The following is a 65,700-nucleotide window of genomic DNA, read 5'->3' on the forward strand; positions in this document are numbered from 1 at the left end:
TTGTGAAATAGAATATTGATAATATTAATGGAGCATTTTATAATTATTAATGTTTAAATAAAAAAATAGATAGTAATGAATGGATTTATAATAGTTTTGAATCAGTGGAATCATTTAGGGTTTTAATAAAGGGAGCAATATGTTAACCAGTCTTGTAAAAAATAATACGTTTTTGTTTCTTTCAGAATTTTTTTCGATATTTTAAAATTTTTTTGTTAAGTTTCACGCATAGAAATCTCGGAGTTGATTCTACAATAAATAGGGGTGTTGAGAGTAAAATGTCAAGTTAATAGTTGGTTCTATACTCTATGATAACACTTTGTCGGTTTGTCGAAAGTCGTCATTAGTGTAGATCACTTAACAATTGTTATGGATTGTCGTGAATATAATTAAACGTAAATTAAGTAACAATAAATAGCTATTTTAAAACTTTTGTTTGTTGGTATGAAATGTATACAATTAGTCAATCTATAATATTATAATATTGTCATTGTAGCTAAATGATGACTTTAATATAGGTAACAAAATTGAGCATCATTTTAAACATAAATAAATAGTAAAATTTACAAATGAATAACCACGTTATTTTAATTTTACTAGAAGTATATATAAGAAATTGAGGACAAAAAATATTTATTTAACTCCAAAGTAAATTAATTCAACATCAAAAAGTGTTATTTTATTATCATTTATCACGTTATTTTTATCCATGTTGTAACTATAGAATAGATACCCGAGATATGTTGAATTAACAATTTACAATGTGTAATTTTACCACACACAACGAGGCATTATAATAACAGTGTAAACAATAAACATTAAATTAATTTTACCCATAACCTATAAAATCTGGTCTACTTATTTGTTTTAACTCCATTGTTATAATGGCAAACAAGTTTATGCTCTTCTAAAATGCAAAATTTTTATTTATAATAAAATGTATAATGTGTAATGTAAATTTTTTAAATATGTTTGAAGTTTAATAAAGATGAAATTCGTCAAAATCAAAATAATTTTCCAAATAACGTAAACAAGATTTTTGTGCTGGTTTTAAAGTTAGTGACAACGTATAATATGTGACCGTCAAGCTTTTGTAAGAAATAGGATCGTTTAACTTGAACCGGGCCTGAACACAATAATAGTATTTATAGCCCGTCAAATTTGATTACTATAATTGATAAGTTTATTCATCATTGAAAAATACGAAATTAGTTTAATTGTATAAATAGAGCTTGGTAGAGAATATTATTTTTATTAACTGCTTGATTAATAAACTGATAACATCGTGTCTAATTATATGTTTTTTACGATTAATTAGTAGCTTTTGATTTATAATAGTAATGTAAAGTATGAAGTTAATTAGTTGAATTTTCACGACGTTATTTTATATAACATAATACAGGTACAACTACTATTGATTAATATTTATACGAACAATATAAATATTAAATATATTGTAATATCAGTGGTCGAAGTGGCTCAAGATAAGTTCAGATTTCCTGATATCACCATAACATTCTTCATACCAATCATACCTTGCTTAGTATTTCTTTTTTATAGTTCACATTTTGTTTATGCATCAAAATATTGTCAGAAATGACGTTTAGATATTTTAGCATATTGCTAGTTGCTACGTCCCTACTTATTATCATCAATATTGTTATTGCTTTGTGATATTAAAATATTATATTATTAGCTCTAATCACGATTAAAGTATATGTTAATTCTTAATCCGTGGCTCTAAATACGGGTATAGATAATATGATTGCGAAACGGCCTATATGAAAAATAAAAAGTTTTCTTATACATACCAAATACAAAAATCATAATAATTATTTCATTTTAAAACACAAGTTTTAAGAGAAATGCGTTATTCTAAACAAAATAAGTAGAGGGATGTCATCCCTCCGTACCCCCCCCCCCCCCATTCCGACCACTTTGCAATATACAATATATACATATATTATAATATGGTTTTTGTAACTTTACAAACGAACCAGAAAGTATGTGTTATTTTACCATATTTTACCAATAGCAGTATTCAAATCTCAAAATTAACAATGTTCGACGTCGTTTTCAGTATGCTACTAAACCCCTAATAAAGTTAATAGCAGATAGGATTTAACTCTATAATACCAAATACAATAATACTTTAGTTTTTATCTATACAGAACATTTTTAATTTTTTGGCTGAGGACAATTGAATTTTGTCTTTATACCTTTAAATATAAATTTGTACCCCAAGAATGTCCAACTTTTAAATGATCTAACATATAGTTTTTTTTTTTCAAACATCATTATAATGGGGAAATATTGTAAAGAACAGTTAATAGAAAATCGTCCATACAATAGTTTTTAAACAAAAAGCTATTAAAAAACTTCCGAAAGTTTTACCAAAAGGTTTTGCATGTACTCAAAAATAATAATTGGTAGCTTACAAATCAAATGTTTTGTTTAGATCATAATCCTGTAATCTTGACAATATTAATTTTCATTATTATAAATAATAGTGCTAAATATTTTCATATATAACGGGACGTGAAAATATTTGATCGTATCAAATATTATCACATTTGAGAATCTCGTTTTTACGAATAGTAAAATGGTTAGCCAGTCTTTAGAAATGTAATGTAATTACAATGATATTATAATTTAAATATAAACTCTGCATAACTCACTTAAGCTAAAGATGTCATTTAATAGTTATGTGAATTTAACTGTATCAAATATTCTAATACATTTTATTATTGAGGTAAATTACCTAGCATTAGTGATTATCAACATTTTTAAATTAACAAAAGGGCCACATCTGCAAATAATTAGGTATTTCGTATTATTTTAACGTATTGTAGCAATGCATAAACTTTTTTCAAAATTGAAAATTATCATATATTTTGTAAATTTTTAAACACATGACTTTTTAAAAATTTAAATCAATAATCAAACGGATACGGATGGTGGGCATGCTTAGTGATTAATCTCGCTGTATATACGTATCACATCCGTCGGTCCATCATTTTATTTCTGTCGATAAAACTATGCGTATCAGTAGTGACTACCAAACTGAATCGTTTTCGAACTCTTTCGGTACCATGGTGGTACTATGGTAGGTATTTTAAGTATGCGTGTGTGCTTAAAACTTTTTCTGGGTGGTTGAGCTCTGTTGCTTTTGACGAACAGGTGATCCAGAGCACCAAAAGTGAATTTCATTTGCAAATCCCGTTGAATCATCCGCCTGTTTATAGTGTGCTCTATAATGTGTACCTACCTACGGGAGGAGGCCATAATTAAATTCCTGGTCATTGAATTGCTATGTGAGATCACAAACGGAAAACGGTTAGTGTTTTTCACGGCTTGGTGTTGTTACATAACATTATAACATCAATAATACTATAAGTAATTTATTGACCATCCGGATAATCAATATTAATAAATACCTACAATATAATGGTCAAATTTACCACTGAGCATATTTTTATATCGGTAAAGTTAGAGTATTCGACACAAAAAATAAATATTTTAATACATCTTATTAAGCTAGATGAACAAATATAATTGTAAAATAATATAATATATAGATATAAGAATAAGAATAGCAATGTTAATACATTCAAGTTGACATTGCATGTTATAGAAACAATAAGTGGTTTCGAATATTATAATCAACCATATTTTGATTGATTGTTTAGGTATATTAAATATATAAGATTAAAAATTAATATGTGCAAACTTACCTGAGAAAAAAAAATGACTTGATTTTAACGTCCGAATAGAAAGAAAGTCGAAATGATTTTTTCGACAGGTATTATTATTATAAATTGGTATTAAATTATTTTAATCAAATTTATACGTAGTGGAATATATAAAGTTTTTCAATGAAATAATTGGTTGCACAGTGAATACTTTGAATTCTACGATATTTATTAGTATAATATGTTCTGAAGTTGTTTAAAATTATTTTAATTATTTTTCCTTGAGCTCTTGGTATCCAATTACTTTTCTACTATCTACCTACAATCTTAGTAGAAGTAGAAATAAACGTATTCTACTAATTACATCGTTACTCACCAGCTAGCCGTCTTCAGAGGTAGTATGTGGCTGTGTTAAAGTGATTATGAGAGATATAGAGTGGTAAGTTTGCTTTCGCTGTATACAAAATTCCCTTGGAACCTACAAATGAAGCGGCTGACGGATACTGAATAATGTAAAAAAGTAAAAAGAGTTGTTATCTAAATAGGACTTTTGGGTTGAGGGTTGACTCAAAAATTTGAACGTAGATCGGTAGGTTAGGGTAACATATGCAAAGCTAAGCGTCAACGAGCCTTCAACAAATTGGATATTAACAACCTTCCCGTCCATTGGTATTGGAATAAAAAAGCCAGGATGACGATTGAAATAATGACTGAGTGGCTTATGAAATTTGATAACAGAATAAGTAAAAATAAAAAATAAAGTTTACTCTTTTTAGACAACGCGGCTCTTCATCCAAATTTAAAAAAGAAAAATATTGAACTTGTGTTTTTTCCACCAAACACGACATCTCTTTGCCAACCACTTGAGTACTTGACCAAGGTCAGGTTCCTTCAAGATTCATCAGTTTAAGAAGTTATATCGTATGCAATTGTTACGTCAAGCTGTTGCCGATTTGGATGCCAACTCATGTCAATCTATCAACGTATCAGATGCAATTTACTGGGTGTCTTCATCTACAAAAAACATTCAACCCGAAACAGTGAAGAAATGCTTTTTGCGGTCTGGCTTTAGGCACCGTGATAACAGCGTTACAGGCGTTGATGATCTACTTACACCAATAGAAGAACTTGGCAATCTTATTAAAGTGATTGACAAAAAAATCACGGAAAATGAATACATAAAACTAGACGATTGCGTAGAGACTTAGGACGCCGATATCGAAAATCGATCTGATAGTTCGAGTATGTCTACACAAAATGTAGAAGAAAGTTATGAAGAAAATGATGGGTCTGAAAATCAAGAAATTCTACAAATAAGAAGTCTACGAGAGGCGACATTGCTAGCAGTAAAAGACATACGTAAATATATTTCTTCTATCGAGATACAGAATAGTTCTCAAACACAGTCCAATTATAAAATGCCTTAACATACGAAATAACTACGCCTGAAATTAGTAAACGAACTAAAGTAACAGATGTTTTTTAGAAATGTTAGTTTTTATTTTTTTAAGATGTATTTAGTTAATGTAAAAATAAAATAAAAATTGAGGTAACTAGTTTTTTTCTTCATAAATATTACTTTTATCATGTATTTATTGAATGTAAAAATAATATAAAATAAAATTATTGAAATTATTTATTAATTAATAACAATGTTTTCCTCTAAATAGCGGGCAAAATTTCGGCAACCGAGAGTTGCAGCTATTCAGAGGTTTCACTGTATTCTTTTTTTTTTTTTATTTAAAAGAAAACAACATTTTGTTTTATTAGAATCGTGTATAAAAAATTATATCTATACTAGTTTTTGATGAAATTCTTTATTTCTTTTTTTTTTCATAGAATCCTATTTATTCATTTTAAATGCTTCTTTTTCTGAAAATACCAAATTGTCTACTTGTCATATGATATGAATTCACTTTTAGTCACAACGGAATGTTGAGGCTATAATGATATTAAAACAATTATGTACAAAGGACTGGTTTTATAACTTTCTAAAATAAATAACAACTCGCAATATGCTCAGTAATTGTGACAGTCGAACGGTGTAAATAAACTTCCGTGACATTTTGATGCTTCGTAGTCATTGGATTATTTGAAAGTTTAACGTCAAATAATATACTGATCCAAAAACCCTCAGATTAAGGTTTTGGACTACTTTGTAATTACGAAAATTCGGTATCACATTTCGGAGTAGTCTCTGTAGCTTTTGTGCACCTATTTTATGTTATGTACTTTATAGTTGTAATGGCTACTCCTCGCGCAGTTACAACTTACTGTTTTCGAGGTGGCTGTTGTATTACCTACCGAAAAGGGGGTGTCGTTAGGAGGAATGACTTTTGGAGGTGTCAATCCGTGACGTAACGCACAAAGGACCTCTCCTCGTCCACCATCGCCTCTTTTCCACGGCCATATCCTATGGTCCTTTGATGTAGACCCGAGCTCGGTCTCGCGGCCCGCGGCCAATTAATTAATCATTACGATGTAACGGCGACACCACGTTTCCGTCCGCTTCGAGATTTATGATGAAGTGCATAATACATACCGGCACAGTTTAATATAAAACTTGTTCCATTTGAAGGGCAACAGTGATGGTGGCGAGATATCAGTTTATCTAAACGACGTATAATAACGGGACAATGACGAAAGCGATGTTTTCCTCCACGGAAAACCATCGTGGTCAATTGTAAAGCCGATGGGCGCAAGGCCATGGTCCTCCGGAGAACGATTACGTCGCCATCGAAGATGTCGTTACTTATTGGTATACGTATATAGATGTGGTGCACGAAGAGAGTCCTTTAAAGTTCAACGCAAATAAAGGTATATATAGCGCATAATCCGTTCACGAATCCAATTTGCGGCTATCGACCGACATGGTGGTGTAGTATAAGTTATTTATTAAATTTCCGAGCAAAGCAAAATTCAAAGCTGGTCTCCTGAGGTGTAAGAGACGAAAAGTTTCTAGTCGACAACGGTGTTAAATGTATCGTAAATTAGGTGTGTGTACACTGCTCTGGTCGTATATACATACTTATTTCGTATTCTCGAATCCGTTTCGAATCGAATGTCGCTGGAAATCACGGTGATATTACAATTGTTGTGAATTTTTACATTACACTGCGACATCAGACGTCGTGTTGTCATAACAATAATATCCACGTGCGTGTGTGTTTGTAATTTGTACGCACAATACACCTATTACCGATACGAAACGATAACGCGGAAACGCCTTTTTAAGCATTTTTTTTCCAAAAGAAAACGAAATCCTTTCGTTTAAACCACGTTGTTATATTGTACAATCGGTGACACAACTCTGTTGTCTGTTTAATATTCAATATTTATGGTCGTCGTCGTCTGTCGCTGCTCCGAATCTGACTTAACGAGATATTGTATAAAAAGTCAAATTTGTGGCCTTTGAATAGTTATGAATAAATATAACTAGCATCAATTCACTATAAAAATATAATGAATTTCCGATGATTAGTAGGTAATAACACTAGCCTTAGCATGCATAAAATAAATTCCAAAATGAATAGCCATAATGTAACATTCCATGTGACAGACTATAGAACGCGTATTTTAGATTCTGAGCGGAGCAATGAATAATATATTGATTTTATAATGGTGTGTGTGTGTTTTATCTTTCAACGATAAGTTGTTAAAATAATGATTTTTAACCTCAGCAGATTTTCCGGTTGGAAAGTGAATCTATTTGGTGCATTGGGGAGGTCAAATTTTGAAATTCCCAATAGTTTTCAAAAGCACCTGAAAAAACTAAAAAAATTAAGGAAGGTAATTAAGGCATTTTTACGCAAAATCAGTTTTTGAGAAAATCTATTTTAGATATTGGCGTAACTTTAAAATAAATTACCGTAGACACTTGTAATTTTCATTGAATGTTTAAATAATGGCATTTTCTAAACATGATAACATTTTCAAAATATTTCAAATCTTTTATACTTATTAATAGAAATTTGGAATTTTCAAATTTTCAATCTTTTCAGTTTTTTTTTTTTTTATAAATGACAATAAAATTTTATCCAATGGGTAAAAAAACTTGAAAATTTAATAGAAGATGCCTCATGAGTTGATATCATAGCAGTTAGAAAATATTAGAAATACATAGGCAAGTTTTTTTTTTATAACCATTTAAAGTTAAATTTTAACAAAATTTATTTAATTGAAAATTTACAAATTCTGTGGTTGTTAGAAATGTATATAATACCTTTAAATTTTATAGTTAAAGATTGAAAATGTAAAAAAAGGTTACATTTAAGTAGTTAATTCTGCGGCAAAAATAATCTAAAAACTTTACTAATATAATTTTTTTTTATAGTTATTTTAACTTAAAATTTGGGTAATTTGGGTACATATTAAATAATAAAGAATAACAATTTTAGTTAAAAATATTATTCGTGAGTACTTAAATTTCTAGAGTATACTTTATATTCTAATATTAATAACTAATGTCAATAATAAATCATATTAATACTTTATAATACAAAGAAATTTATATTTAAAAATCTAAAAACCATCATTCGAAATATTACAATTTAAAAAAATTCCTAAAGGGATGTCAACACACTATTTGTTCCTTCCTTCAGCCCACAAGCAGTATACAAAACTTTTTTTTTATCTTTTTGAGTTTGTTTAGAGTAAAATCATTCAATATAAAAACTATAGAGAATTTAGGCATTATTTCGATTTGTCTAAATTAAAACTGTCATTTTTACAATCGGAAATAAAGTCAAATAATAATAAAATATATTTAAATATGAGACCTTAGCACGAAACCCTTAAAAATATTATCTTATATAATTTTTGTAAAAGGTTATTTTTTATTTACTTTGAGCTTACTCAAAAATCATGAAAATTATTTTACACAAATACGGAAATTTATGTTTCACATGGGCCTTATAGAGAAAACAAGTGTTGCATTGACATAATCTAAAAAATATCAATTTCGTTCACTTAAGTGTTCTATTTGGTATAAGTAATTGACGTCACACTTCATTCGCAAAATATGAAGGTTCCAGTTCCAACATCACTTTTCGTTGACACTTTGTTGTAGGATCGATGAGCGTATTATATTCGACGTACACGAGCCATATTTATTGCTACAATAACGACAGGCAAAAAAAGCCAAATAAAGAGTCCACAATAGTACACGGAACGTCGCTATAGAGACGCAACAATACTATTCCTATGTTATTATAATTGTTATCCACCGAACGGGTGTAGTTGTGTTCGTCTTGTTTTTGGATTTCTATATTATAATGGTGTAGAACTTAGGTTGAAAAACAAAACCATAACTCTCTTAATGATAGTAGGTATTTTTTTTGCAAAATATTTTCTGTAATTTCCGCTTGACTGGGAAATATATTTTCAATCTATAACTGTAACACTATTGCGAGATCTGTTGAAATATTATTTTATATTAGTGTCCGGTATTTTATTGTTCGGTTTTATGATAAATATTTTTAATTATTTGAAGCTACGATATATATTTAGCTTGTATACTTATATTATAATACAGCGCAGTAGATATTTTGTGAGTGCAAGCAGTGCTCTCTACCTATATCATGGTATAAAATGCTTATATAAAGAATTATTCTAAATTGTGAATTGATTTTTATGTATCTTTATAATATAATATAATATTATTCATATTTATTTACTTATAATATTTAATAGTTTATCGTGTATATTTCCTGTATTAGTATGAGTACGTTTTATAGCGTTGTAGCAAGTCGTGATGGTGGTGAAGGAGTTGATGATGCCAAGGTAGAAGTGGAGGGGTGGTCGGTGGTGTTGTGAAAGGTGGGGTTGGTGACGGGGTTGTCTTAGTCGCCCGCTTGAAAATGTCCAAACACTCTGTATAATTTGAGTTCATATTTTTCATCGCGTCGCACATTTTGTTTTTATGAACTTTTATACCTAAGCGACCTACTAAGGTACGTCCATTAATTATTTATTATTATTATTACTATTATTTTTTTACAATTTTATACGAACATAAAAAAGTTTAATATACATTAGACGTTAATGTGTTCAGATTTAAATGTACACACCAGCTGCAGCTATTATTGAATCTTGTCGTATGTCCAATGTGTACATTTAGAGTTCTAAACGTAAAAAAAATAGATCGTGCTAAAAGCATTAGGTCCATCATTAGTGTCATATTATGATATGACATTTTATTCCTCCATATTTTGTCTCTATTTCGTGAACGTATGAGTTTGAGACTAGCATAAGAGAAATGAAACTATTCAGTGCTTAGCTGACGATATATTATATAATGTACCCATCTATTTCCGGTGTGCATCTATAGCACGTAGGAAAGTCGTTAACGTCGTACCTTGTGTTCCACATTCAAACAAAATTACTTTTGAACATAATCACCGTCACCTACATTGTGCACTTTTACCAGTGTATGACAGAAATTTAAAAGTTTATTTATTTAGCTAAGTGCACAAACCCCGATCCATGATGCAAGGTTTTCAAAATATCAATTAAAATATTTTCCAATCAAAATGTTGTTTTTATTTCTGTCATATTTATTCTGATTATATTATTACTTATTTATGGTCGAATAACGTCACATATTTTATTTATACATGACCCATAATGTATGGTGGTTGTCCAAGATTGAATTATATTAGTAATAACATATTTAGATGATACATATGTACTGTAATTATAACAAATAATTGGCAGAATATTTTGAAACATTGCATTTTGAAGTTATGTTTATATGGAAACTCAATTACATGAAACCATGTAAATGGTGTTCAATACCAATTTATGTGTATTTAATTTTGAAAATGTAAGAGCATACCGATTGAAGACGGTAGTAAGTTACTGAATTAATAATGAAGCGGTGTAAAGAAAATTACGGCAATCCGGCTATCCGAGTATATAACAACGACATTATCTACGTACCTATTTTATTTGGGAAATTTAATTTGTAAATAACAATATAACAACTTTTAGAGTTTTTCTTTTATATTTAAATGTAATACATATTTATATTATGTCAAAAACACAATTCTCAAATTCAGCATGAATTTTATTGTCCATCATACATACAGGGTGATTGATTTATCAAAGAACACTCAATATTTAAAAAAGTATTGACTTTTTTCAAAATATTTTTTACATAGCTTCAAGTTATTAAAAAACCAACGTTTTTATTAAAAAATTATTTTTTTATCCTTATCATTTTTTAAGTTTTTTACTTTTTTGAATGACAACCTAGAGTTTTAATTTCATATTCCAAACAGAATATTTTTCTAAGTATTTTGATACGTAAAAATCGAATTTTGGACGAGTAGTTTAAGAGTTATAGGTTTTTAAAGTTTAGACAAGCGGAGTGTCCACTACTACTCCGGACAAACATTTTGCGGGGTAATCCCGTACCACTCCACTCTGCCAATCTAAACATTAAATATTTATCTCATAAACTACTCGTCCTAAATTCGATTTTTATGAATCAAAATACTTAGAAAAATATTCTGCTTTGGAATATGAAATAAAAACTCTATGTTATCATTCAAAAAAGTAAAAAAACTTAAAAAATGATGAGGATAAAATATAATTAAAAATATAATTTTTTTATAAAAACGTTGGGTTTTTAATAACTTGAAACTATGTAAAAAAATATTTTGAAAAAAGTTAATACTTTTTAAATAATGAATGTTCTTTGATAAATCAATTACCCTGTATATAATCATGAAATTATGTGAGTTCTGAAATTATTTATGACGAATATTTTATAACCCGACAGTAGATTAACTCAGGTTTATTAATGCTAATCAGTGAACCAAAGCAAATTCTAAATATATCATAATATTGTAAAATAAATGTAGAACAACACTACAGTATTATTAGGTATCGACTTTGTTTTAATTGTTAGTATCGATATAAGATTGACAAAATTATATACTTAAAAATGTAATTATATAATTTTATTGTATTCTACTGTAATATTATAACAATAAATATTATATAATATTTAATTAAGCTGTCCTAATTTGCTACAGTGAATGAAACTATATGACTATAGGTATTTGTTTCATATGGGTGTACATTGCGTATTATGTAAGTTAGTACCTATTAACTATTATAAGTATAAATTATTTTCTATACATTTTTATTGTATGATATTCACAATAAACTATTTGCAAATTGTATACAATTTAATTTTTACTCGATATAAACATAGAGTTACATAATAATTGAGAATTTGTAGTGTTAAAAAAATTGTATAGCTTAGATTTATTTTATTTCAATAGAATTTATATACATAATAAAAGTACTAATAATATTCTAAAACTACTTGCTCTCAAGTCTGAAGAAAATCTGTCACGCACTTTGAAAGTGAAGAGTATGGAAAACAATAATTAAATCTTCGCTTTTAGTTTTCTACTCGTGGTTTATAAAGTCCAAAGAACGTCTTCAATACACTTACGAAACTTCACAATTGCAGTCCCTCTGTGTTGTAATGAAATATGATAAAGTGGCCAAAACCACTAAACTGAAATGTTATGTATAGCGTCTACCTACTTTTGTATGAGTAAGATTTCGGGAAAAATCTTTCTCCATGGTGTGTAATGATATTTTTGATTAATTTTTGTATGATGAAAAGCCTATTTTGTTTTTAACATATGAAGTACCTAACATAAACAATTTTTACATTTTAAATAGGTAATATAAAAAAATATCATACCCATAATCGTTTTTTGTTCATAAACGTTTTTAGTGCCAATTAAAAAATATGTGAACCTATGAAAATTTCAAAAAATTTTTAGGTTAACTGAATAACGCAATGTTACACCAGCCTCAGAATAATATTTCATGCATTGCAATAGCAATATACATTCGATATAGCATAGTAATTAGCATGATAAGTAAAAGTGTTGATCAAAAAAGTATAGTTATTGACTTTTTAAATGTGTTTTAAAATATACATCGGATCTGCAATACATTAATGTATCATATTATACGATTGTTGTTACATTATACGAACCTTTAAATTAATTTTACCTAATTAAATAATTTTAACGGCGATCAATTACCTGTTGAGTGAACTTACTCTGATTTTGTCATGTGAATATTTTTTGCTATACACATAAATTCACAGCGTTATCGCTATAAAATAAAAATTTTCTTTATAATAGTCCCGCAATAAATCGTCACAATAAGTCTTAACCGTTTATTTATTGATAAATACAATGAAATATACATTCCTAAATTCGGAGAAAATAGTTTTTTTCCCCAAACAATTTTAATAAATTACAATAATAATGGAAGAAATTAAACTTGGGGGAAATTATTTATTTTTCATGCATTGTGACTATGGTGATATACAGAATTTTTGCACTCACCACCCTCCAAAACAGGCTTTTCTTCAAATGCACACCCTCACTGGGGTTTCTTCTCCATGGCATTTACCAACTGAAAAGGTCCATTGAATAATAAATTCAAAGTACGTGCGCTGGCGGTCAGTCCCTTTTCCTTTTGTGCATTCAAATGTCGTCGCGTTTAGTTATAATTTTGGTTGCAAATATAATTTTTTTTTGTATGTCTATCTCGCTTTCACCCTTTCATTGTTTCCACACTTACTGGAGACAATGCAGCATGGCCTCCGCAGGGATTCGAGGGAAAAAAAGAAAAACCTAACTGGGAACGTTTATGCAAATGCGGACAACAGTCCTCTCCAAAGTGCCGCTCCTATTAAAACAAACAACATGGTCGACAAAGTTCTTCAGACACATAATAATAATAATATGATATAGCACAAGTTATGTGAAATTATTTTCATTTTTTCGAGTGATTGTTTTAGAGTTGAATGAATTTTTGTTTTAGAACTTGATATAAGACAAAATATTTTTTTACTTCGTTTATACTTCCTATTTTTCGCTCAGAGTTTATGCTGCTGTGTGTAAATTTAAATATTATACCCCTGACATGTTTCTGAAAATGATCAACCAAAAACCAGTTTGATAAATCCGGTGGTCATAGCTAGGTGTTTTCGATGATTAGGTATTAATTTTGCTGTGTCACAGCAATATCCATGTTGCAGTTGGTAACTATGTGTTTTAGTGGGGTTGAATACGGCTGTGTCAACAATAATGATATGTAATAATAACATTGTATAATAATTGTAATGCCTAATATAATTGATAATATTTTAAATATTAAAATATGAAGTTATAATTTTAGAATAACATCAAGCAATTACGAAAATTATTCAGCTTGTATTGACTATTCCTGTTAGGACTACATCAAATGAGGGATTAATGACTGCGTATCAAATCATTTTAAAGAAACACTATGACAAATTATAGGCCCTCTTAATTATTATATTTTTTATGATTATCAAAAATATTATTAGATAATTTACAAAGTATTCAAAATTTGTTAATAATGTTACAGATGTGATGGCAACGAAATAAAATTAGCGTAAGCTATAAAAATTTGTTATGTTTTAAAACGTTGAAATAATTCCTCCCTTATTTTTTATTATTGATGTATATATTTTTTTATTTTTTACTTTTGAGGGCGTGGACATAATATAAAAAGTATTTTTACCTATGTAAGTATCTAAAATTATAGTTCAAAAGGTAAAGGCCATCCTTCCTTTCAAATAATTTATTAATAATTAATACAAATCTATAATGCGGTGTTCAGAAAAAAAGCTTCGAAAAAAATTATCTTTAATTAGTTAAATTTATTAGGATCTTATATAATTCTTTATGTATATAATATTACAATACCTATGTAGTATTATTCTCAAACTACTGTATCACCCGAATTATATCCTCAGAAATTCATGCGATTTTTTCTATATTTTGTAAGTAAACTTGAATTTAATATATAAATGTATACTTTTTGAACACACTGCAGTGCAGTATAAATATTCCCAATAAAACTAGAGTAATTGACATTTGACTTTATCTTTAAAACTACGGAAGTATTATATTTTATTTGTAAAATAACCTACCTATATATATATATATATATATATATATATATACAGGGTGTCCCGCGAGGATTTACCAATTGCGATACCTTACGAAATAATGGAGATATAAAAATTATGGTTTTATAATAAGATTCATAGGGATATTAACAAAATTACTTCATTTTTAAATTTATTTTAATGTTTTTGTAAAAAATTTGAGAAATATAATTTTTTTATTTAATTATTTACAAAAAAATTAAAGATGGCCATTTTGTAGAGTTTATTTTTCTAAAAATATTGACGTTTCAAAATTTTATTTTCATTAATTTCCTGATTTTTAATATTTTTTCTAGTTTTGAAGAAATAAAATATGATTACCTATAAATTTATAACCATTGTCCATTAGGAACACGGAAAATATTCGGCCGGCCGTATGGGAATGCGCGCGGCGCAGCAGGTCACATGTTTGATAACATTACGGTGTTAAATAATACGCTGCAATTTTTCTCGAAACTAAAAAAAATATTAAAAATCATGAAATTAATGAAATAAAATTTTTGAAACGTCAATATTTTCAGAAAAATAAACTCAACAATATGGCTATCTTTAATTTTTTTTTGAAATAATTAAATAAAAAAATATATTTTTAAACTTTTTTACCAAACCATTAAAATATGAAATAATTGTAGTTCTTATCCCTGTGAGTCTTATTACAAAACCAGAATTTCGATATCACTATTATTTTGGGAGATATCGCAATGGGTAAATCCTATATATATCCTATATATATCCTATGTGGTTTTCGTTCACGTAATTTATTGTGTTGACTATTTTCAATTAAACACGTGTAATTGAGTATACGTACTATATATGTGCCGACCTACACTCTAACGTACGACTAACTTAACCTACAGTATTATATTCTCTTTAGTATGGTTTTTTCATTCATGTGGTTTATCCCTTAACTCTTCTGAATTTAAATTGTGAATAGAATAAGAAATGGAAGTGGTTCAAAATTATTTTAAGAACCTTAAAATGCGTACCTACAGTGAATATTTTGTACAATATTCAAAAATAATGTAGAAATATGATTCGTTGGAGATGTATAAAATCGAGTTAAATCAAATTTCCACGCTTTTTAAAACATTTTAATTATTAATATAGTATTTGGTAAGATGAAGTAAGATTATGTAATAATAAACTTTAGAAGACTTAACCAACGAATCATTGAAAAATCACTGAAGATTTAATATTTGTTGGTAAATTGATCTTTTTCTAGATTCTATAATACATGTGTACATGTTATAGGTACCTAGCAGTTAATAGTCTTATTCAGTTCGTCAAGTTTTTATAATATACTGTAAAATTAGTGAAAATATATCAATTTGGAAGTACTATAGATATTATAATGAACAAAACTTTATGTTTATTTAAAATAAAATCAATGAATGAATCAACATATTTTATAAAGTACATACATGATACAAAAATGCAGAAATGTTTTTCTTTAAAATCAAGCATAATGCTTAAAAAATAATATACGGGCCTTAAATATGTTATACTGTTTAATGGATTAAAAATTAAAACATATGAGGGGCATAAAAGTATCTTAGAATACACTATAAATTAATGTCAGACGGTCACATCTTACCCACCAGATCAGACTTATGCCATCCGCCATTGTCTACCTAATGAAATTGGATACACACTATCACTACTCACTGGTATATGTGCTAATTATTACTTCATAGCCAATTAATAGGGTTCCTTAATATTATTCGACCTTGACGTTGAGACAACCAATATCTATTTATTATCTTAAGGGGTGTTATGATACTTCTGTTGACTGTCTTATAATCTGAATAGTCCATCTTTACTAGATTATAATAAATAATAATAAATAATACCTATCAAATTATTAATCTGGATAATATAATATTAAAGAGCTTAAATAAATGCGCCTACAAGTTAGCAAAATAAGAGTAGTTTTTTTTTAAATTTATCTTATGCATCGGAAACTTTTGCTGCTAGTATTTTTTAATTTTTTTGGTGTGATGGGGAGGGAGGAGTTGTGGGGTTAGTTGAGTATCATATTGGATTGAGGATTCTACGCCAAGAACCTGGGTTGTCACTCATCTGGGAACCAGCGATGACGGACGACGCTTGGCTTCATCAAACATTAGTGTCAACGGTCGACCGACTCGCCAAGCTCAATAGTAGTTTTAATATAAACCGATTCAGTGGTTTCTCGTGTGATTAGAAATGTGTTGTAAACTCACCGTAAATTTTGTTTGGTGCAAAAGTTTATATGGGTCGTGCAAATTTCTATTTTACCATCTTTAAATACGACGTACACATATTTTGCGCTAGTGTTAATATTTTAGGAATCGAGAGTGGTGGTGGTAGTGGTAGTAGAAAGGTTATTAAACAATACTGTATCGATAAACTTTGAGGTATTTTGGCCTTTAGGGAAGGTCTTATGAGAGGATTTAATGACTTCAGCGCCAACGTGTACACCGCTACAGTTTTTAGTAAACCATATCGTGTTTTCAACTTTTGAGTTTAGTGAATAAATATTGGAATCCTTATTATAATTTAAATGTGATTATGTATATGTAGGTACTAAAACTGTTTATTTTTTTATTGAATTTCAAGAAATATCATAAGTAGTTGATTTCTATACATACTATAATTTTTAAAACCGCTTATAAATTTTCTTTCTCTTTTATTTTTGTATACATTTTTATTTAATATAAAATTGACCAATACCTAATAATTAACAGACAATTAATATATAATTAATGAATCATCAACATTTTGAAATCAACTCAAACATGGCATCAAAAATACTTTAAAACTAGTAATACTACTGTGAAAAATAGTTTAACATTGTTTAAATGATACTTTTCTTATAATACGACATAATTTTAAATTTTAACAGCATATACAATTTTTATCTAAAATTACTTTGTTGGAATTCATTACGCATTAGCATACGTACATTCAGTTGCTAGTATGATACATTTATTTTCAACCCTTTACGGAATTACGTTTTGTATAAATGTTATGCAAATCTATTATTATTTGATAAATGTGTTCTTTCAAGTAGTAGGTAAATAGGTAGGTATAGGGAAAATTTGAGATTTTTGTTTAAAACCTAGTATTATAAGTACCATGTAATAACCAAATGCAAATATTTTTGAAACATTTGGTTTCTCTTTGGAGAGGTGCTAAAATAATAATAATAATAATAAAAAATTGAGTCACGATAAAGGAGGTAGAAAGGGTTTGGGTTGTGTTGTGTTTCGGACAATGGTCCTTCGGGTCGGATTAACAAAGTTACTGCCTCCGCCATAGCCCACCACCACCTCTACCTACGACGACGAGAATTATCAAAATCCACCAAACCACCCGCACCGTCATCATGGTGTTGTCGTAATTTATAACATACCCTATTGTCAGATTACAGTATATAACAAACACACAACACACACACACACACACACACACACACACACACACACACACACACACACACACACACACACACACACACACACACACACACACACACACACACACACACACACACACACACACACACACACACACACACACACACACACACACACACACACACACACACACACACACACACACACACACACACACACACACACACACACACACACACACACACACACACACACACACACACACAAATTACTGTAATACAATTTAACAGTCGGAATTTTGTTCTCAATCCACGAGAATTACACTCGAATTTGGTAAACAATGACAGTGCCAGCGGATGGATGGATGGAGGATATTCTGCACGCGAGGATTAGGGTGAAGACTTTGGCGTGCTCAGATGAGTCGTAAAGTGAATAATAATAGAGTGATATGGTTATATTATTGTTATTATCAAACTCACGAGCCGGAAGACACAGTGGCGTAATTAGGAATTTGGTTTGGGGGGGGGGGATTTTAGGTTTTAGCGAAATCTGTACACCTCATACAGTAAATCCTCCCCCACCAGAACAAAATTTTTTTTTATTATAGTTTATTAAAAAATACAAGTTAATATAAAATTATATATTTTATAACTATACGAGTAGTATAATACAATATAAAATTTAGGTAGCTTGAATAATTTTACGAAACTAGATCCAATTTCCTTGGTCTTCTAGCAATATCATCTAATACATCTTCAGGATTAACTTAAATAAAAAAAAAAAAAAAATAATAATAGTAATCGTAATAATAATAATGATAATCATCATCATAAAAAAATATATATAAAAAAAGTTTTGGGGGGGATCCATCCACCTAATCCCCACCCTAATAACGCCCCTGGGAAAACAATGTACAAGAGATACGCCATATTCGCTGCGTGTAATTAACCGTACTGGTTTTTAAGCGTTTTAATGGTAACCAAACCTTTGACCCTATTATTGTCTATGGTTCGCCCGAATTAAGTGATTAATAATAAACATATTCCACAATTATTGTGAATAGTACCCAAAAACACTGATACGCCGAAAGCGGAACGATGACTGATTTCATTTGGCATTTTTACGAAATGTGTGAATTATTTACATTTTTAAAAGTGCGTTAACATTAGCTTATATCACTAAATATGTTTAATGAAATAAAGAATCAAATAAATTACAAGCGAACCCAAGAAACGAATAATAGAAGTAAGAAAATATTTTCTATTGATTTAATATCCGTATAATATTCAGAAAATCTGAAGAATCAGTGCGCCGATCACTTTATTTATATATGACATAATATGTCATAGTAGATTTTTGATGGTCAGTCCCACTACAAGGTACTGTAGAGATACCACTTTAGATTTAAAGCTGGCGTCAAAATATAAAAATAAATAATTAAACATTACATTATATAGGTTTTAAATTTGCGTCCGATTGTTAAATAAAAAAAGGGGGTGATGGGGGATCCTTGATGTAAGATGTCATATTTTATCTTAAACACTTTGGTTCCACCGTTTAGAATTTATTATTATGCAAGGAGTTGTTTAAAATAATTTTCATTGTGTTTTTATTATTATTATTATTACGACATTGGCATATGCCATATAGTATTATAATTGTATTTGATTTTAAATTTGTATAGTCAATTTATACTTTTTTGGTATTTCCTAATTATAATTTTAATTCAAACGCAAGCGTTTGACAAGTTATGGCATTACGGCCTCCTCTTCAAATTAAAGTCAATATTTCCTTCCAGTTTCTACTTAATCATCAAGTCCTATCTAGAAGACAGGCATTTCTCCGTCGATATGGCTCTGCTTTATACCACATATCATTAATTAGAAACTGGAGTACCGCAATAAGCTGCACCTCTCTTATTTAACCTGTACAAATCAGACCAACCCACCACCATCCTTACCACCACAGGTGACTTCGCTGACGATAAAGCCATCCTGGCCTTCCACCATGACCCTCTTGATGCATTCAACAGAATCCAAATCCACCTCGACATGCTCTCGACGTGGTACAAAGAATGGGGATTCAAACTCAACGTCTCAACGAATCCAAATCCATCCACTGCACATATAATCTCGGACCAATAAGCTACCCCTCTATCACACTTAACAACCAACCTCTCCCGACCGCTCAAAATTTGGATCACCTAGATTTTTATCTAAATCGCCGACTCACGTGTGCTGCCTACATACGTAACAGACGACCAGTAATCAAGAATCTATAATCAACGGTATAATCTATGTTTAAAGTTTTAGACTAAAATATAGTTAAAGGCTTCCAGTATACATAGGTAGTTGAACAAAGTAGGTCACCATAAATATGTCGTGTTATCTTTATCTTCATTTGGATATAAAATATTTATCCATCCCTAAACTATATACAATTTGATGAAAAATTCTAAAAGTAATTAGTATTTATTTTTAAATTTAATATGGTAGTAAATATTTTTGCCTCGTATATTGTACCATTTGCATACCATTAAATTAACCGATATTAAATAAGTTTTTTTTTTATTTGTCATGAAATGATTAATTTATATATGTATAAAAAAATTAATATAATATATATATAAATAATATTTACATGATTAAATTTATTATAATTTGAATATTATAGGAAAGAATTTTTCGACCATAAGACGAATAATAATTTTTTACTGATGTTTATAAAATGTTCATTTTTATTTTACGAGAAAAATATGAATTATATTCTTTATATTTTATATTTTTTTCCAGACTTCACTTAGATTTTGTATATAATATATTTGTGCTCCTTGTAAACCACACTAGACGGATTGGCTTGATACAATGCGCAATGTCCTATTGGAAGGCTGGCTTTAAAATTCCTACAGCTAGGTGTAAAAGCCTTACTCGGAATTGGGTTCAAAATAATATCTTGAAAATAAATCTTCCTGGCATTTCCATTAATAAAATGTATCTGCAAAAAATAATATAAAATTGAGTTAAATAAAATGGTGTGTCTATATGTTTTCTTTAAAATTGGATTTTTAGTATGTAACTATCTTTGACTTTTAGGTCACCATCAATTTAATTTTCTATTTAACTATTTACACATATTAAAATGCTTCTGCAATAAATAATTTTTAGTTCATTAATTTTTTTTTGTAAGAGTTGTATCATAATGTTGATATTCATAAATGAAAATGATTTTGAAACTTTTTAAATAAACTACAGAAGCGTGAGTATTAATCTTAAACATTTTGTTTAATTAAATTTATCACTAAGAGTCAATTTGCTTGACATCACTTATTCATTTTCAAAATAATTTTTAGCTAAAAATACTTTTCAAAATGAGCCCTATCTACTTCATTCTCTGTTTAACACTTAGCTTTAAAAGTTTGTCCATTTTAATTATCCTTAAAATATATAGTTAATTTTAGAATTTTGTCATGTTAATGAATACAATCATTTTAAAAGTTAAGCTAAGAGACGTCTCATGTGACGGGTAATTTTTTCACTTTATTTTTGGTCATGAATGACATACAACATTATGTTTTTGAACTATAGACCCTGTTAAAACTTTATAAACTTGTTGCCCAACTTTTTCAAAACTTGTTTGAAATTAACTACAAATATTTGAAAATTATTTGTGCCTGGATGTCCAACATGTTACTTTTGAATTAATATAACATCCATTATGATAAAGTATTTAAATGTCGGTTAACTTAAGATAAATTAAATATAGCGAATCTGTTTAAAATTATTAAATCAATTTATATAATCACATGACATGTCTAGAATACTATTTTAAATCATAATATTGTATTATGTATTAATGCGAGTAATATTTAAAAAAAAAGATAAATAAAATCATATTTAACCTTAAAGTTATTTTATAAATGTATGATTGAAAAAATGACTCATCGTGTATACAATTGTTTACCTGAAAAAAAAAATAACAAAAATATTATTTGTAAATTTGGTTTTTAATTAACAATTTGACATTAAATAATACACATTTATATGTTTTACTAAAAATGATTATATTTTTTTTCATTTATTTTTGGTGGACCATTTCATAGAATCAATTTAATTGTTTATAGTCTACTGCCTACATTATTAATAGTTTGTTTTTGTAAAATATATACAGCCTCTGTATATTATAATTGATCGGAATAACTATAATATTTTTCATAAACTATTTATTTTATTACTATTTCACATATTGTCACATATTTGATTATTAAACAGAATATAATATATTATCTGGCCTTAAATGTATTTAATCAATATTTTGTGTTTATTTTCTTGTTGGAATTTGCTTTATTATTGTCATAATGAAATGAATGTAAAAACAATTATACATCTCGATTTTAACCGAAAAATCTTAAACGAAATCGTAAACAAAATAATACATCATAGATAGTTTATAAAATAACATAGTTAAATATAATGATATTAACCCTCCACGGGATAAAAATCATTCAACTAACTTAATTTGAGAAGCATATAATATGAAAAATAAATTGAGTTACCGGTTTTTATTCCAATTTAATTTTACTTGAATAAAATCCATAACAAATGGAAATAAAAATGTAAAAAACTTTAAATTTTTTAAATGTAACTGATTGTTTTGATGTATTCGTTTGTTTAATTCGAAAATATACTGAAGTATACAATAAATATGTCATAATATATAATACTGAACATTTGGAAATAATTCGAATATTTTAAATTAATTTAATACTTGTCGAACAGATTTACAAGAATATTAACGATTTTACAATTTTAACGTTGCCTAAAAAGTTATAATATATAATACAATTCATTGATTGATATCGATGATTATATAGATGTTTATTGATATCGATCAAATAGTGACTTGTTATTTTGTAATTTTATACATGATTTTGTTATTTCCATACACCGAAAGAAGCGTGAATATAAAAATGTGTACATGTCACGTAGAAATCAAACGAATAAACTATAAACGATATTATACTCGTACGCGAGGATGCATACCGTAGGGTTTGGAGCGGTAAATGTGATTGAAAAACTCCGATAATTTTATGTCGCTTAGGAGTGAAAGAGAACACAATATTATTTTATTATATAACACACGAGTATACCAATCCGGAGAGTGGAAAATGGTTTTGTTCAAAAAAAAAAAAATGAGATTAATGTAATATTTCATTGGCGTCGCGTCGTATCCATTTTGATCAGAGCGCTTTCCGCCGGAGATAATAATAGCAATATAAATTGGCACACGACGTGGTTATTATGGTTTAACCATAATTTATTGGTCGTTTTCGGTGTATTATATACATTTATGTGTATGCGGAGGCGTTCTTTTGGCCAACGATTGTTGTCTTACATTTGAATTCAAACACGACGTGAATAACCACAGTACCTACTTACAAACGCAGATCCACTGACGTTGATTTAATTTACTCTATGCGGGGAGCAATGTAAAATTTCACTATTTAAAAAAAAATTTTAGTCAGTCTGACATAATGAATCGATTTCTGTCGTCGCTAAAAGAAAGGAAATAAAAAAATATACAACACATATGTATAAAATAATACATGTCTTTTGAATGGACGATAAAATCCATTTTTGTATACCTAGTTTATAATATACCTAAAATATTTAATATCCATTCTTTACGACCAGCCTTTTCCATGATAGTAGCTGTACTGCATAATCTCTTTGTTTTTGTAACGTCGTTTCAGGCTTACAGGACTATAATCTAAAATATCGTATTGGGTTTCGCTAACCAACCGGGTTTCCGGGATCAGTGTGTCTAAATCTTGCACTTAAATACCTTAATTTGAAGTTACCCATCAACAAGTCCATGATTAGGTAGGTATAGTTAATAAGTCGTACTTGTTGTATTCTAACAGTATTTCTTCGCGCATAAATAAACACTAGAAACTGACAATTATGTGTGGTTCCAAAAAAACTATCCTCTGATCATTTTTCTAATATAATAATTTATTACTACTTTCAAATTTATAATCATAACCTCTCACTAGAAAATATTTTTAATATTTTTAATATTGTTTAATGTTTGAGTTTATCGACTTTAAGGTTAAGAACATATTTTTAAAACTTATAATTATTTTGTTTTTATATTTACATTACAGCAATTTTGTCTTTTTACCTACAAGTCTTTTTAAATGAATAGTGTATATATTTTTGAGTGCTCGGTAAATTATTATGTACGTACTTACACCATAACATGCGAGAAAATAAAATGTTTTGTTATGATTAAAAATTTTGAAACATTTTTTTTTTGAACATAATTTATTATAGTCTTTTATACTCTGTAGGTTTATGTGTTATTTTCTGGGAAAACAAATTATTTAAAATATACGGGAACAAAGGTCCTATCTCACTTATATAAAACTATGTTTCAATACATTATGTCATGAACATTTTTAGCTAAATCAATATGAGCTCACATTATAATTTATTTAAAAACTAGATCTTTATAAATCTCATGGTTAATTTATACAGTAGATAGGCACATAATTAATATATCTAAATGTTGTAATTTGACATACATAAAATAAAATAACATAGTTCTATTTATTAGTTATTTTCATTCATAAAAGTAATGTGGACATTTTCTGTTGTTTTCGTTGATTTTCACAAAATTTAATAAATATTATAAAAATAATAATAAACGTTTTTAAATACTAATCTCCAATTGTCTCTAACTGTACAAATTCGCTTAAAAAATCCATATAATGTTCTTACTTTTAAGTTGGTTATCGATAAAATGGAAATTAAAAAACAATGTTGCTTTAAACTTATGTTGCTATTTTTATGTTTTTAAATATAACATTAGTTATAAATATTATAGGCTATTATTGTTAATCGATATAGAGGCATTTGAATTAAGTTTTTGTTTAAAAATAATTGAAAATTATAATATAGATCAAATTTAATAGTTATCTTTTTTTTTTAGGGCTAGAGGACTAACATTTGAATATGACGTATCTATAAACAGTTTTCATAGATTGTTGCTCAAATCTCAAAGGTAGTATACTGTTCAAGGCTAAAATTATATTGGCCCACTCGTATAATATTATATTGTATTGGGAATTGGGATGCAGGTATTTAAGGTTAACAGAAGCCTTGCATACATTTTAATTTATTTAGTCAAAGACCCTGCAAAAGAAAGTGCTATCCTTGCATTTTATGTTCGTTAAGACAAAATAACTTTCATCAAATATTATGATTTGAGTTGTTATAAATCGGAATTTTGATATATTTATTTGACATAATTAATATTGAAATTATTTCAACCTCATAAATTTGCCTTCATTTAATTAAAAATTCTATGATTTGTTTTCAATCGATTTTATGACTTTCATAAAATACATAGTCAAAGTTAGCCTCAATAGGTAGGTAAATGCATGTATAGTTATTGCTTTATTACTATAATATTAAATATTTTTAATGCAATTATAACAATTATTTTTTTAAATAGTATTTTGTTTCTTATAGTTTTATCCTGACTAACTTTCTCATTTTTCCAAATAGTAAGAAATAAACAAATTTCTATAAATTTAATTAGACCAAAAGTTGAAAACTTCGTTTTAAAATAGCGTTACAGGTAAATCCTTAAAATAATAGTTGACTGATTTCTCTAAGAACGATGGTGGTGTTTGAAGAGATACCAAATATAAGCATTTTAACATGAAGTTTAAATTCACCATAGTCCCAATAAAATAAAAATTTGGAGATTCTCTTTGAATGTTTAGATTATAAAAAAAGCTAATTTATTTAAACAATTTTTTTCTGAATTATTTCTGGTTAATTCTGATATTATAATAATTTTTACGGAATCATAAACATAAAACGTACCCAAGTCATAAACGCATAACGTTTTCCATGAAAAATATACTTTATTTAATGAAGTTATATAATGTATCCTTTAAAAATAAATAAGTCAACAAACCTCAAGGGTTTGATCTATATAATTACATTTAGTAGATGTACTTCTTATACTGTCCTTATGACTTGATCTGTCAACGTTTCGTATAATAATATACATTTAAGAGCCATGCTGGACGTATCCATCGACGCAACTCTGTATCTAATGTCATCTCGTAGACCTATTTCAGATTTGCGACCCTAATCCTCTCGAGATTTGAATTTCTTTGGACTTAACAGAATAATATGTTTTACGCGATGTAAGAATGGATTTAATGTATCACAAAAATATATAACATGTGCTTAGCAGTTATTGCTTTAATTTTTAATAGTATTTTTACTGTTACTGGTTTCTTGGGTTCACTTGATGATGTCTGTAAATTTAAAACAACTTTTTTGTTATTATTAACAATAAACTATATGTGATAAAAACTAATATAATATTTTGATACCTATTAGTTGAGCGTTATTGAATGATTTCCAGACAGCGAGTAGAATGCGTTGTAACCATAGAAGGAGTAATTGTGTTTGTGTGCCTAATCCATGTACGGGCAATCATATTATGGTTGTGCGCGAATGAAGACCAAACAAGATTAATCCTGTCAAGTGCGAGTATAGTGGCACACCGCAAGTGGGACCAAAGGTCGTCATTTTCGTTTTATGTATTGAGTAGTCGCCTTTAATCCGACTATAAATTCGGTTCTAACGATGATATTGGAGGGGATGGTGTGGCATATAACGGTGCACGCGTACACACACGGACTCGTTGGTCCTTTAGTCTTTTCCTCGTTCTGTTCCTGCTCCGTCTCACCCTGTCACTCCTCTTTCTCGTCCACCCATACGTCGCGTTTAATTGCCATCAGTGTGTTTTGCAAAAGACCCATTTACCCCTTTACTAATTGGTCCCTAACTATACGCGCACATATACCATAAGGAATAATCTTCTATTGCCACCGATTTTCTCTCTCTAAAATATATTGGCATACATATATAGAATATACACGATTTTCTGTACACACGCAAGCATTGTGCAAATTCCGTAATTGCTTCACGGTTCACTGCAAAAGCCACCGTCTCCGATCGAATGCTGATTCGTGTCGACGACACATAATATGTATAGGTTGTTCTTGTACTTACGTCTTTATTTTCGTTTATGGTGAAAAGAAAACTGGTTATCTGATTAAATATTTCCACTACCTAAATTCAAATGATCTTTGTGTGTTATGAATTTATTGCATAATATCATACTATATAATATAAATAATGATAAAAAAGGGGCGTGCAAGTGGGGGTACTCGCTCTATTGTAGAGTGTAAATTGGGCCACTGTAGTACTGGTGTGTTCAACTCGAATTCAATAATATATCATATGACGAAGACAGCCTGTTATTTCATGTTATGTTTTTGATATTGCTTTTGCTATTAACGTAATTTATTTTACCGTTAGGTATAGTATTACCAAAGGTTAAATTTTTTCTAAAATATTGTACTTGTTATGTAACTAATATTTAATTATTAATAGTGCTTATATTTTATATAATATTATACTATAATATATTACAATAGTGTGTCTAGCAGGTTCATGGTATATAAATAAGCAATAATTTAAAGTTAATCTAAATATTTTGAAAATATCATTGCGTAAGTACACTAAAGTTTATAATATATGTAAAAGTTTTAAATCCCCACGAATAATGTTTTTGAATTACAACAAAATAAGTTGAAAACGTATATTATGGTTATTATTTGTTTAAATATGTACCTAATTTCATTTAAATTTTTTCTTCAAATGTTTTCTAAAATATAAGTATAAGTAGATATTTTTTAATTTGTATTCTACTGAAGTAGCTAAAAACTCATTTGTTTAACTTTTATAGATTTTAAGTGGGGCTTACCTTTATATGCCTAAGGCTTGATACACCAGTTTAGTTTAAAGCATATAAAACAGTTTTAGCTCATCACTTTATTATAACTTAACAAATATTTACTAGATTTTTCAATTTTTTGCTCTCGTTTATAATTTTTTTTTACGGAAATCAATCATTGGGTAAACTATTACACGATGAATGATGATATATTTACTATACATATCGCAGTTTTAGTTATAATAATTGAGCTGAGAGATACTTATGCATTTCATTCGTTTCCGAGAACATCGATTTCTTGTAATTTTTTTAACACATTGTTTGCGTGTACAGTTTCTGCTGTATTAAATACAAAAAAATAATATATAAAACAATGTAAGCCATTTATAAAGTTTTGACAGAATAAAACTGTGCGTGCAGGTTAACTACGGTTACCCACCGCGTCAGAACTTTACACAAACCACGCGTTATTCCAATGTATTTGTCGAATTATTTTCTTTTCGGCAATGAAATTTAACATACAGATATATAACTCACATACAAAGTAAATAGCATATTATATATTTTATATAATAATGTCTAGTTACACATTAAAAAAAAATAATAATAACAATATAAGTTCACATTTCACGTGTGAATGTGACCAATAGGTAGGTCCTGTGTCTTATATTCAATTCTTAGTGGATGTAAATGTTTACCATCAGTATTTATATATTTTTATTTTTTGTGAGTAGTCACTTTTTGGGGCAGTAAAACTATATCAACGATAAAGAAACGAAAAGGTTGTAAAATTGTTTCGAGATTAAAAATACGTATCATAATATTTAGACAATATTTTAAAGATATAATCAACGGAGTCGTGTTTTTATAGCATATAATTTGTACAATTAACTTTGTACATATCAAACAAAATAGTATTCAGTACATTACCCAATATAATTTATAGACTTATTGTAGTTTATTATTGTGAAATAGAATTAAGTTTCATGTATTGTGAGGATATTTTCTTATACCTATATTTAAATTTTTAAAGGAAAATTAATATACTTCCATTTAAAAATCTGTTTTTACGAATTTTCTATAGGTGTAGTGCTATATTATTTGTAAGACAATTTATACACTGTCACATATTTTTTTTTTTTTATCAATTATAAGTAAATTCTAACATTTAAATGTATATTGGAAGAAAATGGTTGATACAGTGTTTATTAAACTCTTATAACTAGTGATAGCTTATTAAAATAATATTTGGTTTTCCGTCGGTTATATGATTATAATATGGTTAAGCAGTATCCAAATAATACAAAAACTTATTGGATAATCATTTGAGATACTTTAAAGACGACTAAATCGAAAACAAAATACCTTTCGGTTTGACTCAAACATAATAGTGTGTAACAAGTTTATAATGGTGATGTTGAGACGTGTGTAGGTACTGCGTGTATAGATGTGGAAGGGAATTGGCTTTAATGGATTTTTGTGTGTTTTGTAAACACGGTAATTACTATACGTCTATAGGTATAATACAATATATATATATAATATTGTAGGTACTTATAGTTATTTAATTTTGAAATGACGATTTCAAGCGGTGGAATGCGAACAAACGTCATTGTCGTTCGTCCATCGTCATTAAGACACCTAAGCCCGAGTGAAGTTTCGAAGTACACGTTTTTGTTTTACAATCGGGTTGCTGCGGCCGCTAAAAGACAATTATTACAGAAGTTTGCTATCGAGAATCTGTCGTGGGCCCCCGGTGAAGACGGGCGAAGAATGAACGACGCCTCGACTGTACGACTCGTGGGTGACGTTAAACTTGGCTAATTCAGAAATTTCGAAGTAGCCAATCCATGTCGACGGTTTCCTTTCCAGAGAAAGGAGCGGAAGGTAATTAACTAGCTGTTGCTAAAGTTCCGCGCGCTCATTTGACACCGCCGCCGCAGCATCCTCGCAGTCATTCTACCCCACCACTCCCAAGACCAGACGGACGTGTTCGCGGTTCTCGTTCCCGCCCTGATACGATGCAAAACAGTAGCGCTCTGGGCGAGTGTCTCGCCTTAGAGGATTATTACTAAGACGAAATATTATAACATGACACTGTGAGGTATAATAAAATAGGTATAATGGTACTCATGCAGGTTGCATTTTTGAAACACTTGAATGCGTTTTATCGATATTAAATTATTTTAAAGTATTTTTTTTTTAAATGTTTGGACCTTCCTGGACGTTTGATGTCTTCTTTATGTTTTGAACATCAACTGATAACATTGTTTTAGATGGATCGTAGATATATAACAAATAAAATATATTCCATTTTGACAACTATACACACGCGAATGTAGGTATAATACGTGGATAGTAAAAATTATATTTCTTCTTTTTTTTCTGAGTTAATTAAATTTGTTTTTTCAACAAAGTTTAGTCTTAAAATGATAATATTTTTTCTGAAATTGGATTTAACACAGTTCGTGAACTATTAATAATATATTAATATGATTATGTCTATGTTCTTGAAAACAAACACAATCATATTATAATATAAGGTAAGTATCTACAAAGGTTTTTAAATTAAATTAAATCGTAAAAACATCATTAAAATTAATATATTACTTTAATTTGCAACACATTATTGAGGTTTAGTTAATACGGTTTCTATCAAATTTGATTATAACTATTTCTTGTTTAGTTATTAACTTAATAACTACTTAGATTTGTCTTAGTATTCTGTAATTATTATACTTATACTTTAGTGTTTTTTTATTGTTTTTAAAATAATGTTTAACAATGATAGTTACTTAATTATTTTTTTAAATAGTTTTTTGTATTGATAATTAAAAAAATAAATACTCTCGAAATTTAGAAATTAAATTTTATTTTTATTACTACTTATTTTTTCACTCAAGCCGTGTAAAAATTTAAAATGTTCAAGTATATTTCATAACATTAAACATCCAATGAATAAATTGTATTAATTTAAATAAATTGTTTTTTACATAATTGTTAGTGACAAAGGTAATGATAATATTTAATATTTGCGTACTATAGTATTGCATTCGCAATGTTGCTATTTTTTTTATAATACTAATAATGTAAATAAAAAACATAATAACATTTTTTCTTGGAACAGACCAGATGACATCAATACGTGTTCGTTATTACGTTTTGAAGTAAAATATTTGCTCTATAGTCATCATTGAATGGGGTTTAGGCTATGAAATAATGTAGTTTGGAAATGAAAAATAAGTAGTAGGTTCCCAGAATTTTCGTTTTTAATAAAATATCAAAAAATAACGACTTTTCAGTTATTTTTTTTATTCAAAACATATTAAGTGTAAAGCTGGAAAAATTTTAAATTGTTGTATATTATAATAATTGTCTATACATAACGATTCCTACAAACAAACTGCGTAACGACAATAATTATTCGTTTAATAATTTTCCTTGTTCGACGACGTTTTATATTATTCCGGCCCTTTGATAATTTTTGCATGATAAACATGTTATTTTATGTTCAGCCAGCACAGGTTATATAATAACTAAAAATTTATTTTCTTCTTTAAAGGATGAAATATTGTTAATTCCATCTTAAGGTATCTATAGTCTACGAGTATACATATTATATGTTTTATTTTAACACGTAGTTGAGATACAAAAAATATCTTAGTCAAATAAATCATAAATTAATGTTACCTCGCAGCTTAATTAAGATATTTTAATGTAGATTTAAATCTACTCTCAAATCAAAAGAATAATATTTTGTGGTCATTGTATCCATTTTTATTATAAATTATAATCATTGTGAGTTTGAATATTATTTATAATGCAAGAACATGAAATAAAGACATAAAGTAAAGAATACTCCTATATTGTACTTGCTTATATAATATTTTTAGTAGATAATGGTTATAGAGATTTCCCAATAAGTTTTAGTTATTCACGTGTTACTTGAAAGTTAAAACAAAATGTACATATATATTGTTAGCATCATGCCACCATTGAAACAAAAAATATAAATGAAAAACGAAATTTTGAATTACTCGAAAACATAAAAAAATTATTCTATAAATTCGACCGGTCTTTAAATTATTTTAGTCACAACATTTTTGTTACACCTGAGTTTAAAATTTGAGTACCTATTAAGTGTCTGGATAGGTAGGTAGGCAGAAATTTGAATCAAAGCACCTATATTATTTAGTATCGATATAAAATTCGTTAGTTTTGATTATAAAAAAAAAACAATTGAAAACTCTGTACTTGTCAATCAAATATGTGAAAATTCATGTTGTAACCTTACTTAAGTGACATTAGTTGGCTTTTATTTAATTAATTTTTGCTTAATTTATGTATGTATAATACAGGAAAGTACTCAGTATAACAAAAATTAGCTGTTGCTTTCTATAATTATTAAACTACCTATCCATTTTGTGATGTAATAAATAAAAATGATTATTAGTTTTTATGGAAAATGGAATACACCTGTTTTGTGTGGTAGCTATAGTATAATGGTAATTTACTTTATTGCAACAAATTAGTTGCTTTATTTTTTTTTTATGATAAAAAAATATAATGCTGGTCATCTAAAATAATGAATAAAAAAAAACAACATAGGTAGTCATGGAATCAGCGTAATGGATAAATGACTATACAAATATGGATGTAAATTTACAATCAAGCTACTTACACTAGGACCAGACAATGAGAGGCTAATGGTTTTATTTTTTTTTTATTCCTACTGCAGATGATTTTTTTAGTCATTTATATTTTAATATAAACTGTAGATTAACTATACTTTAACGTAATCACAATAATTATCATTTTAAAAATTGACAATAACTGTAGGTACCTATGCAATTGAGTGGTCCAATCAGGGGGATATACTGGTCTAGACTTGCCTCTCCTAGGCCCACACATATTATAATAGACTATGTAAGATATTTTTTATATTTTTTATTTAATTTTAAAATAATAAAATTCTGCCCATATTATTGTTATTAACAACAAAAATGATAATTTTGTGATAGTTCCGGATTAAAATCTTTATTCTAAATATTTATTTTGACGTCAATGTAACACCTGAAGAAATTATAAATACGTCAACTAAGTTGGTTCCTAGAAAAAGTTAACTACCTCACACCAAATCAACATGGCTTTATAAAAAATCATTTTCAATTTTCAATCATTATTATTTTTTTTTAAATAAATATTGATAAAAATTTATATGTTGGTTAGAAAAACTTGAAAATGTATTACAATACTCTTAACATATTTTTGCAATAGCAGTTGAAAAATAAAATAAATATATATTTACAATTGTTTTTTATAAGCATTCAAAGTTTGAATTTTGACAACATACGTAAAAATCATGAAACTTCGTAAATTATTTTATGCTAGAAATTCATAAAAAATTGTCCTTTTATATCTAAGATTTGAAAATTTAATACAAGGCTCCTAAAATATTTTGACAATAGCAGTTGAAAATTAAAAAAAATATATTGTCACAATTTTTTTTTATAAGCATTCAAAGTTTGAATTTTGACAAGATACGTAAAAATCATGATAATTTGTAAATTATTTTAACCTAGAAATGCATAAAAAATTTTCTTTTTAATCCAAGATTTGAAGATTTTTAATAATCTATATTATATCCTAGACAGATAAACCGTCCCCGCTCATAATCGTTTTTCGTATACAATGATATAATATCATTGGATTCAAAATTAATTCCATCCATTACAGTAGGTAACCCACTTGTAACCTACTGTACAGCAGAGTGACATCCACGACTTACTCGCTTTTTTTTGCAATTGCAAAGATATTTATATAGGTACATGACGTGTTTTCTTATGTATGAATTCTAAAATATCATTAAAAAATGTTTTATATTTTCATGAAAAATGCATTGTACTACATATATATTATATAAATTATAGGTATCAGATATTCAGATATTTTTCTTTAGTTAATATGCTTATGTTATAACAAGTATGGACCCACCCCTCCTGAAAAAATTTAACCGATAAAATATTGGATTTAAATCCCTGTTAAATATGTAAAAGTTCTTGAGATAATACCGTTATAAAAGTTATGCATGTAATACGTATTATTCCTTCAAAATATTACTTAAAATTATAGATTTGTGAAAAAAAGTAATGAGAACCAATTAAATTATAAAATATAAAATTTGTTATTTTGACAATACTTTTTTTGGTAGTATTAATAATAAGAATTGACAATATGTTAAATTTGAATATTGAATAATGATTTTCGAAATTATTACCAAAAATATAAAATAAAATGAACTTCCCAAAAATTAAGCACCTACTTATAATATATAACACATTAATATAAAATGCTAAGAAAAAGTATTTAAAATATTTATCAATTCCTTATTTTATATTAATTTAACGATTTGACTATTACGTAAGTTTTTTGATCTTGTCTCTTATTGAAGTATATAAAAAAAAAAAAAAAAAATAAAATGTAAATACTGAATGGTAAAATTATGTAGAATGTTAAAGTACTCTACTTAAATTCTGTTTATTTTGTATGTTTACTGACAATGTAATGTAACGCTCAGAAATTTTTTTACCAAGTTAAACGTGAAATTTGCATAAAAGTGTATAATTTTTTTGCAGGCACCACAAACGATGGCTAAAGATTGTATATTTACACATCGAGGAAGTGCTATCAGTTGGTTTTAATGGTACAGTTTCTACCTTGTGGTAACACTGAAGTGTAGCTAGGTAAGATCGGTGTGTGGTTGGGGGGTCGAAGAATGAAAGGTCCAAAAGAATATAAGATACGAGCCTAAGGTGGATAACGACGACGACGATCAATGTGGCCTAGTGAATGGGTTGATAAATGGACGGCCGGGAGACCGGCCGCGGGTATTCATTTATTATTCAAGTGTGTTTATCATCGGTGGATTTACGAAAAGGAAAAATATACAGACAGGATGAACGTTTCGCGAAAGAAATAATGACCCGAATAATCACCACTATAAAATATACAAATGTTTATTTACGAGAAATATATATTATTTAAAATAATAATAATAATAAAAATAACCCCACAGTCACACTATATTGGCATATATTGGAAATTCAATTTTATTCTTATCTATGGTCATATAATATAAGGGTTTTGTGAATGTGACTGTGTTACTACACACCGAGTTTTCAGGTAACGAGTGCATCAATTGGCTATTGTTATAGAACGTTATATCTCGTCGAGTTGACTTCGAAGGGGTTAAAGTTCAATGGAGAATGTCGCAAGAGGAAGAAAAAACAAACTAACAGCGCTTAATCCTTACGTCTCAAACCCCTCATATTATATATTGCTTCAGAGTTTATAGCACCTACTTGTATTTAATGTTTTTTTTATTTATATTATTATTATTACTATCTATATACGTACAAATGAATTCAATACATTGTTTACACGTTGTGCAGTGGCACAAATACGACATGAAAATGATCATAAGTAATACCGTAATCATTTATGGTGCAAACTACAATACTGGTTTATAGGATAAATGCATAATATCATAATATAATGTAATAATGAAAAATTCCGAACGCAGATGAATCAAAGACTTTTTCGCTATTTCTATTGAGAATAAACACAACGTGGTTTAAACAAATTATAGGCGAGAACGGAGAGAACGTTATAAATTATATTGTTGTGTAAATACAGTATGATACGAAAGAAACAATGAAAAAAAAGAAGGAGTGCACTTCCATCGGGAATACCAGATGCAAAATGTACGAATTTAAAAAAAAGCTTTAGATTTAACCATTCTATTGGGCGTTAGGTACATTATGTTGGCCAAGCCCCCACACAAATAACATAGTAAACATTATTTTGGCAGTGTTGAATTCCATTATTTTGTTGTTTTGACTGTATGCAATTCTGAATAATGCACTGCAGTGTAATATTTCTAATAAAAAACATATGCACAAATTAATAATTACCAAGTTGAAATATTATTATTTATACTCTTTTTTTGTACTACACAAAAACAATGCATAACGCGATATCATAAATATATCTGCCATATTTTTTGTTGCTGAAAAAAGTTTTTATAGCCATAGCAACAATCATTACGATAATAATATAGGACGATAAATATAAAAATATATATGAATGGTGTATGATTAGATGATGATTTAAGGCAAAAGTTTTGTTATTAATGTTGTGAAAATAATGATACAATATGTTATTACTATTTAGAATAACTTAACATTTGCCGGGAAATAATGGTAATTTAGTCATGAATATGCATTCGAAGACGAAGAAACTTATTGCTATTTGTTATAGATCAACATTTGTGTTGGACGATATTTTAATGGAAATAAATTGCATACAAAAGTAAATGTTATGATTAACTACTTTAAAATATTTTTACATACCCATCACTTACAAAATGTTTTAAAATATTTTCCTTGAAAAATATTTTTCTATTAATTTATCATGAAACAATTTCAATAAATATTATGCAAGCTGTAATCTTATCAAACACTGGGGTTCCATCCACCTATTAAACGTTATATTCAATATAATATAATATTATTGTGTTTGAACCGATGGTAAAACAAAACCATTAAGATGACCCAGCTTCTAAAATAAGTATTTTTTTGTATTTTTTTCATTGAAAATATGCATAATATCTTTATTTCATACCTAACATTTATGCAAGTATTCAAATGTATGTAAACGAGTTTTGTTTTTGCACATTTTTATTTTAAACAACAAGGAGTTCAATAATTGATATTATATGTATTACAGTATTCTTAAGTACATTAAGCAATTTTCATTTATTTGTCGTAAATTGTTATAACAACTGTAGTTTCTACAGGTTTATGTGGATTTTATGATTGAATATTTATGCATAACATTTTAAATTTTTAAATTTTAGATTTTTGGAAAAAAAATAATAGTAATAATAATAAATTAAATAAGAAAAAATATATTAAATTATATTTAAGCAAAAGGAAGTACGATCACTGGATGGTTTCTTATCTCAGCCTGTTCAGTTTTTCTAAATTATATTGTTGAACATACTCTTATTATGCCTTTGTGTAATGATTCCATATTCTCTAATAAAAATTAAAGAAATAAAAAAGATTTTTGTAATACGTATATTATATAAGTAGTATGTATTTATGGTTAAATTATTCAAATTTCTATGACAACCAAACGTTTGAATATTATAAATAACTATTAGCTAATAAGTTTTAGACGTTGATAATTATATTCCAAACTTAAGAATATAATAATTTGCGTATTTGGTCTGCTAATTATGCTACCATTTGTGTTGAATCAATTACATTGCGAAATTGAATCATCAGTTATTCATGCAGTACGTGTTTGACATCCGACAGAGCAACACGTGTGTTATCTTTCGCAAGTGCGCATTTTTAGCTTACGATAGCAAACACATTACGTCTAATTGCAGCTATAAAAGGTGATATTATGATTATTTTATAATTACAACACGCTAGCAAATGAACACTAATAAACCGGGCTCCCAGCACTCAAAAATGCCTTCCATCAAATCTCCATCTCAAAAACCCCTAAACAAAGTAAATACAACTAATTACAAACCAACAATTAATATTTCATCTAAATCCAAACTAAATATAAAGCCCGCATCAAGCATTTCACTTCATGCACGTATCGTTAACAAAACCAGTTCGCATATCGCTGCTAACCACACCACCACCACCACCACATAATCTACCTCTACTATCTCTACATCCGACGCCAACCAATCGACACTCAATAAATTATTATCCATCGAAATTCAATAAATTATTATCCATCGACACAAATAATAAACTGAACTATGCCCTAGCTACAGCCAACACAAACACGCCGAAGAGAGAACAGGATATCGTTCTACACCAAGTCAACGGACTATTACTTAAAGATTATATTATTGTAATCCGAAAAATTATCTATCCAAGCAACATTATATTTGTATCTAAAATTTGTGTGGGTAATGTATGCGTTTTCTTATCTAACAAACAAATTTTAAGTTCCCTAATAGAAAAATCATAAAGCACACTAAAATAAAAGGAACTCATAATTCCCATACGTAGACTCATCAACCCCGCCAAAAGAATGATAATATCAAATGTGTGTCCCTAACCAGTTAATACTGGATGCTCTTTAACATATCAACATTACACCACTGTCCGAAATAAACTTCCTCAAAGCCCCGGTATAAAAGAAATTAGATACGAACACATATTGAGTTTTAGAGGTCAAATACATATTAAACACGAAGATATAAGTATACCGAAACTTTCCGGTTCGTTTTTAATAAATATAAATGAAACAAACTTCAGAATCTTCTTTACTGATGACACAATTGCACTGGACATAGAATGGGACACGCTAACATCATATAATGGAAGTGACTATTGACCCTTACTACTCAAATTATTCAGTTTAACCTCCCCTCCCCCCCAAATCACAACCAATAAACAAATGGAGATTATAAACACTAACTGGGACATCTTTTCTTCATTAGTAGACCACGCATTACATAGTTCTGGGTCCGACGAAGACTCTCATATCATACAGAACATAAATCAAAATAAAATTGATAAATCCCACACAACAACTAACAAACTCCATCATTGGAGCAGCAAATGTTGCAATAGGAAAATCTAACCAACCAGCCCACCACAAAATAGTCCCTTGGTGGAACGAAGAATGCAAAAAAGCCATAGTAGTATATAAAAAAGCCTTAAATCATTATTAAAACCAATCTACTAGCTGACCATATCCTCCTAAAAAAAGCTCGTGCAGAATCTAAGTATATCTTAAAAAGAAGTAAAACTACCTCCTGGCAAAAATTTACATCACCAATTAATAACCAAATTCATCCAACAACCATCTAAAACAAAATAAAAGCATTTAAAGGGACAAAATACCAGCAAATACCTAAGATACTTCACTATGAACATGAGAATAATCAAATAGAATTATCATCAACGTACGACATTGCCAAATCATTTGCAAAATATTTCAAGACTAACAGCAGTAATTCAAACTTTGAAAATAATTTTATCATTTATATAAACTCAAAGAATCATGCTTTCAATATAAATTCACTCATACGCAATAACAACCATGAATACAACCTTCCATTAACAATTAAAGAACTTTACTTTCAACTAACAAACTGTACTAGCAATAGTTCTGGACCGGATGACATACCATATGTCTTTATCAAATACCTCTATGAAAACGCACTTTACAAATTACTATCCATCTAAAATCTCATCTGGGCTAAAGGAAATCTCCCTAATAAATGACACCAAGCAATAGTTATACCAAACCTAAAACCTGAGAAAAATAAATTTGACATAACCAGCTACCGTCCAATATCTTTGACCTGTACACTCTGCAAATGACCCGAAAAAATTATAAATAGACGCTTAGTTTGGTATCCAGAAACGACCCATAAATTTATCCCGCAACAGTACGGCTTTCATCACAACCATTCAACAAAAAATGTCTTAGCCACTCTCTCATACAAATATAAGCCAATCCAAAAAAAAATCTACACACCATCCTAGTCGCCCTTGATTTAGAAAAAGCGTATGGTATGGTTTGGAAAAACAGAGTCATTGATATTTTATCTAATTGGCCCATGGACGGCAACATGCTAAAATATTTGAATAATTTTCTCACCAACCGAACAATTCAAATTCAAATTGATAATATTCTATCTTACCAAACAATAATAGATAATGGACTACCACAAAGATCGGTAATCAGCATTATTTTATTTCTAGTTGCCATTAACGATATTTTTAGTAACATTCAAAAACCTGTCAAGTACACATTATTCGCGAATTATTGTAATATATATTGTAGTAGCATTGATACTTGGAATGATATTTGATACTAAATGTTCGTGGACACCTCATCTCAAAAAACTAAATATAAGCCGCAACAATAAAATAAATATCATTAAAATACTCTCTCACCATACACGGGGAGCCGATAAAAACAATCTAATGTTAAATTATAAAGCACTTATACTATCAAGAATATATTTTGGCTCTGTTATCTATAATTCAGCCAAACCAATCAATAAACAAATCCTCAACCCAATCCAAAACCAAGCAATTAGACTAGGTATAGGGGCTTTTTGTACCAGCCCAATATAGACAGCATTCTATTCATTTCAGGAGAGCTCCCAATACAAACTAGAAGAAATAAACAGATATTAAAATTCGTAACTAAAAAACTCAGTTACCCTAACAAAACAATTTACAAGTTATTTAAGTCACCAACACAAATTAATAGACTCAAAGAACCAGCAACAATCTTTGAAACATATACACACATAAATGTAAAGAATTCAACTGCCAATTCAACATCGAAACATCATCTCCTTTTTCAACAACTTCATTCTGGCTATATTCTACTCAAGTTCACACTAATCTTTCAAATTTTAACGAAAACTCAAATCCTCATTCTATTATCACTTCAAATTTCAATGAAACTATAAACTCTGATTTTCAGGACTTTAACCTTATTTACACAGATGCTTCAAAAAATAAAACAGGCACAGGCATTCATTTATGGATCTGTAAAAAAACTATTTAAATTACCTTCTGAAGTATCTTCATGGCAGAAATAATAGCCACATCAAAAAATCACTTTTCATAAGCGACTCTCTCAGCGCCTTAAATTCTTTACGATCTTCCGAACCATCTAATGAAATCTGTTAGCAAATAATTAACATTGTAGCTAACTCTACAAATATCATTGAGTTCATGTGGGTCCCCACACTGGTATCAAAGGTAACGAAGAAATCGACATCCTAACTAAGCTGTACCATCAACCGAATCAACTGTAATAAATTCACTACCATACAAAGACCTATCAAGAATAATTTACTGAATCTCCATCCAGCAGTGGCAATCCCAATGGGATACCACCTCCAACAATAAATTTAAAAAAAATTTTAAAAAATCATCCATAAATGGCGAACTCCCACCAACACAGCCTGAACATTAGACATTGTTACCACAAGAGCCAGAATTGGTCATACACATCTCATTCATTCTTACCTTTTCAATCACGAAGAACAGTCAACCTGCCATCAATGTGACCTACCACTGATTATTGAAGACCTCACACTTCACTGCAAAAACTACAATGATGAACGAAGCATATTAAACCACCTCACCAACATCGAAGAAGCGCTTGGAGAGACCAACATTGATGTAATATTCAATGTTTTCCATGCCACTAATCTATCAAATCTATTATAAATTATAATTACTATTATAATTATTGTAAATATTTTCTATGTATATAACCATGTAAAAATACGTCAAAGCTATCAAACATTAATTTTAAAATGTGAAACTTATACAGGTTAATGATCTCTGCTGTCGAAGCCTTTACTCTCAATAAAAAAAAAGTTATTCTTGGTATCATATTGTTGTTTAATCAAACATTACACACGTGAAATATTTAATATTTTAGCTTAACGATAATTTAATAAATTAATAATGTACATTGTACATCCATGAGTGTATAATGCGTATACGTAGCGAGGTTATTTATATTATTAACATTACTTTTATTATTAATGTTTTAATTCTTTCTTTTTTTTTGCTATAGAACCTGACAAAATAATTTCATATTATTTAAATTTTTAATGTATATTTTTTTTTCTGTTGTTTAACTACACTTACATTTCACAATTCAATTACATTTTTAATTCTGCTTTATTGGTTTGCGCATCTTTATTGCATTTGGTTTTATTTACTTGAATATTATACAGATTAAAAAAGAGAAATCAGAAAATAGTGGAGATTCAAAAAAAGTATTGTGTCTGAAGATTCAAATGAAAAATGAATAATTTTTTTATTTTAAAGAAATTATAATTTAATAAAACAAAAGTACAAGCACAATAGTACCTACTGAGTATATCGAAAAATTGAGTTGTTTGTATAATATCTTATAAACAATTTTATTCATTTAATATAAAAAATATCCAAGACTGATATTATATATATATACGCAAATCTTATGTTTTCATTAAATACGAATAAAATACCATTATTTCTATTTATAGCCGATGTCTTAAGTTTGTATACACTCTGAAAACGAATGTCGTAATAAATTTAAAAAAATTATTCATTATTTAATTTATCGATGAACAACTACAGTTCAAGTTATTCTTTTATTTCATGGTTATTTGCTAAATAATATTGGTAAATTTTAATATATAGATAACGAGTTAGAGAAATTTTTGCATTTTAATGTTGTCCTTTAGAATAAAATTCATAAAAAGGTAAGAGAACGTTTTCGCCTCATTTAAAAAATAATCAAATTCAAAAAGAATTAAATTAATATTATTTATATTTGGATTTGTTGGTTACATAAAGATGAACTAATTATGAAAAACCTTATTTTAATTTTTAGATGCTTGGCTATGAAAATTAAATATTTTCTATTTTTGAACTACAAAATAATTTGAACATTTTAATTGAATTTTACTATCGATATTTATAGTAAAAAAACCAAAAAAAAAACTTGGTTGCAAATTATTATAGTAATAATAGTTATTATTAAAATAGTTTTTTCATATATGGTTGCGATTGGTTACTCGAAAAATTATTATGCATTATATTATTTATACATATTATGGATAAAATCGTCATGTTTATCTTGATTTAAGAATCTATGTTTTACCAAATGTAGTTACTTATATATACTAAAAAAACTGCTAAAATATCAAGTATATTTTTTTTTAGAAATATTAGAAATGTTGAAAGAGTAGTTAAAAAAATGTATAACAAGTGCTAAATCTGATTCATGACTTATGATTGTCTATCATTATAGTAGATTTATTACAAAAATCTAAGTACCTACATGGCAGAAAATATTACTGATTGAGTATATCACTAAAACTAAGTCAAACACTGTAATTATTGAGATACTGCAATATTTGCAAACGCGTGGAGTAGGCATATTCAACTTGTATAGTATAATATACCTATTATTGAATTAAGGTCTAATAATGTGTACCGGGCATTAATGTTATTTTGTTAAAAAATCAAAACGTTATTTTAAAGTCGTTTAGCCACCGATGTGCGTATAGACTATCATGTCCACGATATTGCGATCGGAAATTGTTTGCAACTTACTTATAACATGCGGAGGCGGCAAAAGTAGGCGGATCTTCAACATTTTTGTATAATTCGATGCCATTATTCGCAGTCAATATGACATAAACAGGCGACGGTGGTGGAGGATATAGAAAACTATGACGACTAGCGGAAGGCGCATAGTGAGATGTGTGGGTGAGTATTATTGTACGCGAAATAGAACTTCAGTCGATGAGTGTTATTATATGCTTGTATACATAATAAATCAGTTCATAATTCTTTCTGTAAACACACGTCATATAACACACGTCTATATATATGAGAACTGCAGATCTCGGCGAGAAGGAGACAGGTAAACCTCCACCCTCTCACCAACCTTAGGACGCAGAAAGTCCGAATGCGCATGGATGTGTGTGTGTGTGTGTGTGTGTATTAATGTAGGGTGTGTGTATGAAATGTCCGGGCCATTAGATTAGATTGAGTGTGCGCGCATCCTTTCGGACACACCACCCCGTCACAACCCTAGACGTCCTCTTACACGTGGACTGGTATTATAATGCCGGCAGCGAATTAATGACGTCGTATATCACCGGTGCTGCTGTGGGGTGAGATTAGCCGAGACCCGCGCGAACGGTCCGCATCATTCACCGGTGTCTTTGTCGTCTTCGCGAAGCGAAAAATATTATCATCCCCCTTTTTCTCCTTCTCACCCTGGCCGGACAGAGGTCTTTTGTGCGTGCGTGTGTGTTTAACAACGTCCTATGCCATACGTATATTATATCGCCCGTCACCGCAAACACACACGACCACGGCCCCCCTCCCACCCAATAACGCGTGATGCATACCTCGACCACCACCAGAACAATATAATAATAATTCGACCACCGATGGTTTTGACAATGTGCGTTCGATGTGGCTTTCGAGTCGTGTGAGAGGGCTGTGAAGTGAAGGGTAGGTGATGGTGGTGGTTGAATAGCCCACACTTAAACGGTAATTAAACGCGTTTCGGACCCGCGTAATTGACCGCCGCCGTAAAAACATTTTGGCCGAGACATCGTTTCGGACGATTGATCGTCGAATTAAATAAAACACACACGCACATATTAAATCGCTTGATGCTCTAGTGGGGCCAAAAATGGTTTATTCCGGTGGGTACGCTTCTGAATGGCATAAATATTGTAGATTTGGTATAGAGGGACGAATTGATTTTTTTTTAAACAATATTGCAATATATTAATCGCGCGATTACTTTTGTGTGTCGTCCTATATAATTAGGGCATGAGACTTTAAGGCATTCGTATATTTTTTGATTATCATTCGATACATTAAAAATAACTAACTGATACATAAATGTGTATAACCATAATACTATTACATGTCTAGAAACTTATAGAAAAAGGTTTTTTTTATTTAAATTTTTCGTATTTCACTGTTTTTCGTGAAAAATCGCATATTTTATTAAATTCGTAATATGTTATACAATAGTTTTATTATCCAAAATATATTTTTAATTTATAGTTGATTTCTCTTTAGCATAGACTATATTATTATTATACCATCGATAACAACATTTGGTATACATATATTTCATACTTGGGTATAAAAATGAAGAAGATGTCAATATTTATTACGAACGTGTTCAGACTATATCTGTAATATTGATTTATAGCAATACAGTTATATTTCGAGTGGATGGGATGGAATAACGTTTTCTCGCCTCACCCATTGAAGTTTGAATTTTTCCAGGCAAATCGATGCCGTACGAATTTCGCAAATAGCCGTAAAAATTCAAGTGAATAGCGTGCTAAATATACGTTTACAAATTTATAAAATTTTAAATATGAGGGGCCGGAAAAATGCAATTAAGTGCGTTGCAAAAATTATTACGAGAAGAGTATAACTCATAATTTTTCAGGATACTTTTAATAATTTATTTTAGTAAATATTTACTGTTTTAATGCGTATTATTAAGATCATTTTTCTGCAGAATATTTTATGATTTCATATCCGCATTCAAATATTTTCAGGGAATTACGTTTCTAGGCGTCCATCCATCCTAACTTAATACTATAATATAGATATACTTACCTTAAATTCCTAATATTATACTTGTACACGTCATGACCATTATCAGTTTATCACGAGGACGTGAGTTCGCTGAACGTAAACTTATCGCTGTCGTGCTCGGATACGCCAGTCATCGTCGTAGAACAATGATGTTCCTAATGAATTTTCTGCCTCGTCGTAAAACTTTTCGTAGTCTATGCACTATACATTTTATAATATGTATGTTTGTGTTGGCGCGTACTGCAGTTTTATCGTCGTCATTATGAAGAAACCCGAAATAAGATGGTTTCCGGGTAGCGCAGGTGGCCGGAAAATCGTGGTAAAACAGTCGTAGGCTACGTCAGTTTAACGGACTTGCAAGCTCCTCCGCCATTATACCATCGAGACGGTGGTATACTCCTCGAACGACATAGAAGTGGTCATGGTATCCTCACGATTTGGAGTTCAGGACCGCGAGATTCACGTGAAAATAAAACTCCACGCCCAAATCCGGGGCGGGTTTACCTTTTTTCGGTTTGATATTGTGCGTACACACACCCATGACCCATATACACTGCGTATAAAATAGTAACGACGTACGCGCCCCGTATATATATTATACACGACGTAATAATATTATTATTATTATTGTTATTATATCGTCGGGCCGAGCCTGTTTCAGAGATAGGCACCACCGATATAGTTTTTACGACTACGCGTGCATATATTTATATATATATATATATACGCTTCGGCCGCATCTATGTATACAGAACAGTCGTGTTTGTGTGCGTATATTATATTATTACTGTCCTACCCTTGTCGCGTTTCCCCTACACCTATGCATTATCTTATAGCGTTGTCAATGCCACTATGACGTCGTAACAGCCCGCCTGTAATATGTGTACCCGGCGTCGGTTGTGCTAATTGAATTTCCCACGAGCTACGGTGTGAGCAAACGTGAAACGAGGTTGGACCTAATAGTTGGTACCTATATACCGTTCTCGTTACCGACCCGTCGTAAAACATCACCACAACACTATGGGTATATACACTGAAGCCCCAGGACAATAGCAATACGCCACATATTTATAATATATATGTATACATTTAATAAGTATAAAGTATGAACAATAACTTTATATTAGTATATATATATACACCGTTATTATTATTATTAAAACATCGTTATTGGACAGCACGTGGGTAATGATCGCGGTGTATGTCGTTCATGATGTTAATAATGCGATTGTGTCGTGAATGAAAATAACGTGGTGCACAAAGTCGATTATTGCCACGTCTTCGGTACGTGGACTGGAAATCCGCAAACGGCCGAATACCTACGGGTTCAAGATAAAAATACTGCGTTCTGATATCTGCGGCTTTATCACTGAGAATCGTTCGTCAGCGATCAGTCGAACAGTTCTTTGACCGGGATGTCATTTGGTTCACATTAATGTTTCACGAAAAATGATAGGAAAACAGTTATTAGTGTCGTGTATCAAAAATGTCACAGAATTAAAGCATCCAGAATCAATAAGGTGAGTCTAATGACTATCTAAGAATTTAAAATTTAATCATTTCATAGATAGATAGTGAAGAAGCTTACTATAGTAATAGTATACATTTATAACTTATCACTATTATTGTTAGTAGGTATCTAATAATAATTGAATCGCATGTAAAATATTATCAATTTAAAATTATATTATAAATTAATGTATAAGTCGACTACGATCTGCGGGGTACAAAACGTTATGTGTTATGTACGGCAATTTACATGATTTTCATGTAAACCATTTTTTTTTTTTTTTATTAAAAATAAAAATAAAAAATCTGTATATACAATGGAACAAGAATCTAATTTGATAATTGATCGACAGTTAAACATAAAGAGAGTGGCACGATGAGAAAATAACCAATCACTAATATTTCTTTTATAGTGTTTACTGTTTAATAAGTCTAATGACATAATTTGCCTTTCGAATTGATTGGTAGGTTTTGTTCATTTAGAAGTGATATTAGCATAGTTGGTTAATGGTAATATTTAATACAAGACTAAGGTTAATACTGTTTTCAGTAATGTGATGAATGGGCTAGTGATTTATTCAAGTTCATTTAAAAACAAGAAAAGTTGATTTGTCAAATTCGAGGAGACATAGTTAATTATACGACTGCAGATTATTAGTATGCTGATTTTGAATGACTTTGGAATAGGTTTCTATAGGTTTGAGTTCATATGTTCAGAATTCTTCATGAACAATATTTTCTGGAATTTGGTGGATTGCGATATTTTAATACAAATCTCGGCTTCACTTATCTTTCATTGTAAAGTAAGATTTTTGCGTTTTGAATGAATGTCTTTGTAGAAAATAACAATCTTGATTTCTAGCAGGCATGACGTGATATTATAATTCTTAATTGTAGCATTTTTTTTTTTTTAATGTTTTGAACTTATGATTCAAATAGGTACACAAACAAATTATACAAGTATTATACACCAAGTTATTACTTAAGTGTTTTCAAATGTTCTGCGTTTTAAGTCATATGACCTTTTTTCCCCGAGACTTTTTTATATCCTCTCCACGTGTGGTCGCACTCCAAAAGTTAATTTGATATCTCTCGATAGATTTAAACATTTCGTAGTAATATAACTCTGTTTCATGTTTTTCCTTCACTATACCAATACTTTTTTGAGGATTTTTATTAATCAAATGTTGAATCATTAGTTTTAATAGAGCTTAGTTGAGCAGAGAGGAGAAGTATTATACCAAATTATTTGGAGTGCCTCAGTTCACCCCTTGCATCTAAAACAGCGATACCCACTACGTGGCGCGCAGGACACACGCGGTGCTTTATAAAATTTAATTGTGGCTCTCACTTAAATTAAATTTTACATTCTAAAATCTAAAATCCTAAGTCCAATAAAAACGTTTGTGTCATTCATGAACTTTTCTTGTAATACCGTTTCCTAACAAAATATCCTATCTCATTTTATTATTATAATAATTATTATTATTTTTTTATTATTATTCGTCACTAAATTCGATGAACTACAGCTGTACATTTTTATATTGATAATTATTATCATTAAAAAATTTAAAATTAAGAACTATTATTGAATTTGTTTTTCAATCAAGTCAACCAAGTCTTTTTATGTATTGCTCCAGCTATTGTGCTTATTGTAAAATTATTTTATAAAGATTTTACAAATTAAAATATGTATGAAAAAAAAAAAAAAAAATTGAAAAAATGAATATAAGCGGCCCACCGGTGATTTTCAAAAATTTTATTTTGCCCTTTCTAAAACCCTAGTGAGGACCACTGATCTAAAACTTGATTCATTTAAAAATTAATAACTTATAAACTATAATAAATAAAATATTTCAATATAATTTTCCACGGCTCATTATTATTCCAAAAAAACATCTGGCTTCAGAATGTTGGATTAAAATGCAAGTTACACAATTAAAAAATAAAAATATACGTTATGTTTTTCTAATGAGTCATTAGTAATGACTTTTAATTGATATTTTAACAACGCGCCTTTATTGAAAAATAACTGTTAAGTGATAAAATAATAAAATAAATAAGTATACGCAAAAGTTTATTTTGCGTATGTTTGCAAACATGCACATCGATTACGATTTTACTACTTACTTCAAAACTTGTAATATTCACAATATTCATAATAATAATAAAATTTATAAAATTTAATTTAAAACTCGATTCGTCGTCCACACGCTCACAGGTATATACGCGTTATAATATTATAGTTTCGTATTTTTTCTGAGTATGCTTCATCAATTTTTAAAATCTACTAATGGTACTAGTGGTAAATACTACTAGTGGTAACTTTATTATTGTTAGGTATATTATGTTCCAAGTACAATATCACAGTGCACACTACAATTGCAGTTGTTTAGAGTGTTCGATGTTTTGGGCTAATAAAATTGATGCTGGTGGAGAAATTTGATTGCTTTCGCCTGGAAAATAATTTCGTGTGCTACTTTTATACTACAATGGTGCACAGAATATTTTATTTATTCATCGTTTCAGGGGTGTACCTAAGTATATTGTTTACATTTCTCTTGATTAATATTTAATTGTGAGCTAGGTACTTTTCAAGTTGTCACAATTATTTAAGTGTCTGAATTATGGAAACTCATAAATGTATATTACTACGAAATGTTTTACTCAGACACGTACAAACATATTTTATATAAATCACTCGCAGCTTAAATTTGTATTAATAATGCTACTATCATTATTAAAAAAAATTAATTTACAGCTGCAGATTTAATTTTAATTTTTTAGCGATCGCATATTGTTCGACAATAATAACTTTAGTAATTTTTATAGTTTTGCATATGTTTTTTTTCGTTTTTAATACACATCGGTATTAAAATATTTCTTAGTCATGTGGCTTAAAATAAATAGTTTAAAATACTATTTGGAAAAAAACTACTTAAAATGTTCGTATGGTCATATTAAAATAAAGCGAAATTCAACTGAAATTGAATAAGTAAAAACCAAAGAGTAGACTGCATGGTATCTTCAAGAAAATGTATATTAATCCATAACCATTAAAATGGATATTCTAATAAACAACCACACAAATATTTGAAAGTATAAACTATTGAGCAACTAGTTAAGAACTGTTTTACACTATTTCACGTCAAACTACAGTACCACTAAATTCTTGTTGATATTTATCTATCATTAGTCCTCACTCTCATAGTCCCTAAAGCCCTTCGCATCATTTAAAAAAGCTCTGATTTTGAAATATCTTAAACTAATTGCTAAAATTAATTAAACAAATATTTGGTTTGAAGGGTTGTATATTAAAGCATACCTAAACTACCTGATCACGTCATTCTGATGCTATTATTATTATTAAATAATATTTAAATATCCATCATTCATCATTAATTAAATTTACTCATTTCGTTGCTAAATAAATATTGTTTGACTTTCTAAATAATGACTAAAAAGAGAAACTATACGATGCTCAATGCTCATAAGACAAAGTATATACGTTTATCAAATATTCTTGTGATGGTATAAATTCACCTGCATCTCGGCAATAATATTATTTTTATTAGTTGTTATATCATTTGATTTGCAGCTTCATCGACGATGATTTTTTTTAATGATTTTTATCAAAGTAATTATTATCATCTTATCGTTCAAAATGATGTTAAAACATTACAATATATTATAAAAAAATGTTAATTTGTTATAATGATTGTTTTTTCTCGGTAGGTACCTATTGCGATTTTTTTTTACATCACTACCGTTATCAACTAATAACGTGTCACATTATTTTCGCTGAATATCAACAAAGTTTGTATAATTCTGCTTTTGGTGTACATCTAAAATTCATAACGCTCAATTATCGTTCTATATTGGTTGGTCTGCGCATCACATTATTATGTATAGTATGTAAAATAGTAGCATGTGTCATGTCGTATTTATTTAACCGTGAATATATTGTGGTTTATTGTGAATCAATTAATTGTCTGAGAAGGGATTACCCGTTTAATAATGTTCAGTTTCAAATAAATAGTTGAATAAATCGAATACACACAAGGTTAGAATTTCATAAGTATTTAACAAAAACAAAATTAAATATATTTCATTTTCTTTTTTTCACTAATAATACATTTACAAACTTCATCAAACGCAGTTCAATTGTCGAAATGTTTTTTTGTTACTTATGTTGTTCAGACATACTAATATAGGGTGCACAGTGTTCGGAGTTTCTAAATATACATAAATCATATTACTTTAAAATATTTAGCTTTTTTTTATCACATGATAGACTATTCATTTTAGTGGGTACATGAAATCTTACATCTTAAAAAATATATTCGTTCAAATTCCAATTTAGACCTTTTAGATTAAAATTTTCTATAAAAAGGGGTGGTTTAAAAAAAAAAATAAAATAAATATGAAGTTTGTATTGCTACGGATCAGTCCATAAAAATGGTAGGTATACAAAATCTAAATATTTTAAATATGATCTTTTAGTAGCTCCATAGTCCATATTGGTACCAAAATGCGGGTTAACATGGTTGGTGAATCACCCTGTATATATAATATATCCTAATCGACCTTTTATACCGGATATACCAGTGTAGTTAGTTGTTGGACGACTCAATTTTATGAAAAATGAGTTACGTTATATTATATATATATATGTATAGAGAGAGAGAGAATAGAGATATGTGGAATACGCTATACTCTACTTCACTAATGATTTATGAGAGGAAGATAATATTTTACGACACAATTCCGAACCATGTTTGTAGTGCGTACGCCAACACCGCAACAGTGGCCATGTACACACTGGACAACCATGAAAAATATAATAGACACTAAATATCTGGGTACCTACGAATATAACTGATGTTGAAATCTTCGATATATTTAGTCAGATATCAATGTTTGTGTATAACTATATTAAAGCACCGAGTATCTAGTATGATACGTATACATTTTGTACCAACCTATAGGCAATTTAGTACACATATACTTGGGCAGTTTTAAGTCAGATGCAGCAAATATTTTTACCTACCTATTGTTTCATATGAACTCGAGAGATGGTGGTAATGAATAAATAAATAAATAAATAAATAAATAAATAAATATAGTAGGTGCAATAATGTATATAAAAAAAAATGTGTGAGTTCACATAGATTTCTTTGAATCGATGATTTCAAAGTTTAAACGTGTGAACTACGATAGAAAAAGCGCACCGGAAACAATAAATTTGGTATACAAAATTGAAAACACGTAAATATTTTAAATTAACTTAGTACATAATTCAATATATAAATAAACACACACATATTATACAAGACAAGTTTTGTGGTAATATATTTTATAGACGTACTTGCGCGCAACTTTATAGTGAAACTACTATATAGGTTAGTACTATATATATATACGTTCATCAAGTATAAATAAGCAATATTTGTATTGTTTTGTTAATTGGATATTTATCAAACTTCTACTTCCTTGATCCGTCTCTTTCTTAATTATTGTTCGGTGTGTACAATGTTCATACCAATCATACAATTTGATTTCGGTGATTAAAGTTTGCACAAGTCGTCATTTTTATAAATTGTTTTGTTTGTGTTTGTGATAAATTTTCAAGCAAATTTTATTATATAATTTTACTGTTCATAGTTTCGTAAAAGTAAATATCTCACGAAACTACACAGTAGCTCGTAATGATATTCATAAATTACTGTTACTGTAGTCTTAAAGTAATCTAAAGACTGCAATGGTAATTACTCGAGTCGAGTATTATTTTAGTATACTAATATTTTCTAATTATATTTGGAAAATTTTGAATTATTTCAAAATAGCTTAAGACGATTAATTTAATGTCATCAGGAATTATGTTTTAATTAATGTAGTAGTATATGCTTAAATCTTTGTTTTGTTAGTAGTTGTGTTATAATCTCATTTTTAAAATATTTTCACAGTCCATAAATTAACGTATAACAATGGTTTAATTAATTACCACCATATTTGTTTGTTTATGTACTATTCGAAACAAGGTGTTTAAATTGTTCTTAATATAGTATAGTATAATATAATATAATAGAGATTTTAAATTTGAATTTATAGAGTTTTACTGCATCGTGTAGTGATAATTATTGCTAAAGGATTTCAAGTTTGATTTTATGTGCCCTTAGTATTATGAAATATTAGATATAATAAATTATAACTCAATGTATGATGCATAATATACATAATATGAAACTCTGTTTTCATGTAAAAACGAGAAAACGACCAAATTTGGGTTGCTCACCTCGTATAAATATTCCATACATTACATAAAATAAGTTCTATTTAAAAAAAAAAAGGAAAGTTTTGCTTTCACTAGAATGACCATGAGTTTTTGGTTTTAAATAACGATGTGTTTTAAATAACCTATATAAATAATCGATGCTATTTGAGGGTAGAAAAAACCCAAAATGTATGTGCCGAAATCAGTACCTATATATATACATATATATATATTAAAATATGTAAAAGAAATATTAATGGAAAAAACAGAATAATATATAAAAATTATGTATTATCTAAAATGTGTTTCCAGTCGGTTTAGATGCCCTGAATATTCCATGTTATATCCTCATATTTTTATTTAAAATACGATACTATACATTTTTGATGTATACACATTCAATAATTTAATATAAAATTAAACAATGGGCAGTATGCCTTAGATTAATTTGAAATTTTATAAAATAAATTAAATTGTAGTAGTTATCTACGTAATTTTCACAGTCCATTTAAGTTTTTAGCATACACCATTGACCGTTGACCGTAATGTTCTATATTACATGTTTTTCCTTAAAAACTAATCAGAACAATTATTATGTGGCTGTGAGGCATATATACCGTTAAAATATCATAAATTATAATCATTTTATCTGATCTTTGAAGTAAATGTATTGAGACCATTTTTCTATAGATATTGATGTAGGTACAATAATAATATAATTATTTCTCAAAAATAAATATTTCTGGAACATAGTTATGATATCTCTCTTATATAGGTTATTTCATGTATGACGCATACTTTGGTTCATTTTTATCGTTCGATATTCATGAAAATAATAATCAAGATAAGTTATACCGAATCAATATTAGTTTTATTATCGCCATGTAAATTATAATAATAATAATAAAAAATCCAATTCCAATAAAACTTATTTAAATTTCATCCACTTTATAATATTGTAAACACCAACCACTTTAAGGCATATGATATGTTTGTCGACAAACTGGAGCAGTGGATTATATAGTTTTATAGGAATCGGTCGACGTAAAAGCAATTAAAAACGCATAAAGTTCGTTTTTAATATTACACGGCGTGTGTATAAACATGAACTTTCCGTTATGTATATTAAACGTGGATAATATTCATATATATATATATATATATACAAACAGAGCATTATAGAAGAGGTATGTGTACCTACCGCGTACCGCGTATACGGCGTAGGTACAAGAGTTATACGCACCGTGTAATATTGCAGTATATTATAATAATAATATATAATATCGTGTAGTGCGTATAAACTGTCTGACCATTGGAGTAATATCATAAAGCCATACCCGTTGCTACACTATACATAGGTAGGTGCCTACTCATGAATATACGCGAAAAGCGCACCACTGTGAAATCGATTACACGAAATAGTAAACATACCGCAGACTTTTAGAGTTGTTTTTATGACTCTCCACTCCACGCTCCAAAGGCAAAGGGATTTTTGTAGGTTTTATTTTCTTATTATTATTTTTTTTTTTTACTTTTCGCGTATTGTATGCGTATACATATTTTTATATTTTCACTGCAGTGTCGTGTGCAGGGGTAGATTGAAGGGAAATAATATAAAAAGCAAACTAAGGGAAACAATAAGTCCTCCGGGAACTCGTGGAGGTTCCCGGCATCGGCAAAATAAACACCAGAAAGGACAATAAACGCGTAACGGAGTTCGGGCCACACGGTGATCGGGGGATGCGGATCTTGCGACAGCAGATCGAATAGTATATTATATGCCAAGACGATGACGACCCCAGTCGAAAAGAAATTTTCCGGGTTAAAAAAAAAACCCCATATTATGTATATTGTATATAATGCCACAGCACCGTGCTACATCAGAGTCACGCGAAATGAAACCGCAAACTTTATGACCTTGCCGAAACGTCGTAAAACGAAAGTTGAAAATCACCAGTCAGCAGCCGACACCGAAAGTATACAAATACACACTTCGGGACACACATATCGCACAATGCTGTTTTGGTATGATTTTTTTTGTTCTTGAATTTATTTTATTATTATTTTTTTAGAGTACAAGCATTTTTATATGTCATGTTCGTAATATAATATAACATACTCGAAAACTCAGATACCATCCCGAATCGGCTGCGAAACGGTCGTTGTCATGATAATCTGTTTATAATTAAAGGTCAACGAAATGACACTGACCCGGGTTAGTCAACATGACGATGACCTCACGCAATACGATAAGTTCGTGGGACACTGACGACTGTCACACACATAGGGGTGATCTGAGGTGGCTAGTGGGGGCAGCTCGCTCCCCTGACATTTTACAGTGTTGTTTTAAACTTTAGTTCATTGAATATTCTGTTTGAGTTTTGTGCAATTATTAATTCGTCGTTAAATTATTAATCATATTATAATAGGTACACTTAAAGTTTTGCTCATTAAAACTACATACGAATAGTAGTCCGTAAATTGATAGATTTTCAATAATTTTACAATTCTGAAAACGTCAATGGCTGCTATAGTTTAATGTCCACATGTATAGATTTACTAACGGTAATTATTCGAGGAGTCGAAGGCTGTCACTATATTTTTATACACGATAGGTAAAAATATTTGTCATATTTACCCTCCACTGTTAAATAACAAATTAAAAAAAATTATGTCCCTGGTCGCACACATCAACGGTGTAGAATATAAAATCGAATTTTGGTTTTCCGAAGAAAAAATGATTGATCCTAACCGGATTTATAATCAATAATTAATATAGGCATCTATTAAACTGGTATCTACATACTATATCGGAAGCGTTTACATACAGCTTAATGTTATCTATAAGTTAAAGATAAATTATAAACTATAACTCCTATTAAGTTACAGCGAGCTAAAAAATAACACCAAATAAATATAAATATAATTAGTTATAGACTATATTTTTTTATAACACTATTTTATGCCTTTCAAAAAATTACAAATACAAAAAAATACGAATATTATTAAAGTTCATTATTTTTTTTAAAATATTTTTTTTTAAACGTGTTTGTTTTAAGCAGTCTTTTTTCATTATTCGTTTGTTTTCATTTTTATATTATTTTTTGGATAATATGTGGGTTATGCGGTAATAATAGCGGTTTTGAGAAAATTTTAAGGAGAAGGGGGTAATATTAAGTACCATGACCATTGACCATTAAGTACTGTAACCATGTAAATCTGCAAACAACGTTGTTTTATTTCTGTTACTGAACTGTCCAACTATAGAGTTACATTTATATTTTATATTATTCATTAGTGTTAGATTTAAAAACTTTTATAATATTTAATGTTATAAATAATTCACGTACGCCGTTATTTTTTAAATATTTTATTATTAAATGGGTTTAATCAATTTTGATGGAGGCAGGTGATCACCATCGCGTCCATCAAAACCGGCACTGTACACTAAGCAGATTATTGAAATCTTGTCGCATCTACTCTTACTTGCACTCTACTCAATTGACGCATACAATACACCAGTAGACCCCTTTGAGATGACATTTTTGTCCGCTTTAAATCGTTATGAGTACCAACGCAGAACGGTGTAACATCGGTCTAATTAAAATCGTTTACGCAAACACCGTAGACTAGCCGAAGCGATAGTAATAATTGTCTGGAAGAAGGAAAGGTGCCGGTGGTGCCGGCGGGTGATGTACGACAAGGCTTCCCCTTCAAATGGAATTCTTTCACGAATAATAAAAATACAAAAAAAATCTCGTAATTCGAACGGTTTTCGCCGAGGCGCGTAATCTTGTTTCCGAGTCATTATAATCTTGGTTCGTTAGACCCATTGTGCGATTGCCGACGTTTGAATCTTTTATTTTTTATTGTTCTTTTGTACCGACTTTTCCCCGCTTTTTCTGCATATTACGAGTGTACACGTCGCGACCCACTCAACGGCTACGAATCTTTTACGAGTGATGACTGCCAAGGTGTGTAACGATTTACACCATACACTTCCGTTACCATACACAATATGGTAAGTTTTTCACTTGTTCACTCCCTGAACACCCGAGACATAATAATATACATTAAACATCATAGATAGGTTGCACGTATTAAATTTACAGTTTATATGTCATTATCACGATGAGGCGTGATGGTGATGTGCAACTTTGATATATATTATGTATGCATTTTGCATATATTAATTGTATAAAAATGCACATCGTGGGCTTTCGCGTGTGTGATTTCATGTCGACACAACAACAATATCGAACTTCGTTGCTCACAAAGTTTTTAACACATATTATAATATGTACATCACAATATTATAATGTACAGACAAACGAATTTGTCGACAAAGGCGGAGAAACAAATTAGCTATAAGTACCATAAATGACGGTAAAATCTCGTGAAACATTTTTGTCCTTTACTTTTATTTCCGTTCCTTGTTGAGTATCATCGCATAGTAGGCGCAAACACGGATAGCGTCCATACACCATCGACGTCTACTCGTATTTCGACCAACCACCGTGGGATTATTTGGTGCGAAAAAATCATAAAATTATCGCTTCGCCTAGAAATCTAGTCGTTTAAATGCATTGGAAGACCAACGGTTGGGTTGGGTTAGGTTAGGTCATACCGGTAACGTACGAATGTAGTTGTGATGGCGACCCGGGGGTGTGTTGTCTGCTTTACGCAGAAAATAACTGAAAATAGGGGTGACATTATTGTCAAAGTACGTAAGCCATTCAATCCGTACTCAGAATATACTTTTTGGCACGACAAAATGCAATTTACGGATTCGATTGCATTTATCTAAATTTTATATTGTATCGCATACCTACATACACTTTATAGATAAATATTAGAAGTATCCTCCTAAGATAAGTTAATCGCATTGTCATTATATTATTATACTACCATAAATGACTACTACTAAGTACTGTGCAGTACCTACATGACTAATAATATAATAATTAGCTAGGGGTGCACCACAAACGGATACAGCTGACGACCCAGCTCTGTGGTTTTGTAAATTCATCGCCATGATCACGTGCTCATTATTCGACATTTATGTGACAATATATTATGACGTATTCATTTTAGCGTATATATATGTAGGGCGTATAATGACGTTCTGACATATGGCCCATATTATGTCCACATGGAGTATATAAAAGAACTTCGTAATACACCTTGTATATGTAACATATCTTCTGTAGAATTTTTTAGATATAAAATTCAATCGTTTGACGCAGAGCTGCAGCAATGCAAATTAATCCAAAAGAATACGATAATGTATAGTATCCAATTCTGTGGTAGAAATTTTACTTAGAAAACGCTGTCCTTTATGGTTGTTCCACCCATAATTTATTTATAAAAGAAAGCGTATTATTAATTTTATCTCGGGTTCCGTAAAACACTTATCTCTACTGCTACCGGTGAAGCATCGGACCGTGCATTAACAGGTGGCAATTAATTACTCATTACTAATGCACACATCTATTAACACTACGAATTATGGATAGTGATAAAATAATTAACAATTCATGTACCAATTTATAATAATATTGTACCCTTGCTATTTAAAGTACGTAATACAACATTTTATTGAGCGATATTTATAGTAAACTTTTAAATTATTGTGGTTTTTATATTGATTATTATAAGTATTTACATGTCATATAAGTAATTTTACTTCTTAACCTTGTTTTTTTTTTTTTTTTTAAATTTTTAGTCGAAATATTTAATTAAATTTTTTTGGAGAAGTGACATTGCTTTCATCATCTATAATAGTGGCTTGAACTGCTGGATATTTGTCACTTTTTTGGTGGTGGGAGGGGGGTGGGAAAAGTTATTACTTTTAAAAATGATCAGAAAAAACCAAATAAGAATTTTTACATAAACTTAATTTTTTTAGAGACTTAAAGTTTTCGCCAAATATTTATATGAACATTTTTCAGACATGATAGAATCTTTAAACTATAATGGTTTTTTATGGACATTTAAAATTTTTGAATTTTTAAGTATTGATAAATTTGTTTAAGTTTAGTAAAAAGTTTGAAAACGTAATTCAAGATTTAGAATAAATATGTTATTCTTGTATCAATTTAAATATTTAAAAAATTCATATGCACCGATCGATACGATTAAATTTACAGAAATATTGTACTTGAATATTTGTTTATTATAATGGAGATATTTATGTTAACGTTTTTGAATCTCTGAAAGATCATAATATTCGAAAATTTGTCGCAATAATGTAAAATTATTCAAATAAACGAGACCAAACGCATAAGTAAGCGGCTGTCACGGTTATAATAAAAGTACTGCTGTTGTTGTGTTGATTAAAGATGATAATATTATACAAGTAGTATTTTTTCCCTGTAAATAATAATACTTTGTATTCGTCAAAATAATGAAATAGTTACTGTTATTTTATTATGTATTATTATTATTTAGTGGTTTGACAACCTCTAATTTAATTTAAATCTGTAGTTAAAACGAATTAAATTATATAAGTCATATTATATAATATACATAGAACTAATGTATATATGATTCAATTATATGTATTTTTATTTGAAGTGAGCTGTGTGTGCACTGTGCATTTACTTCATAATACATTGTGTAAAAAATATTTTTTACATTGAAATCATACCCTATTTAGATAAAATAATACTATACATAATTTTTATATTTGGCAAACAAGTTACAGTATTAAAAAACTAATTTTACTCGAAGTGTAGAAATTAGTGAACGATGTTCATCCTTTATATTCGAATCTAAAGACAATACATTTTTTTCAATTTGACATGTGATTCTTTCGATCATTTCTCTGATAGGTTCCTGATTATATCAATATAATGGCATGATGATAACACAGGAGTTATTATTATTGCATAAGAAGCCTACGATTTTTAAAAAAAGATTTATAACGAAAATTACTCTACACACTGTTGCACATGAAAATTTTTACATGGATAAATTTAACAGAATTATAGAGATTAAGTGGGTCGAGCATACACGTTTTAATCAGAATAAATAAATAATATGTTGATTTTCGTAATTTATATTCATAAAATAATATATGACGTATGTTGCCCTCCGGTATGTCTAGACACAGTAATAAAATACTTGAGAAACTCATTCGACTGTTTTAATGTTTAATGTAAATACTGTAGATTGTATAGTTCATCAAAAAAAAGTAACCTAAAAATCACTGAATGACTAAAAGACCAACATGTCGACGACCTGCAGGAAGGTTTCACTGACTCCAAATAATAAGCCATACTTCACATAGGTACTTAAAATACTTAATACTTATCTTTTAAAGGCTGGTTGTAATTCCTGTTAGTTGTATTGCAATATCCTTCTTAACGCAAACTGTTTCAAATAATAGTACAGATTACACAATGAACACTATGGTATTTTTTAGATATTATTTTCAGACTTGGAATATTAGAATTTCAAGTTATCATCGAGAATTTTAAAAATATAGTTTTAGGATGTCAATATTATTGTTATAATATTGGTTTTCAGTATCAAGATGGAAGTTATCTTAAATTAAATCTTAATAATAATTTAGGTAAATATTATTTTATATATACATAAATTCATTCAAATTATTTAATGGGTATTATTATAAATTTACTAATCTGAAACTGATAAATATTTAAAAAAATTAGCTGCTCACAAATTTAGATTTAGACATTCTGTTGAATATGTAAGATGACAGCATTACTAATTTCTTAAGTCATAGTTTTTAACAATTATTTAGGCTCTTAAAGGCTTAAAAGCATATCAGAAAAATATTAATAGCTAAATGATATACTCTGACCAGCACGAGTCCCAAACGTATCAGTGGTATATCGGCATCGATTGATTACAATTTTAATGATGTTTCTTAGCATTTATAACTTATAAGTGGGACTATAGAGAGTTATACCTACTGGTTATAATTTATATCAATCTATACTTGCGTATGTAATGTGTTTCATTTATTTCTACGTTCATTATGACATGAAATTGTACATAGCTATTTAAAAATAACTTGATAAATGATTTATCAATTATCATATCAAACATACAAATTATAAAATATGCATGGAATATTTCTAAATATTTAGGTGGTAGCTATATTATTAGCACATTTTTGGGTATCATTGCTAAAACATTTATGCACATGACTGTAATTTAAGAGCCACTCCGATTTCCGAAAACTTTATTTTTAGAATATTTGATAATAATTTTCCCTACTTGTTAGTAAGTCATGACAGGATACTAGAAAGTTTTTATTGTGGTATATTTATATCAATGCATCTGTTCTATATATCAAATATATAAATATATAATACAGTGTATAACAAGAAGTAGGTATTCATTATTTTATAACAATTTTTAAGGTTTTCATAAAAAAATCTAATGACATATTTATACTGAAATGCATTTGATTAAATACATATTTAGACTAAGGTTTTGGATTTAGAAATATGTTCGTGAAGAAATGACTTTTGACCGAGTTGCAACGTGCGAGATGCCAGCACAGGACGATGAGATCTACGAACTCGTGAAAAAATGCCAGACTCATCACCACAGTGCCACTTGTCAAAAGAATCATACCACAACGAGATGTCGATTCAGCTTTCCAAGACAGGAGTGCACCGAAAGCCACATTGTTTCTCACTCGTCGGATGAATTTATACGAAACGGTGGGAGAATATGTCTTTTGAAACGTCGCAAGGAAGATCAATGGGTAAACAATTACAGCCGAGAGCTTTTGAAAACGTGGAGAGGCAACATGGACATATAACCCTGTGGCTCAAATGAATCGATCGCCTACTACGTGGCAAAATACATTTCAAAAGCAGAGCCGACCAAACTGAATGTTAGCGTTGCTCAGGCCTGAAGTGAAATTCGACGAGAAGAATCTGACATCTCTCGAAAATTATTCAAAATTTGCATGCGCATAATGAACGAACGGCAGGTTTCAGCGTGTAAATGCGCCTTCAGACTGTGTCACTTGAGCTTGACGGAAAATTCAGGCAGTGCATATTTCTAAATACTCGCAAGCCTGAACAACGGTACAGAATGCTGAAATTCGATACAGCTGGTCGATAAACTGGTGACTTTTTTGCTAACATATTTCAAAGATATAAGAACCGGCCACGTGAGCATGCTGACTACAACTTTCCCGCAATGTGTCTGATGGAATTTGCCATGAGATTCCAACCACACTGCAGAAAGCCTCGAAGTGAAGAAGAGGGTGAAGGTAACGTTGACCAAGACGCCAACGATGAAATCCCAGTTAGGCAGAGAAAGACAATAATAAAACTTATCGACAATTCCGAAATTACCGCAAGAAATGTAACAGCAGCCATCCGAGTGCCATACTTCGTAGCTGCAATGGATCCAGAAAGGTTTTACTACAGCCTCCTTCTTCAATACATGCCGTAACAGTTCGGAAGATGAACTTCTCCGAGGATTTTATTCGGCTAAAGAAGCTTTCAAGGCTCGAGAGAATGATATAAAACAAAACTGTGAAATGATGGATGAGTTTCATCAGTGAGATCGACAAATATAAAATGCGTTTAATTAAATACACGCATACGAGATTCTCGACGAAAACCCAGTTGATTTTCTCCATGAACACGAGGAATTCGTCGAGCCAATAGACAATCGGATGGACGATGAACAATTCAATCAAGCTCTCCGTGCCATGAATATTGGTCAACAAGAAACCTTGAATTTCATCACGAGGAGTATTTCCGAACAGATGAGAGGAAGTAACAATCTTTTGCACCTGTTTATAACCGGTCAGGCAGGAACAGGTAAAACTTTCCTATTTAAACTGCTCAAGGACCAGGTTAACAGATGTTACGGTAAATCAGTCGTCAAGGTCGGTGCTTTATCAGGAGTCCCAGCGAGACTAGTAAGAGGATCGACTCTGCACAGTATGCTCAAATTACCTTTGACCTTTGCAGAAGGACGGTAGAGTCGTACAAATGCCACTATTGTCTAGTCAATATCTTCAACACATGCGGCTAGAATGGAAAGATGTCGAGTTTATCTTCATTGACGAAATTTCTATGGTGCCATACGAAATGCTGTGCATGATCGAGTCTCGACTGCGACAATTGAAGAGTCCCGAGGAAATGTTTGGAGGAATTAATGTATTGCTGTTTGGCGATCTGATGCAGATACCGCCAGTGAAGGGACAACCAGTTTTCCGTCAGCCCAGACACATGATACCGGCTACACATTTGTGGGAATTATTCACTTTGATTGAGCTGACGCAAAATATGAGGCAGCAAGGTGATACAACTTTCATTGACGTCCTCAATGCGCTGCGAATTGGGGAGCTAACGACAAGTCATATGTCCGTGTTGATAAGTCGGGTTACTACAGAGACGGACAGGGAATTCTCTGTAGAGAAGGCTATGCACATTTACCCGACCAGCAAGCAAGTGGAGGCCCGCAATAATAAAGTACTACAATACTTTCGAGAAAAAAATGTCAAAATGTTTACCATTCGAGCTTAAGATTCTTTGGTCGATGCTACTAGGCCGCTAAAAAATTCAATCGATACCGTCATATCGGATGACATCAACAAGACCGAAAGATTACCGAGAGAGCTGGTACCTATTATTTGTGGGAGCAAAAGTAATGTTATGATTTAACATCGATGTACAAAAAGGCTTGGTCAATGGAGCAATAGATATTGTAACGGAACTGAAATGGGCTGGTGGTTTCCGCAGGGGTCAGATTTACAAGCAGGACATACCGGACGTAATGGTGGATTTTGACGTGGACGGGATCCACCTGATCAAGCCAAAATCAATACAATTTCCAGCAAAATTCAGTTACGGAACTGCCGAGTGCCGTATGCTGCCTTTAAAATAAAATGCAGGGCACCACAGTTGATTATGCAGTCGTTTACTTGGGACAGAAACTATTCGTACAAGGTCAAGCGTACGTCATCATTAGCAGAGTTCGTAGCCTCGATGGACTTCGTATCGAAGAATTGGACGCTTCAAAAATAACGGAAAAGACATCCTGAAACGTTGACGCTTTAGATGAAATCGAAAGAATGAGACAACATCGTCCCAATATCTAGGAAGCAATTGTAAATGAAGGACAATAAATTATAAGTACTGTAAAATAACAAAATATATTATACACATAATGATCTCATAATGAAATTTTTCATATAAAAAAATTTCAATTTGTTGTGTCAAACAAAATAAATGTCTTGTAATTGCACGACCACACTTATTTATTTATTAATAAATCATAATCATCAGTAGTTTTATTCGTTTTATTAAATATAAGAAATTTGTTTCATAAATATTTTTTAAACATTTAATAAAAAAATTTACTTTCAACTAAAAAGTAGAAAATAAAAAAATACAAAAATAATTTTCTGTATTTAAAAATAATGAAAAATTTACTGATGAAAAATTTAAAAGTGTGTGGTGCATCATACAAAACATTTAAAGCCGAGCTAAGTCTCACATACACTTCTTTGTTCAAACCTGTTTATAAGATAGTGACTGGGGTATATGTCAAGTGTAAGAGCGCCACACACTTTAAAATTTTTCATTATTTTTAAGTACAGAAAATTATTTTTGTATTTTTAGTGCAATTTTTAAAATATTTTTTAGTTCAATTTAATATATATATATATATATATTTATATTTTTTTTAAATATGTTTTTATAGGAAAGTGTGTTTTTAAAAAAATTTATTTTTTTAATATTGAAAAAGGATAACAACTTGTTGAGAAAATTATTTACTTAGATAGGTTAATTTTAATTTTTTAATTCATTTTACTAGAGCTGTTGATATAAATGTAAAAAAAAACTTTTTAAACGACACATAATATTAACCAGATTTACTTTATTGTTACGAGAAAAGATAATATGGAAGTTGGAAATCTAAGAAATTTTTCTGTTTCATAAGGTATTGGCACACAAGTCAGATTTTAAGCCGTGTTATAGAACTAAATCCAGCCCCGTACATTTTTTTTATATACAGGGTGTCCCACAGAGATCTGACATTCTGACAAAGAAATAACTTTTGTTCTAATCAATATTTAAAAAAAAATTCTTTTAAATATAATCCATAGACACTTGCGCTACATTTTTAGAATACATTTTTTATTTTTATTTTTTAATACTGAAAATAAAATACTTAAAAATTGACAAATTTTTTTCTTCGAAATATTTAATATAGCCAATTTGTAAATTTGATTTTCAGAAAAACTCATATGGTAAAAACACTTATTTAAGTCAAAAGGCTGACTTTTTACAATTTTTTGAAATATCAATATTTTCGTTAGGTAAATTATAGTAATTTATAATTTATACATCACATATTATTAAAATAAATAGTATAAAAAAAATAATTAGATTTTAACATGCACTTATTTAAAGATTTTCTTATAAAATATTTTTAAAAAACTTTATTATTATTTGAAATTACAAGGTTTCTAACATAAACTAGATCGTAATTTACTCAACGAAAATATTGATATTTAAAAAAATTGTAAAAAATCAGCCATTTGACTTAAATAAGTGTTTTTAACATATACATTTTTCTAAAAATCATATTTACAAATTGGCTAGGTATATTTAATATTTCGAAAAAAGTTTTTATCAATTTTTAAGTTTTTTATTTTCAGTATTAAAAAATAAAAATAAAGAATAAAAAATGTATTCTAAAAATTTAGCGCAAGTGTCTATGAATTATATTTAAAAGAAATTTTTTAAAAATATGG

The 65,700-nt window shown here is 29.3% G+C and overlaps 1 long non-coding RNA gene across 1 annotated transcript; it reads right to left on the minus strand.

The window, feature by feature from the left end:
• Positions 1–20,829: 20,829 nt before the first annotated feature.
• LOC149057626 (uncharacterized) lies at positions 20,830–45,548 on the minus strand. Its single transcript, XR_016191206.1, has 3 exons — positions 45,173–45,548; positions 22,009–22,070; positions 20,830–21,104 (listed from the first exon to the last, which is right to left on the minus strand). It is a non-coding gene; the product is annotated as an uncharacterized LOC149057626 (long non-coding RNA).
• Positions 45,549–65,700: the final 20,152 nt, after the last annotated feature.

Source organism: Diuraphis noxia, unplaced genomic scaffold (assembly GCF_037042655.1).
Source record: "Diuraphis noxia isolate RWA-SAM2 unplaced genomic scaffold, SU_Dnox_SAM2 contig0003, whole genome shotgun sequence".
Taxonomy (NCBI): domain Eukaryota; kingdom Metazoa; phylum Arthropoda; class Insecta; order Hemiptera; family Aphididae; genus Diuraphis; species Diuraphis noxia.